Source organism: Triturus cristatus, chromosome 4_1, assembly GCF_964204655.1.
Source record: "Triturus cristatus chromosome 4_1, aTriCri1.1, whole genome shotgun sequence".
Lineage (NCBI taxonomy): Eukaryota > Metazoa > Chordata > Amphibia > Caudata > Salamandridae > Triturus > Triturus cristatus.
This window is the reverse complement of record NC_140585.1, coordinates 252,117,139-252,189,227: the sequence shown is the minus strand read 5'-3', so window position 1 is coordinate 252,189,227 and position 72,089 is coordinate 252,117,139. Positions and strand designations below refer to the sequence as shown.

The following is a 72,089-nucleotide window of genomic DNA, read 5'->3' as shown; positions in this document are numbered from 1 at the left end:
GTGAAGGGGGGTTAAAAATAGCGCTAAGTTTTGAGATCTGGACTTTCACTTTCAGAAAATCATAGAAGTCTAACTCAGCTAAACCCTTTTCTTTTTTAAGTGTGGAGAATGGAATAGGAGAAGTCTTATTATATAGGTCTTTGAGGAAGTTGATCCCTTTGTGCGACCAATCTTTCCAAAATATGGTTTCTTTATTTTTATCGCGGGGTTGTTCCAGATCGCCTGTAGATTTGAGGCACCCATTTTTGTTCTAGAGAGAGTATCCAGCCGTTTTAATAATTTTTTCCTATTTATTATGATATATTTAGAGTGTTCCAGTTTATTGGTCTGCATTGTCATAATTGCTTTGAGTGGAATTCCTTTAGTGAGGTGTAATTCCACATCTACCCATTGTGGTTTGTAATTAGGGTTATCTATGAACCAAGCAGCTCCCTGCTTGCAAAGGTAAGCTATTTGATAATTTCTGAAATTAGGAAGGCCTACTCCGCCCATGTTTTTCCCCAGCCTCAGTTTACTTGTGGAGATCCTCGCTTTTTTTCCTTGCCATAGGAAGTTATTAACAGCCTTATCTACCTTATTTATAAAGTTATCCGAGAGCATTATGGACAACATACTAACAAGATAGTTTATGAGAGGTGTGATCATCATGTTAATCGTTTCTACTCTCCCACACCACAATTAGAATTTTGGAGACCACCCTTCTAGAAGATCTGTGATTTTTTTTAAAGTGATGGTTTCGTTCACTGCTAGAGTGGCGATGAGGTCGTTTGCGAATTCTAGACCTAGATATTTTATTGCACCAGGTTGCCATGACAGCCCAGACTCGCCTAAAATTTCCTTGGAGCCACATAAGTTGAGTAGTTTTACTTCGGTCTTGTCCCTATTGAGTGTATAACCTGAGACTTCTGCATATGATTGGATCGACTTCATGAGGACCGGTATGGCTTTGGTTGCATCCTTGGATTCGACTAGTATGTCATCAGCCTATGCTGCCACCTTGAATGTATTCTTCCCGAAGTCTATGCCTTGGATGTCCTGGTTGGCCCGTAAATGTTGGAGGAGAGGTTCAATGGCCAATAGGAATAGAGAGGGGGATAATGGGCAGCCTTGCCTGGTGCCCTGTTTTAACTGAAAAAATTCTGAAAGTGTTCCTCCGGCTCTCACCCTAGCCCTTGGTTCATGGTATAGTGCCATGATCATCTTGATCAAGTCCTCTCCTAGATTATATTTCCTAAGTGACGCCTCTAGGAATGACCAGTCGACTTTACCAAACGCTTTTTCTGCGTCAAGCGTTATTGCGACTTTCGGAGAGTTTATTAGTTTTGCTTTTTCTATTGTGTGACAAAAGATTCTGGTAATATCACTGGATAACCTGTTTTTTATAAATCCTGTTTGAGATGAGTGGATGAGTTTAGCTATATATGAAATCCTGTTTGAGAGGAGTGGATGAGTTTAGCTATATATTTTTGTATTCTGGAAGATAAAATCATAGCATATAGCTTGCAGTCTAGGTTTATTAGTGAAATTGGTCTATAGTTTTTTGTTAACGAATCGTCCTTTCCCTCTTTTGGGATAACTGATTATGGCTTCCGATGGTGTGCCAGTTATTTGGCCCGTGGTTGCGAACTGGTGATATAAGAGTAGTAAAGGTTCACGTAGGTGCTCTTCGAAGGACTTATAAAAGGATGCATTATATCCGTCAGGCCCCGGGGCCTTACCAGTTTAAATTTTTTTAATGCCCATTTTCAGTTCCTCCATTGTGATTAATCCATTAATGGAGTCCCTCTCCTGGTCACTTAGTGAGTTCAATGCTGCCTTATCTAGATATTCCTGTGTTTTATGAGGTTTCACTTCGGTATTGGGACTATATAACTTTTTGTAAAACTCTTTAAATGTGTCTGAAATTTTTTTAGGGTTTGTATGAACAGTTCCTTTTTCATCTCCGATTGCTTTGATCGCGTATCTCTGGGCTTTGAATTTTAGATAAGATGCCAGCGATTTCCAGGCTTTGTTTGCTTCACACAGGCGAAGACTTTTTTGTTTGTTTATCCAGATACCCACTCTCGTACTAATAATTTTGTTATATTCATATTTTTTATTCTGAATTTCTGTCAGAGTCCCTGGATCGTTAGTAATGATGTGTGTTTTTTCCAGTCTTGAAATATCTTCCTCTAAATTCTACAGTTCCGAGTTTGTCTCTTTATTCATTTTAGATTTAAGTTTAATAATTACTCCTTTCACAGTCGATTTTAGGGCTTCCCATCTGGTAAGATGAGAAGTGTCGTTCACTTTGTTGTCTACTAGGAAGTTTTTGATTGTCTCTTCAATGATTTTTTTGTGCTCAAGTGAGGCTAAGACTTCGTCATTGAATCTCCAGGGATTCTTTGGTTTGTGAGGATGTGTCTGTGAGCGTCAGTGAAATACAGGAATGGTCGGAGACCACTCTTGGTTCAATGGTTGATTGATCAACCCTGCTTATATCATTCCCTGATACCAGAAAGTAGTCTATACGCGAGTAAGGATTATGGGGAAACGAGTAAAACGTGTAGTCCCTCTCAGTGGGGTTCTGCAACCTCCATGCATCTAGCATGTTGAATCTTTGCATAAGTGTGTAAGTTCCTTGTGTGAGTTGTTAACTTTGAATTTACATGATTAGTTCCTGTCAAGGCAAGGGTCCAAGGGTAGGTTAAAATCTCCTGCGATTAAGGGGACAGAGTCCGGGATCGTGAGAATGTTCTTTTCTCGGTCCTCCCAGAACAAGCAGTCATCGTTTGTCGGGGCGTAGATGTTGGTTACAAAGAGGACTGAGTTTTCCCTCTGTATTTTAGCAGTAATCCACCTCCCTTGGTTGTCTGTTGAATGTGAAATTAAGTCTAGCCTAGATCTCTTTGTTATCATATAGCCTTATAGCCCACCGTAGCGGGCTATACCAGCTATTAAAGGCCCGCTGCAGCGTTAAAGGCCCGAGCCGAAGGCGAGGGACTTTAACAAAGCAGAGGGACTTTAAAAGCAGGTATAGCCCTGCTACGAAGGGCTATAAGGCTATTAGAACATTCTGCCACTAGAGGGCAGAATGTTCTAACAAATAAAACAAAGCCTTCAGGGAGCGCGAGGGGATTCAAATCCCCTCAGGCTCCCTGAAGCCTTTGTTCACAGCCAGAGCTGTGAACAAAGAAACATTGGAATGTTGGAGCTCCGGGCTTATACCAGCCATTATAAGCCCGGAGCACTCCATTGTTTTCAATGGAGCTTCCAACATTCCAATGTTCTAATAGTTATTAATCCATTTCTCTTCCCCACTGCGCCTGAACAAAGAACTTCTGCATATTGGTTGACCTTCAGGGAGTCCGCTAATTTATTGTCTAACTTTGTCTCTTGTAGGAGAATGATGTCAGCTCTCTGCTTGTCAATGTAGTCCATGATTTTCCTCCTTTTTACTGGATGATTCAGGCCCTTAACATGTAGAGAAACAATTTCAATCTGCTTAAGTGGAGTGTTCATTTTTGTGTCTGTTGTGCTTGTAGAGAGGTTCGTGGAAGACTATCGCATGGAGCAATGTGACCTGCATGTGAACCCTTTTAAGGCAGCGCGGCCTAATAGCCCTTTGACCACCAAGCGGAGGAAGGAAGAAGGGAAAGAGAGAAAAAGAGAAACCGAAAGGTGAAAAAAGAGGAGAGAAACAACGAAAAATAACATCAGGAGGGACATGTCCTGTAGAGGCACCTATGTCCGTCAAAACACGTATGAACATTCTCAATAATCCTATCAACAGTCCCATCAACAGGAACCCCCCTCCCCACCTCTCCCCCACACCCCAACCCCCCAACTCCAGCCCCACCCTCCCATCCCATCCCACCCCCAAATGAGATGCGCAAGACGTGGCGATTGCAGGAAAATGCCAACACATTCCCGGAACAAGTGGAAACTATGCTTATCAAAACCCTTTTTACATTTTGTAGATCCTCTTTAAACATGCAGTAACATAAGGGAAAACCTAAGAAAACAGCTGCGCAACCAAACAACGCAGTAGGTCGTATCTTTGGTGACGCAGTGCATAAACCTTTAGGATGTACGAGAGTATTGCACAACTGATGGTCGTGTGAACAGGTAATCTGTGTTCGTGTAGTGAAGAGCGCCCTGACGGTTTTAGTATTATGGATTGAGCTGGAAGTGCATGTAAGGTTTTTGTTACTGCACAACTAGTGCATACGGAAAAGCACCAACTAATGCCAAAGGTCGTTAAGCAATACAGTAGGTAAAAAGCGTTGGTAGTTAGTTCGTGGCAGCTAGTGGTTAGTAGCTGGAGCGGTAATGTTGATTGTGGCGTTAGGTTAATCTTGGTTTAGTTAGGATAACCTTGGAAGGATGTCGTATGAGATAGAATAGGCTTTGTGCTAGACTGAGATATTCTAGTATCCTGTCAGTAGGTGTATTTAGGATAACCATGGAGGAATATCGTAAGAGATAAAATAATCTCGTGCTAGTCTGAAATATATTAGTTTCATGTTAGTATCTTTTACCTGTAACCTTGTAATACGTGTAGATCCTGTACCAAGCAGTGTTATAACCACAATGTAATTATTTTAGTGACCCAATTTTTACAGTACGGCAATGCAACATCAGAAACATTAAGATATATAGATCAAAGGGATATACAACCAATTTTTACAATGGAACAATGTAACATCCGAAACATGGAGGTATATAGAACAAGGGAATATAAGACCGTGGTTCATGCCTGAGGCCTCACTATCATTCCTCTGAGCATGATCCAGCATGACCCTGAATCTTTGACATGACCCTGAATCTTAGACAAAACAAAAAACGTCAGAGGTCCAGCATCAGGTCTCAACTGTATGTTCTTCGAAGCAGATTCCTGAAACTTAGATGTGTCCATTGAGAGACCATCGAAACTATCTGCAAACCGCTACGGTACCAGCACGTGGAGCTAATACTAGCTTTTATGAGGAAACGTAGGCACTTTCTAAAGCACCTAACTTACTTAAATACTTTTTAATTTCTAAACAGTTTCACTGTGACACTTAACACAAGGCCCAACACCTAGGTTTTAAACAATTTAGAAAAATTTTAAATTGGAAAAAAAGGCTCGTAACTAATGTCAATTTTTGAATTCTGAGTGAATCACTTATAAACCATGTGATACAGCAAATGCATAGTCTTGTATCCCCTCACTGCACCACGAGTGTAGGAAGCTGGCGCTGTATACATCAAAATGAGATATATTGTGCAGAGAGTCCAGGGGTTCCCTTATAAGTGGACAGGGGCTTGCTTTAGCAATCTCAAGGTGCTCTTCTAAGGGGTAGTGTGGTCGAGCAGCCTTAGGCTCATCAGAGAGGAGTGTTAGAGACTCATAAATACAAACAGTCAATAAATGATACACACGATTCAACAAGGAGATTCACGCCAATTTATAAAAATAACACATATCTTTATATGTATTTGGGCACCAGAATCAAGAGGATCACGTAAGTACGTTCTGCAAGAGAAACTCAGGAAAAGCATATGTGGCATACCAGTTCTTTACAGCGACTTACGGGGCCAATCTCGTAAATTAAAGGGGAGCAAGGGTCAAGGTCAAAGGCAGCACCAGCAGGTCACCTCCAGCGGCAGTAGGGCGGCCGTGTACAGCTATGCAAACAGTATGGGGAGCCCAATGCAATCCAATGGGGATCGGTACAGTCACAGAGATGCTGCAGGGAGGGACTGAGACCAGTCCGGTGAAACAGAGTGGCTTCAGATCTTGCAATGTTGTGGGGAAGTGGGGGCGCCTTTGGACATCTTCTCAGGCTGCGGCATCCGGGTGGGTAGGGACTTTGGGGTGTCCGGTTTCTTCATCCAGCAACGCTCGCGGTTTGAGGAGGCATGCACACAGAGGCTTAAGGTGAGGTTAGAGTTCACAAGGGGTCAATTCACAGTGAACTCTGTCACTTGAGCGCTTGGGGACCACACTGACACCATTGGCCCACAATAACAGGGGCTGGGAGGCTCTGGTGCAGTGGTGCTTGGTGGTTCCAGAGTCCTCACGGTTCTTCTTGGGGTGTCTGCAGGCGTCAGTTTCGCTGTCCTACAGGAGGTCTTGGTTCCTGGGTGAAGTACTGGAATAGCTCCCAGGTTTAGGAGACACAGCAGCTGCAGGACGCAAAAGTCAGCAGGCAGGCCTGCAGGTTTGACACCAGGTCAGTTGCTGGGTCTTCCGTTCTTACTCTTTGCAACTCTTCTCATCTGTCTTCTACTTTCAGGTAGGCAGGATCTGATTTGCTGGTGGCAGGGACTCCCATAAATAATGAATTTAGGGTGTTAAGGGAGTGTAGGGTAGTAGCCAAAGGGTTACCTACCCGGGGGGGTCGGAGGGGGTCACTACGCTCCTTATATGAACACTTCCTGTGAGAAGTGGAGATAACCGTGTCCCAGAGTTCCTACGTTTGTCATCACAAAACTGTCTAACTCTGAAAAGTTGTGTCCCCTTCAGATTAGGCCATTTTAGGGGTGGTACTAGCCGGAGGGTTGGCACACCTACCCGACTAGCTAATTTCGCCAGTAATTTTCAAAGACAGTGGTTTCTTTGAAGTTCCCCTGACCTGGATTGCTAATCAGCAGGTTATCCTGTGGGAGGGGGTGTGATCACCCTCTTCCCGAGCAGGCTTTGTTTCAAAGGCCTTCAACGTGGGAGGTCCGAAACTTGTCTCAGTCAGTCAACGCACCAGAGGCAGGCAGGTTTTCAGGGGGCACCTCTAAGGTGCGCTCTGTGTGCATGTATTCACAAATCCATTACTGGAATCAGGGTGGGTTTGTGAATACAAGATGTTTGATACCAAACATCCCTATTTTCAGTTAAATCATCATGTAGCTGGGGAACTCATTTTTACCAGCGTACAGCACATGTTTTAAATGGCTTCTCTGTTCACTTGTGCTAGTAGTAATGGAACTGACCAGCACTGGGGTATATCTGATCATGCAGACCTGTCGTCACATGTAATATAAGGCACCATGCCTTAGGGCTGACATGCCTGCTGGAAAAGTGACTTACAAATATTACATGCAGTGTTAGGGAACATGGCGCACAGGGATGTGTGTCATGTAATGTTTTCACTTTTTTTTGCACCAAAACAGGCAGTCTGCATGGAAGCCTTGCATGAGTTTGGTGAGGGGTCCCCTAGGAAGGCACAATTCATACTGCAACCCTTGGGGAACCCTCTTTAGTACCTTAGGCAATATGGGTACCTGGGGGACCATTTACTAGGGACTTCGAGAGTGCCAAAGGTATTGCTAAATGGGGGTACAACTGTACAGTTTTTAGGAATGAGATCTGGCACTGGGGACCTGGTTAGCACGAACCAAATGCACTTCCAGTCAAAATCACATCAATGACAAGGAAAACAAGCATTTGCAATGCAATAGGTCTCGCATTTATAAGAGTTTGAGCTATTGGCATTGTAAAATTACAATGCCTTTTATTTATGTTTTGGTTTTAAAACAAATAAAAGGCATTGTCATTTACAATGTCAGTAGCATAAACTCGCATAAAAGCAGTGTGTGGAGTGCAGCAGCGTGCGGCGTGTAGCAGTGTGCGGCGTGCAGCAGTGTGCGGCGTGCAGCAGTGTGCGGCGTGCAGCAGTGTGCGGCGTGCAGCAGTGTGCGGCGTGCAGCAGTGTGCGGCGTGCAGCAGTGTGAGGCATGCAGCAGTGTGAGGCATGCAGCAGTGTGAGGCGTGCAGCAGTGTGCGGCGTGCAGCAGTGTGCGGCGTGCAGCAGTGTGCGGTGTGCAGCAGTGTGCGGTGTGCAGCAGTGTGCGGCGTGCAGCAGTGTGCGGCGTGCAGCAGTGTGCGGCGTGCAGCAGCGTGTGGCGTGCAGCAGTGTTTCGTGTAGCAGTGTGAGGCATGCAGCACTGTGTGGCGTGCAGCGGCGTGCAGCAGTGTGCGGCGTGCAGCAGTGTTGTGCAGCATGCAGCAGTGAGTAATGCAGCAGTATGCAGCAGATCGGTAAATATTAACTTGTGCTCTCATTTCGACCCTGTGACCTACATTTTTACGAGTGGCCAACATTTTCCATCAGACCCACCAAGCAGCCACCCCTAGCAGACAGGGCTCATTGCCTAAAACTATCCTGGGATTTGAACCCGCGCCGCGGTCAGTAGTCACACACAATGGAAAAGTTAATACATCAAGCCGTTTTGTTTGAGCGAGTCGCGCGCGCCCTCCGCGGGTGATCATGGGTAAAGTGCGCGCGATTACACAGACGCACGCACCTGCTGTCCCTTTTCGCAGACGCTTTTATAAACAGATAAGCTGAGGGGTGTCGTGGGGGAGTGACAGCTGACAGTCTCGATGGGATATAATGCCGGAGAGACAGGGTGACGAGGGGCATGCTCTCCTCATACGTAATCTAGTCCATTGCCTTATTCTACCAGACACTTTCAATTTCTTTTCCTTTTGACAGTCAGTGAAAAAGTTCCGGGGAGCGAGACGTTTTAGAAAAGGAGAGCGGCGGTGATGTGTAGAAGTGGTTAGCCTGTGAGGGAAACAGTCTCAGGCACGGATGGGAAAAAAACAGTGTGCATAGGACCAGGTAGGGACAGACGAGAACAGATTGAGCCACAAAAAAAAAATAGGTTGTGATATACATAAGAGGAAAGAAGCGATGATTAAGTGACAGAAATTGGGTTAAATCGCCGGGGACAGACGAAGAGATGGCGTAATGAATGGCCAGAACTGCCTGCTTTGGAACTGCGTGTGGGGGCTCTACCAGCCACTGGCGTAAAACGAAATGTCGGGGACTCCCTGCCTCTCATATGTCATGTATATTCCCAGGCCTTGTATTGAAAGGGCCTTCTGAATGGTGTTGGCACCATAAGGGCCTGCATCACACCCCTGCTACCATCGAACCTTGCCTGCATTACTGCTCAGGTGCCTCTTGTTACGTCACTGCAAAGCAATCCAGTTTAAACACAGCACGTGGGAAACAGAGGAAGTGCTTCTTGGCTAAAGAAGGAATATGTATATTTTTTTTATCTAGCTATTTCTTGTGAAGTACATTTTGAATGCTGCTATGAATGACTGGAATGTACACATCGACATATAATATTCCAACAGCTGAGACCTCAAGATATCAAGGATCATGTTTGGAATTTCATATGTAAAATGGCTTGTGGTAAAAACGGCTTTAAAAAGAATTTATTGCATTGCTGTTACATGCATCCTATCTCACATATACACTTGTATTCAAATGTCGACCGTTGCAATTTCTGATATTTAAGAGGGCATTTCGGATGGTGTTTAAAGCTTTGGTTATATGTGTTTGGGATGCGGGGATCAAATGGGGGAGGGGGTCTGCACGCAGTTCCTCGGAAGCAGGAAAGAGGCTAAATGAGCTCCCAGAAAGCGAACGGTGGGCAGGTGTGGCGATGTGGTGTTTTGTATGAAGCATGACACACAACGTGGTCAGTGGATCCTTGCATATAGAAACTGATCATTCTGGAAAGAAAGACCCCACAAGGTGATAACACTGGAGCATTCAGGTGCTGCTGTATTTATAAGGTCTGCAAGGGACGTTATAAAATGTGAGTGGAAAGAAGTGGTAACACTGCAGCCGTTTTACTGCATGCTTTAGCATACAGTGTCTGCATTATCATACATTATAATCTTGTGAGAATATACACTGCGTCGCTAGAGAGACAATTGTGACTTCTCACTTATCCTGAACTTCCTAATTGGCAAAATGTTGCTGCATGTGACGTGGGCAGTGTCTGTTGGTTTTAATAATGCAAGTGTTCACCACCTGCTTTTCGGTCGTGTTTAAGTGGTACTTTAGTCAGTTTTAGGGTTCGTTGGACAGATTTAAACTAGGCAAACTAACACATGGGGTGTTACTGCACATGGGATAGTAGTGGTAGAATTGTGGCATACGCAATGTGATAATTTCTAGTGGTAACTCACGAATCTTGATTTACCATCGTACTGTTAACAAGGCAAGCATTTCTGTCTGTGATTGGCACGCTTTGATAACTCTCCACACTTCCCATACATGCACCCAGAGAGCCAACTGCGCCTTTAGCTCGGATTTCAAATGGGGACCAGATTAAGAATTACGAGCATGCAACAAAACAACACAATTATTGCATGCCCAAAACTGAAGCCAGCAAGTTGGCAACCAAAACTAACATAGGTGCCGACCATAAGTGTTAATAAGGAACTAAAGCAACGCATTGCCTGACTTTAACTGGTCTGCCATTGTGCTACCGACCTGTGTGCATATACTTAGTGATAGACAGCCTCTTTTAGCTGGTAAAACTAGCAAGCACAGTGAGAGCCTAGGGTGGCGCTATGTGAGGCTGCAAGACGCAGAACCAACATCCTGCATAGGTAAGTCAAGACACAGAAACAGACTTCAAAGAGGAAGGCAAATTAGAATGTGTCCTTGTGAAGCGCAACTGGTGCTGATGTATAGCGCTCTGATACCTGATACCTTCGGGTGAAGTTCGTGCTATTAAAAAAAATAATACTGAAACCAGCCTCTAGGAATTACATTTTCCGTGTTTTCAAACCGACCTCAATCACAATACCTTTAAGCAGGGCTGGGGGTACCTGAGCTGAAGTTCGGGCCAAAGCGCTAGTTAGAGGAGATAGTCCTGCCACTGTGAACAGGCGGCCGAGGCATGAAGTCAGTCAGGCGCAGACAGGAAGAAGACGTACACAATCAGCTTCCTGAGCATCGACGCTGTGCCCACCTCCCCTCACTGAGGAGCCATGGGCACCCAGTGACTGCCGCACTCCCCCATCCCTGCTAAAAAGGAATTAATTGTGACTGAGGTCGGTCTACTTAGCAAACACACAACAAGCGGCACTGAAAGCGATCGTTTCGCAATCGCTATTGTAAAAAAAAAAAAAAGAAATGTTTCTAAAAGAGCCACATGCTTTTTGTCAGTAAAACCATTTCCTTGTTTGAAAGTGTGACACCCACTGTTATAGCAGCCTTTTACTCAATTAACAATTTTCATTCTGGGACGGGGCACAACATGCCGTTAAAAAAAACAGTAAAACTACCTGTCCCATAATGCTACGCTCCACTGTCAACAAGGAGAGAAAGAAAAGACAGAGTATGTGTCAGAGAGAAAAAGACAGAAAATGAGAGTGAGGACGTGTGTGTGCGTTAGAGAGAAAGATAGGTAAGAGAGAACGTAACAAAGATACACCGAGTCCCTGTGTTTGTGTATCAGAGAGAACAAGCCACGAAGGGGCTGCGTGGGAGGACGATCGAGCTGGAGGGGGGGCAGTGTGCGTGGGTGGATCGGACTCTCCTCAGGAAGGCTGTGTAGGGGAATCGCGCAGTGCAGCAAGACAGCGTCGACTTCCAGGGGCAGATGAGGAACGGAGGGACCTGATGGAAGATCAAGTGAACGTTGCCGATAGATAGGAAGCAGTGAGAGACAAGAGAGAAAGGGAGGAGCCAGGGGGGAGGGGGGCTGGAGTAAATGAACCTGGGGCAATACAGAGAGCAAGGAAGAGGGATGCGAAGGGGACGCAGCACACACAAGGGATAGAGGCTGAGTGACTGAGGCGCAAAAGCGAAAGCAGGCTGGCAGGCGAGTGGTGTGCGATGTGCGATCAAGCAAGCAGAAAGACACATGGCGCTGCGCGCGTGCACGTTCACGTGCACTGTAGCTTTAGGCCACGGCAGCACTTTGAGAAGCCCACATATAAAATGTCTCTTCGAGCCTTTGGCTCGCGAGACCTAAAAAGTGGGGGTGACTGTCAAAAAGGGGCACTTTCCTACACCGTCCGCATAGGGAAGGAATCCTAAAATGAACCAATGACCCTAATCTGTGCAAGGGGCTGGTGGTAAAGGGTGCTGATAAGGCACCTTATGTACTATGAGGAGAAAGGAACCAAGAGCTTTTTTACGAGGTCCTGCACAATGATCCAAAAGTATGCTAAAAGCGGAGGGTATGCAGTTCCTCAAGGGGGAGGAGGGAAGGGGGAGGAGAAGCAAGTCTCTTATTGATTGCCCTCACACACCTAGCAAGGTGTCATGCTTAATCATTGGGCTGTGCTCCTCGTCGGGCCAGCGCTGCAATGCCCGACGGGCTCCCGCAGCTCTTTTTCGGAGATCTTTTAAAAGACAGCCGTATAGGTGCGTGGGGGTAGGTGAAACAGTGTAGTGAGTGGGTGTGTTTGTGGTTTAAAATAGGCTTGGTGTTACCAATGGAGATTGAGTTTATTCTGGTGGTGTACCAACCTAATTAAAATATGTGAGCCCTGTCTGGATAATAATGATCCACAGGGACTAATGTGTCAGTTGGTCGACATGTTTCTTGCCTAATGCCCCCAACGGGTCGCTTGGCAATTCTTCAGGACCGTGGTGGAGAGAAAGTGCTCAGAATTATCTCTACTACAGTAGCCAGTGAAAGTAAAAATTGTACGTCACCAGCTAGGGTCTATGCGGTCCCAAGAGGGTAGAGGAACCTGCGATTGCTAGACCTGGAAGGAAAGAGAAAAACGGACAAAAACACACATGGACGCATCATTATCACATGATTCATGGTGGTAATGCAAGATAGCTAATCCAAAGGGTGCCATGCTGAGCATGCATAAGGATAGACATCAGGGGCTCCGCGTAAGGCGTGCAAGTCTGGTAAGATTCCAGGTGAAAAGTAAATTATCTACAAACAACACAAAGTGTCCTGGGGCTGGGAAACTGACTAGATCGCGGAACCCAGGTGGTGAATATGTGACTCGCTGTGAGAGTAAAATTATTACGGTCCCGAGTGCAGTACTGAGACCTTCGAAGAAGCTAGAATGATCGTGTATCAACCGCGTAATGGCTGCCACCCCCAGTCATTGGGTCGCGGTAAGCCATCGTGGTTCAAAGTGATTTCCGCAGTGAGGGTTGCCATGCTAAAACTGCGGACACCAATGTGTAGGGAACGTACGAAGCATGAGCGCACGGTGTAGTTGTGCGCAGAGTCGACTAACCCCCAGTTGTGGAGTCGTGGCTGTACGGGTTCGCCAAAAGAGCAATTTGTTGCTCACCCTAGCAAACGGGAAAAGAATCAAGGAAGGGTATGTTAATTGTCTATTCAAAATCACCGTACTGGATATTATGTAATCTTACCGGTGGATTGATGGTTGCTCGGAAGGTATACTTACAACAGGGCGGCGTGCGACTAGCAGTGCTCCTACCCTTGCTCTGGCTTCTGTGTGGAAGCGGAGCAGACGTGTGGTTAAATTCACGGAAGTGTTGGTCTGGGGCATGCTGGGAGGCTAGACTGCCTTAGGAGTCGGCCATATTGGGAGTGCTAACTAAGTATGATGAAAACCATTAGAAAAACTTGTTATACTGGCATGAAAAACGAGCAACGAAGGTGATTGAAAGAGGCTAAAGCGCTGGGATTCCAGGCACGGTTCTGTGGTGCCGGAATGGTCGATGGTATGCGAGTGGTGCAGAGTATGCTGTGTAATGGCCACATGGGGCGCCGTGGGTCGTGGTGTAGGGATGTCCAATGCAATGTGGACATAAACCGCTACAGTATAAAGTGTCATGAAATTACTGAAAGGTGATTGTTCCATGCAGTATGCATGGGAAAAGCGTGGAATCAACCAGAATTGAGGCTAAGAAAGCTAGGACAGATGGAAAGCTAGGACAGATGGAACTCAGGAGCCACAGAGGCAAAAAAAACTGATAGTCAACCTATCCGAACAGCCCTTGAACCAGACGGAAGAACATGTCCTACAAAAGGGCCTTGGATTCGTACCCTCACCACGGGTAGACAACTTCAGAACTCACTGTGAAGTCCATGACCTATTCCGAAAAGTCCGACTGAGCAGTTTCTTTAAGGATCAATCCTCACCCTTACGCGACGACACTGGCTTGCGGAAACCGTCAACATTTACTCCTACTACAGCAATGGTACCTCCGGAAGTTCTGGCTTTTGAAAAAGCAGTTCTCAAAGACATCAATGCCATGAAAATCAAGGAAACCTTCCACAATACTTCACGCCTGGAAAATAACGCCATTCAAAATCTGAGCAATGACAAGACCATTACGATCAAAGAGGCAGATAAGGGTGGAGCCATAGTTATCATGTCCGCCACGGACTATAGAGCAGAGTGCCTACGACAACTCAATGACACGCGGTACTATGCCCACATAAGAGAAGATCCTACCAAAAAACTATTGATTACAATAAGAGCTCTGGTGATGAATGCACTAACACAAGGTTGGATATCAAAAAACGAATCGGAATTCCTCACGAACAACAACCCCCAAGTACCGTACTTCTACACGTTACCCAAAATCCACAAAGGCACCCTACCACCACCAGGGAGGCCCATCGTGTCAGGGATCGGGTCTGTTCTAGAACCCCTATCACGTTTCTGTGACCATTTTCTACGACCACTGGTGCAAAAGACCCCTACATTTCTACTTGACACTAGGGACGTATTGAACATCATCAAACAGTACAATGAAGCTGGATCCAAATTGGATGCCTTAATCACCCTGGACGTAGAGGCCCTCTACACTAACATTCCTCAGAGGGCCACTCTGGAAGTTGTGGAAGAAGTCCTACGTGCACAAGCATGGAATTCACCAACACCTATTTCATTTGTTATGGAATGTGCAGATATCGCCCTGACAAAAAACTACTTCCAATTCGAAGAAAAAAAATCTACCATTAAGTACAGGGCACTTCGATGGGGAGTACCTTCGCTCCTAGCCTAGCATGCCTCTATATGGCCCACTTTGAAACCAATCACATATTGACCAGCACGAACATATACAAAGACAATGTCACCTTATGGCGTCGCTACATTGACGACATCCTTATATTTTGGAAAGGAGACCTGGACTCCATACCCCAATTTGTGGTCTGGGTCAACAGTCTCAACCCCTTACTACGATTCACGGCCAACACTTCGGTCCATGAACTCCTCTTTCTGGACCTCCTTATCCTCAACTCACCAACTGGTCTAACCACAAAAACTTACAAAAAAACGCCTGACAGCCACAGTCCACTTCTTTTTAGTAGTTTTCACCCCAAAGCATTGCGTGATAACTTACCATATGAACAATACTTAAGACTCAGATGCAATTGCAGCACAGTGGAGGATTTCAAGACACAGGCGCAGGAACTCACTGTCCACCTAACAAGGAGGGAATACCCCATGGGAGCCACAAAGGCCACCTGCAAAAGGGCAAGCAACACCAATAGGGAGGTGCTACTTACACCCAAAGAAAAAACTAACACTGACCAAATAACATGCGTGACAACCTACACGCCGGAGTCCAATTCAATAGATCATAAAAAAAAACATTGGAACTTGTTGTCCGTAGGAGACTGTCAAATACCACAACCCAGATTTGCCTTCAGAAGAACCAATAACCTAAAATACCTCTTAATCAGAACCAGACCAAAGTACGAACCTCCTGCAAAGCAGCGACTTTGGAACCTACCACCAGTCATGGGCCACTATCAGTGTGGGCAATGCATTGTATGTCCACTGACAAAAGTGAGTAAAAACATCAAACTCAGAGCACCTAACCTGGGAACAAAAAACCCATACAAATTGCAAAACACGCAATTGCATTTACCTAATCCTTTGTCCCTGCCACCCCATGTATGTAGTGATGACAACTCGCCCTGCAAATATCAGAATTTCTGAACACCGCAGCAACATTAGGTGCAGAAAGGATAACACCAAAATGGGCACTCATTTCCTCGAAATGAACCACACGGCCAATGACCTATGCTGGACAATACTGGAATCCTTGTCGACGATCAGCAAAGATGCCCTCTTTAGGAAAGAACAAAAATGGATTTTTAAAATCTCAAGCCATACCAATGGCCTGAACAACGATATACCTTGGGCTACATTGAACAATGCTTAACCCACCCTTGGCTTTTTTTCCTCCATCTCTCCCGTTGAGACTAGCGTTCTTAGCCTCAATTCTGGTTGTTTCTACGCTTTCCCCATACAAACTGCATGGAACAATCACAATTTTGTGACACTTTATACTGTAGCGGTTTATGTCCACATTACATTGCATTGCATTGAACATCCCTACACCACGACCCACGGCGCCCCATGTGGCCATTACACAGCATACTCTGCACCACTCGCATAACATCGACCATTCCGGCACCACAGAACCGTGCCTGGAATCCCAGCGCTTTAGCCTCTTTCAATCACCTTCGTTGCTTGTTTTTCATGCCAGTTTATCATCAATAAAGTTTTTTCATGCTGGTATAACAAGTTTTTCTAATGGTTTCCATCATACTTGGGTAGTTAGCACTCCCAATATGGCCGACTCCTAAGGCGGTCTAGCCTCCCAGCATGCCCCAGACCAACACTTCGGTGAATTTAACCACACTTCTGCTCCGCTTCCACACAGAAGCCAGAGCAAGGGTAGGAGCACTGCTAGTCGCACGCCGCCCTGTTGTAAGTATACCTTCCGAGCAACCATCAATCCACCGGTAAGATTACATAGTATCCAGTACGGTGATTTTGAATAGACAATTAACATACACTTCCTTGATTATTTTCCCGTTTGCAAGGGTGAGCAACAAATTGCTCTTTTGGCGAACCGTACAGCCACGACCCCACAACTGGGTGTGAGTCGACTCCGCGCACAACTACACCGTGCGCTCATGCTTCGCACGTTCCCTACACATTGGTGTCCGCAGTTTTAGCATGGCAACCCTCACTGCAGAAATCACTTTGAACCACGATGGCTTACCGCGACCCTATGACTGGGGGTGGCAGCCATTACGCGGTTGATACACGATCATTCTAACTTCTTCGAAGGTCTCGGCACTGCACTCGCGACCGTAATAATTTTACTTGCACAGCGAGTCACATATTCCCCACCTGGGTTCCGCGATCTAGTCTGTTTCCCAGCCCCAGGACACTGTGTTTGTAGATAATTTACTTTTCACCTGGAATCTTACCAGACGTGCACGCCTTAAGCGGCGCCCCTGATGTCTATCCTTATGCATGCTCAGCATGGCACCCTTTGGATTCGCTATCTTGCATTACCAGCAAGAATCATGTTATAATGATGCGTCCATGTGTGTTTTTGTGCTTTTTGTCAGTTTTTCTCTTTCCTTCCAGGTCTCGCAATCGCAGGTCCCTCTACCCTCTTTGGACCGCATAGACCCTAGCTGGTGACGTACAATTTTTACTTTCACTGGCTATTGTAGTAGAGATAATTCTGAGCACTTTCTCTCCACCACAGTCCTGAAGAATTGCCAAGCGACCCGTTAGGGGCATTAGGCAAGAAACATGTCGACCAACTGACACATTAGTCCCTGTGGATCATTATTATCCAGACAGGGCTCACATATTTTAATTAGGTTGGTACACCACCAGAATAAACTCAATCTCCATTGGTGACACCAAACCTATTTTAAACCACAAACACACCCACTCACTACACTGTTTCACTTACCCCCACGCACCTATACGGCTGTCTCTTGAAAGGTCTCCGAAAAAGAGCCCCTACGCGAGAGCCCGTCGGGCATTGCAGCGCCGGCCCGACGAGGAGCACAGCGCAATGATGAAGCATGACACCTTGCTAGGTGTGTGAGAGCAATCAATAAGACTTGCTTCTCCGCCCCTTTCCCTCCTCCCCCATGAGGAACCTTATGTACTTTCCCAGACCAGCGCGTTTGGGGACAGGCTTGAAAAAGGGCCAGTCCACCATGTTGAACGCCTTTTTGAAGTATAGAATAAGTAGCGCTGATGGGGGGATGAGATGCACCAAATCTAGAGTGCCACCTGAACCCTTATGATACAGTGTCTTGTGCTGCACCTGGGCATAAAGGCACATTGATTGAGGTGAATTAGGTATGGTAAAGCGGGTTTCAGCCGATTAACCAGCATTTTAATGTAGAGCTTAATTTTGGTATTAACCCGTTGTGTGCTTATGACGAGACCAGCTCGTCATGAGGCACAGTGGAGCTGTGCTCATGACGAGCTTGGCTCGTCATAACGGTCGCGCTCCGCCCACGCGCGATTGATTCCCCGCCTGTGCGGGAGAATCAATTAGTGGGCGGAGTCGTGACGAGCTCAGCTCGTCATGAGCACATCTCCACTGTGCCTCATGACGAGCTCGGCTATTACTGGCTGGGGTATTACTAGGGGTGGGATCCCCATCTATGTACCAAATCTAAAATGGTTGCTCTGCTACTATGAAGCAATATAATATAGTTAAGAGTTACAGTTTTATTTGCTGGAGCAAGGAAGGTTTAAATGGTGTGGGGGCGGCGTATGTTTCACACAGTATATTCAAATTCACGTACACTTATTTTGTTGAGGGGGTTAGGCAACTCAAGATAGAGGACAGTTGAAACTGTATTCCTAAATGCAAAGGGACTGAACTCCCAATAAGAGATTTAAAATCTGCCACTTTATTTGGGATGGGAAGTTTGACACTGTGGCACTTCAGGACGCTCACCTGTAGAAATTAGAGGAAACAAGGCTCCAGCACAAGCAATATCCATTAGCTTACTGTGTCTCGAACTGCACAAAATATAATGGGAATGGAGTTATTCATACATAGTCCTGGGGCCTATAAAAGACACAAACTGCAGATACTAAATTATAAATGGCACACCGGAAGGCAACCCATCATTAATAGCGGACTATGCTCCCCACGTAAGGCAGGTTAGCTTTTTGATTTCCTTCTTCAATATCTTAGCATCATTAGCTGAAGGAAATATAGAATTACTTGGAGACTTCAATTTAGTCTAGAATCTTGCAAAAGACAGAATGGGGGCAGGTGGTTCTTCAACAGGTGTGCTCTCTAAGCACCTGATCTGGGTCAGAGAAACACATGGAGGGAGTTACCCAAAGATGCATTAGAAAGTTTGCTTTTTTACTTGTGTGCATACAACCTGTTGTGGAATAGATTATGCACTGGCGAATGGAACCCGGCTCCCAATTACTACAAATGCTGAAATACTCCGGATGACAAGTTCAGATCATGCCGCAACAACATTAACATTAGACTGGTCAGACAGGAGACGGAATAAAGGCAGCTGAATACTCCACCTTACTTTGTTACGGAACTAGTATTGAGAAAGGGCATACATATCCTGATTGTAGAATACTTCTAAAGGGAAACACCATTTATAATGCTACACACCACGCACTGCTGTTCCAATGCGCATATGACTGCTGTTCCAATGCAGGTGTTCCAACGAATCTGCCTTTACCATGCATATTTTTACAACTACATGCCTTAGGGAAAGCGGCGTTGGACTTTAAAGTTCAACGCTTTCCCTACTGTTGCACAGACTGGAGTTGCACTAGTAAATTATACCGCTGCAAAGTCCAGAGCTTTCCCCTAAGGCATGTCGTTGTAATGATATGCGTGGTACAGTAATACATGGTAAAGTAATGCGTGGTAAAGATGCATTCATTGAAAAGACTGAGGAGTAACAGCATGCGCGGTAAAGGCATGCGCTGGTACGAAATACAACCCTTCCAAAACCGTGATGCAGGAGATACCTAAGCGTCAGGAGTACTGAAAAAGTTTAAAGCAGTCTTGCAAGGTATACACATTGGGTTGATAGACATCTGAAGAATAAGATACATAAAGAAAGATCAGTTACAGCTAGAACTACATAGAACTGAGGCAGAATACAAAGTTAGCCCCACTGGGTCGATTCAATTCCACTGCCTCCAACAAGGTGGAAATGATCTTAGCACCATTACAATGTATATACAAGTTCATAAAACCAGCCCACCCATAGCCCGGGTACTAGGACTAAAAGGAAATTAAGATATATAGGAAGAGATTCAAGTTCTGGATTGTAGGAAAGGAGTGGAGGAAGAGGATAAGAGGGCAGCCTTCTGAGGATTTTCTAAGTATCTCTATTCCCCAGACTCATTATCAGCAACAGAGCAGAGAAACTTCTTAGAGACATACCCTCTACCCCACATAACATTAGAACAATAAATATCTCTGAAAGTCCAGATAACCACTGAGGAAGTGAGAGCGGTCGTGAAAACCAGGCAGCTCAATAAGGCTACAGGTCCAGGTGGTTTTACTGGAGGGCTTCATGAAACCTATTCGGCATCTCACTTGGTAAAGGTATTCAATACTTTCACCAAAGCTGAAGATGTGACACTGTTCACAGCGAAGGCTTGCATCTCATTAGCAGGGTAAAGACCACAGCTCTATTCCTCATATCTACTGATCGCACTCCAGAATATCACTGTAAAAATCTCTGCAAAGATTTTGGTCACAAAGCTAGAGCCTGTCGTATCAGACATTATTCACCTTGACCAGCTGGAATGGTTTTAATCTAGCTAGATGCTCAACTACATTAGATGTGCAATCCACCTGATCAAAAAGGCTAAACAGAAAAACATCCCAGGAGTCTTAGTTACTCTGGTTACCGAAAAGGACTTTGATCTTGTGGATTGACCCTTCGTGGTTAAGGTGTCAGAAATAAATAGGATTTGGCTCGAGACTCAGAGCGATGGTCATGGTAGGATATAGAGCACCCACATCGAAAGTAGCTGTAAATGAGAGAACATCAAACTTCATCACTGGGGAGGAGAACTCCTCAAAGATGTCCCCTTTCTCCCCTCCTATTTGCACGTAACACTAAGTCCATTGCTGGCAAACAAGGTAAGAGGATGCAAAGATACCGGAACTCAAATTTGGTTTAAATTTCCATAAGAATATGATGCTGTTCATTATGTACTCCTAAAGCTTACCTCTCCAGCTGAGTCACTCCCCACACTCAACGAGTTGTTGAAGGAATATGAAAAAGTTGCAGGCCTTAAAATCAATGAGTTCAAATCAGAGATAATGATTCTGAATCTACTCCAGGACCAGGTACAACAGATCAAGAAGCAAGTCCCCATTCGATGCCATTGAAACATATTAAATATCTGGAGGTAAACATCGTACCAGACTTAATTGACTTATACCGTTACAATTGAGCACCCTTTCTAGCAACGTTGAGCGATGATCTCTGTAGAAGTGCTTTGCTACCCATTTCCTGCCTTGGGAAAATTACCGCTATTTGTGCCAGCCCTTATCAATCACGCTCCCAGGCGGATTTTTAAGGACTTCTACGTTTTTGGTTCGGAAATGCATATGAAAAGGACAACGCCCAAGACTACCATAGAAGACCGTGTGCGAGTCCAGACGAAAGTCCCTATGATTTCGGGCATACAAACAAATCATTGAATTAGTGAAAAACAGGCTATCACATAGAGGAATCCAAAAGGTTCCACTATACCCAGATCAGAATGCCATGATGCTCTCTAAGCTCGATCACCACACCAGCAGACTTCACTTTTGAACTCGCTTGATCCTCAGTTATATTACTTCTCTAAATCCACTCAAATTAAATCAACCTACAAATCTGTGCCTGTTTAATGGGACAGCCAAGTCTACATATTTCCTGGCTTGGGGAACTTATCTCTCTGCCAAGGGTTGTTCCAGCCCTTGGCAATCACTCTGCCAAGCAGATTTTTAAGGACTTGAAGAGGCTGGTTCTGAAATGTATATGAAAAAGATGATGCCCAAAAATAGCATAACCAGAGAGCTGTTCCCCATGAGCCAAAATGTAAAACAAATAAAAATTATGCATAAGTACCGCAGAAGTCCTGAGCAGTCACCCCCCTCTCCTTCAAGGTACCACAGCACACCTGTGGGTACCACCCCTTAAGCCTCATCTCACCCCATGGTACCGTGCAAGCTTATATGGTACCACAATACTAAGGGGGAAAGCTTGAGTAACCGGTACCACAAATGTTCCTCAGTACTGGAATAAAATAAAAAAAATAAAAAAATTGGGGTTAGGCATCCGCGGGGCATAGTGTGCTGGAGGCCAGGCTCTTTGGCCAACTACTCTGCAGGGAGTTTGTCTGCAGGGGTTGGCCACGCCGTGGCACATATACAAAGACCATGTGGGATTGGGTGCGGGCTTGGACAAATATCAGGCACTAAGGCCATTCCCCCACTACGCACTGCCCTTGCCCGTGTCTAACAAGAGTTTGGTCAGCTGCAGTAGGGCTTGGAGCAGGGCCAAGCTATACTTTCCGCTTCGTATGACCAGAGGATTGGGCGCTCACAGGGGCTGGACAAGAGGCAATGTGCTGTGGGGTAGTTGGCTGAATATGATCTATAATATGATTTAATATAAATAAAAAAACACCCCTTATGGTTTACTGAGCTAACTATAACTTGCACCTACACCATGCACTGCTTATGACCTCACATATTATTACATCACTAATGACATGCTAAATGACGTCAATGATGATATCACTTTAGAGGTATCTTCACCCTTAATCCGTGGAGTCACCATTCCAAAGGCACACTATTGGACTTTTGCTTCTGCCATTCGCCAACAGTGCATAAAGGAGACAATCATTGGCATAGCCAATAGGTCTCGCCTTTGGGACCTTATAAGTGTTTAGTCATGCAACAGTTAATGTTGTTACACCAAGGATATTGTGCTGGATAACTAAACACTTATTAGGTCCCAAAGGCGAGACCTATTGGCTAAGCCAATGCTTGTTTGGTTTAAACTTTCAGTCATATTGCACAGCAACAGTGCTGCTGTGCAACATGGATAAAGAAACATTGAAAAGCATTTCAGCCATGTTGTCCACATTAAAAGAACATGAAGGGAAATTGTAAAGCTTGGAAGTGTAAACGGGAGAGAAAGATGTTTTTTGGTTGTTAATAAGTATTAATGGGGGTAAATAGCACCTCATATGCGGGTGGGGGTCTAATGGGGGTAAATAGCACCTCATATGCGGGTGGGGGTCAAATGCTCAGAGCGAAGAGTGTTGCGGAGCCATCACACCTCTGGTACCAGTGGCTCCTGCGCCCTTGTAAATGTGGGGCAAAGACTTGGGGTGGGAAAGGCCTAAGTGTATGGGTTAAATACAGCAGTGATCTTGGTTGAGTGGGTTTGTGTGGGGCCCAGTGCCACTGCACCGGGTGCATAGAAGGAAGGCGTGGTTTAGTAAGTGTAGTTTTATAGGCTACAGGGGGGGAGGGGGGGGGGGGGAAGAGGTGGGTTCAGGGATGTTGCCTTGCGAAGGAGGTGATAGATGGAGGGGTTACAACAGCACAGGCACGAAGCATATTTTGTAGTTAGTCATGGAGCCTGGTGCAAAGTGCATAATAGTGCGTAGCGGGGTAGGCAGCGTGTGATGGCCTGTAGTGATACAGGGAGATCGACTACTTGGCTAATGTAAGAAATCTGAAATGAAGCAGTAATAGGCGCTCGATAGCTCCCAGAAGCCTCAAGGCCCTGGTGCAACTGCCCCTGCTGCGTGAGTGAGTGAGTGAGTGAGTGAGTGAGTGAGTGTTGGCGCGCGCAAAGGGCATGGATGGGAGAGGGAGTGGTGTGTTAAAGGGCCCTAAAAGAGTGATGTGTGTTGTTTCAGAAGGACATGTTCCCATCATTTCTAGGTCACAACTTAGCACCCATCTAATTTTTTACAAAGGGCCTGCTTCATTCAAAGCTGTGGACTGCAGGTTGTCCGAAATTCAACCTAGCTTCCTGTTTGTCTGGGTCTCCAGCTTGATATGTTTTTCCGGAAACACAATGTGTTAGGATGACTTTCAAATATATTTCCTGGATAGGCTAATTTGGCTCTGTCCTGGGAAGAGGAGAGTAGACGGGACTTACAGAAACTTCTCTTGAGTGATATAGGATGGAGTATGTTCCTATGGAGCTGGTCTTAATGTAACTGCTGCACACTCACTGGGAAACATGGTCAGAAATCGTGGGGAGCTTTGGCACAGGGTCAGCTTGCATAAGTAACTTGATATATACAAGGGCAGACATATGAGAAGATAGACAGATATAGGGGGCTTGGATCAGATGGTGAGACAGTGAGAAGCTTTTTTGAGGACAGTGTAACGTTTCTGGGCTGCATGGATGATGAGCTTACTTCACATGAAATGATTAAGTGAGATGGTTGATGCGCACGAGGCGTGAAATGTGGTGCTTACGAACAGAGCGTGAGAAGCTTTGGGCACATGAACACTCACAGTGAGGAGTATGGAGCACTTGGTAGACAGTGTGAGGAGTGTAGGGTACACGATAGACTGACTGTGGGGGGAGCTTCTGCACACGAACAAATTGAAGTTTTTGGGCAGCATGAACAACAACTGGAGGCGCTTAGAACACTTGACCTGATGAAGCAGAAAGATTGATGCGCATGGACAAACAACACGAGGTCCATGTTACTTCGTCTCAGTCTCAGACATATACATTTAGGGGTTTGGGCACATGGGCAGGCAGTGTGCTAGCTTGGGGCATCTTGAAGGACACTGCAGGGAGCTAAATTGCATAAGACAAGAAGTTTTGAATTGCTGTGGGTACATGATCAGCCATGATGAGGTGATTGAGCACAATGATAGGGAATGTGAGGAGTTTGCAGTGCCACAATTAAGGAATTGGCCTCTAACTCAATGCAGCGGGCACTTTTCATAAGTAGTCCCAGGTGACTTTTCTACATGAGTGTAATCTCATGTAAATCATTATTGTGTTTAGTGTGTCTCTTATATTTCGTTTTTGCGCTTTTTGTGCGATTTTTGCATTAAGGAGGCTGATTAGAGTAGACAATGTCATGCAGACGAGATACTGACCGATACGTCGAGCAGTTGTCTTGAATGAGGTTTATACCAGAGGGCATACCTTGAGTGCTGTTTTTAAGTAGACGTCCACCCAAATGACTGAGCAGGTATTTCGTGGTTATTTTGTGTGGGTAGGGCCAACATCCTGTACAGTTTGCACGCAGTCTACAGCCTTGTGTAAATCGTGCATCCCACAAAAATTCCACGAGGAATAAACAAGCGAGTTCGTCCACTACCTTTACAATCACAGCATCTGTAGTTAGCTCAGTGCACAGACTCCATAAGAATGCATGATCATCCATGCTCCTTGGTACACTCATGAATGCGTGCTGCAAAGACCGGAATACCAGACGCGGTGAGAGTCGGGCTTATGGAAGTTATCAGATTAACTAAGTAGCACTGGTTCAGGATAATTGTTCAATTAAGATGGCAGAACATGGATCTACAAACAGAACAAGCCCGGGAGTGGTGTGCGCGCGCTCTAAAAGGAATTTTTTTAAAAAGCATGGCGAAGGTGAGCGCGCGCAGCCTGCTCTTTTTCAAAGGACATACTCGTGCTTGTGGCGCACCTTTGCGCATTCCCGCAAGGCGTATGCCGCCACAAGAACGAGTATGTGCTTTGAAAAAAGAGCTGCTCAACGGCTAAAGGTCTCCTATGCAGCGCGTGCGCGCTGCATAGGCAAGACCTAAAAAAAAAAAAAAAGTAAAAAAGGGCATGTTGAACCAACCCTGTCCCCAGTGTTGGTGAGACGGTACCATGGGACCTCGTCTTCGAATTAAAATTAATTGTAAAAGTATTTAAATGTAAAAAATATGTTATTGATAGATTTGTGACTTCTAAACCGTTCTTATGACCACTGTTCTCAGCGTAGGTCTCACACCCAAGGAGGGTGTCTAGCAGGGTCTGTCCATGCAGCCCAAGCGCATTCTGCACAGCCAACTGTTATGCGCAGCAAGATTTAGCAGTCCACAGTGGGGACTGAAGCCCACGGAAGATGGGGCACAGACCCTGCAGTGCATGGCATAGGCTGGAGACCGCACCCATTTCTTAAACCATGCTGCCTATCGGATCTTCCATCACTTGATCAAGGGAGCTACAGGAAAATAATGGGGCAAATTGGATTTGGACTGGAAACTCAGATGAGTAAACGAGAGGGAAGGCGGCGACAAGAGAGATGCATGAGGGAAGGAAAGAACAGGAGTCGGGGTGAGAAGAGGGAAAGAACAGGAAATAAATGACATGAAAGGGAAGGAGACGATAAGAGGAAAAGGGTCCAAAAACAGGGAAGAAAAGGTCAAGAAGTCCTAGAAGAACACAAAAGAGGAGGTGGTGGTGGGAGGAAACGAAAGAGGGTGCAGAAGGACGCAAAGGGGCAGGAAAGAAAAAGTGAACAGGAGGAAAGGATTAAAGATTAATGTGACTACTTAATTCACAACGCAAAAAGTAAATATATATTGCCTCTTATACAACACAGTGTACCACACCCATAAAGAGCAAGGAGGAGTCAAATATTGTGAAAGCATGGTTTTACTGTATCAGGATGAAGCAGGATTGGAGTTCAATAGCATGATAGCATTTATCGTGGTGCCGAGCACGAACATGAACACAGTAATGAGATTCAAACTCAAATGCTGCACAGTACAAGTGGTTCATCTAGTTCAATGCAATCACATGACTGTTGAGATGCCAAGTAGTGTGGATCAATGGTACGTGTTAAACACATTATGGAGACACTTAAAATTATGATCACTCAAATGTGAGAAAACAAAAACACCGATTTTCATAACAACATTTGATGCATAACTGAATGATAACCAGCTGCAAATGCAATAAAGGAGAGCAGTATTGTTAAGTAAGGCATTAAAATCACACAAGACGGTTCATTTAACACAGTTACTTATGCTGCTGTTTCATCTGCATTTGTGATGATTTCAAAGTTATAAGGGTTAACTAACGTGTACCTGATGTAAATACGTCATCATAGCTCTACTAAATTGTTCTATAAAGTTTATCCAGCACCATTTTAAGTTCACGTCCCTTCCATTAACGTCATTTGGTCATCGGTGATGGAATCATACAGGTGAAACCAGCTGTTACTGTCCCAAGTTAAATATATAATGAGCAGTGTGGAATGCTGTGCATATGTTCAAAATCATGATATAAATACCTACCCACCTCTGCTCGCACGTCGCCACCCCAAACACAGCATTCCGCCACAGATTCATGTACACATTGGGCTGTGTGCTATCTATAAAGAACTCTATCCTAGTTCCCTCTGAAAATTCCAAATCAGTCTCAGAAGCCACAAAGCACCTTCAATTCTCCGTCACCTCGGACGGCGAAGAAGGCGAAAGCAATGGCGCACACACAGCATAGTAACAGAGGGGGAAATGCTAGAACCCGAGACATTGTATGGAGCCAGGCAGATCTTGTGAGCAGCACCATAGCAATCACAGGCCCTCCTAATCCAGCATGGCAGCAAATGTCCATCGAGAATCAGCTGCACGTTCAATCACTGGGGGGTTTCTTCTTGGCCTCCACGTCTTTTTTGATGTTCTCCAACTTCTTTCCAAGGTCAGGGATCTAATTCACAAATGGAATAAAAAAAGGAAGTAAAAAATCTGGACTTAAGAATTAGTTTGCTGAAGGTGAGTCAGTCCCTTGACATACAGCTTTTTATGGTTTGTTTTCCTCCACTATACAGCCTGGTCATTAAAAGCAGGGACCTGCGTTTCATTAACTTCAAGAAAGTGCCGTTACCTTTATGTGATAACTTAGGCAGGGTACCAGACTCATGAGTATGGGCCTTACACTCCAATAACCACACACCTCTTACTCCCAGTGCCAATCTTACTCCTTTCAATGTCCTCCCAAAGTTTGTGATGTACATCAACGTAGTGACTGCACGTTAGTTGAACAATCAGTTATGTTGCCTTTTTTAGACAACATATCGATGCCAGGAACTCAGGAGAGGAGAGTAAAAACAATACTTTATAACTTTTTGTACCCACACATAGTATTGGTGGGTAACAGACTACTAACTATTCCTCATCTCCCTAATGGTTGCCTCAGAAAGTGTGGGCGTTTCGGTTTTGCAAGAATATGTTGAAAGTCATTCTTCACACAATAGCAAGTCGGCGTGAAAGGTGCATCTTGAGGTATATTAGGTCTGTTGATAGCCAAGACCTTTTGATTTTACTAACATTATATAGAAAATATACATCGTTATAGTAAGTCAGCCAGCCCTCTTAAGCCATTGGTTTGTAATTGCCATTCACCTTTTTCTTCCGCTCACTGTAGCACGGAGTATGGGCAATGGGCCAGCCAAACTCAGCCATTTGCTAACTTCACTATGAGTGCCGGCAAGAGCACTTCTGCACAACGAACTTTCCTTCAGTACTAAGGTCAAAATTCGTTTTGGAGGGCCAAAAATATCTTTTAGGTTTTATCCAACGTTTTATTAGGTTTCGCCTGCACAGCACTTGCGCTGTGCTTTTGAAATCTCTTGTATTTAATAGATCTTAAAACGGGGCTCTTATCACTTCCCATAGCCGAATTATTTTGTCCATTCGCTTTTGTGTGGAATTATTTTTGTTGTTAACTTCCCCTGGCTGCACGCATTTCCAATACTTTTACTAAAGTTGTTCACACTGTTTAAGTCCCATTCACTGTCAAGATAAGATCTCTTCCGACGGAGAAGGCAGAGAGCTTCTAACAGTATGCTGGAATGCTTGCTTTTTATTACTTAGTTGTGTAAAGCAGATGCTTTAGCCTTCGAAAGTGTGTGGTATTTCCTATTCATGACTCAGTACCTCACTTTGTAGGCATGATCGGACTGATCTTTAAAACTTAATCTATTCGATAATTATGATCAAATTCTAAATGTTGTAATAAATATTGCACATTAAAAATAAAGTTAATATACAAGAGCTATGCTCTATGTTACAACTAAACAGGCAGCCAGAAGTGTAGTTACCTTGCAGACAACAGGGTCATGATATGAATGGTGCGGAAGCACCGGGCCCAAAAGTTGTCAGAACTCCTCTAAACCCATAATATTGCTATATTTGACTACTAAACAGGCATTCACAATTGCAGTTAAAAGGGACTGGATTGGTACAGCAGGTGCAGTGGCACCAGGGCCAAAAGATCTAGGGGCCTCACTAAACACAAATTATTGCTAAAACCAAACAGGCAGTCACAAGTGCAGTTATCTTGCAGACAACAGGGTCATGGTTTGAATGGTGCAGCAGTTGCAGTGGCACAGAGCCCAAAAATTGTCAAAACTCCTCTAAACACATAATATTGCTATATTTTACGACTTAACAGGAAGTCAGAAGTGCAGTTATCTAGCAAGCGCTAGGATCAGGATGTCATTAGTGCAAGAGGTGCAGTGTCACTGGGGCCAAAAGCTCCAGGCACCCCACTAAACACTGATTATTGTTATATGTTACGAGTGAACAGGCAGCCACAAGTGGATTTCTTTTTCAGGCACTAAGGTCATGATTTGAATTCTGCAGCAGGTGCAGTGGCTTCAGGCCAAAATGTTGTCAGAACTCGTCTAAACACCTAATATTGCTATATTGTACTACTAAACAGGCAGTCAATTGTAGTTACCTTGCAATTGAAAGGGGCTTGATTTAAATACTGCAGAAGGTGCTGTGGCACAAGGCCAATTGTTGTAACTCCACTAAACACCAAATATAGCTATATATTAATACTAAACAGGCAGTTACACGTACAGTTATCTAGCAGGCAACAGGGTCATTATTTGAATGGTGCAGCAGGTGCAGTGGAACCGGACACAAAAGTTGTCAGAACTCCTCTAAACACATAATATTGCTATTACATCAATTAATTCTATTATTTCCCTCTTTAATTTCATTTTTTTAAAATGTTGCTGTTACTTACCTGCACTATACCACTAGTAACAGCACAAAATGTTGCCTTTTTGTACATAAACAAGTCATAACACGAACAGACTTTCTGTAACTTATATCGTACAACTATCTAGCAAGCATCGACTTACAACAAAAAACTGCTTATTATTAATAACATAGGCGAAACCTAATGCATTCACCAATGATTGTTTTTATAACAGATAGTAACCAGCAGTTCATCCAAAATAACGTTCTAGAAAAACAATGACAAAGCAAAATAAGCATTGGCAAAGGCAAAATGCTGTCAGCAAAACCATGCAGGAAAATCGAAGACCCACTTATTTTCATATTCTGCATATCTTACAGAGTTGTGATGCGTCCCTCTTTCAGACTGGCTTGCAGAGAGAATGAGTAGAAAATGGATAGAGTTCTTCCAGACAACACTACAAAATTGGGCATTACCCTTTGGTCTCGCACTGAAAAAGGTCAGGGGTTATGGGACCAAGGTTTCTGCATATGTAAGATTAGCAAGTCTGGGTTCGCAACAATCAATAAAACAGAAGCAGGATGTGGATAATTCAGCTCAGGTAGACAGCACTTTGGAAATGTCTTGTGGCATTCCAAGTACAACATACGGAAATAAGCACCTGGCACATTTCCAGGCGTACTCCTGGGAAGGTCTGTGAGTTGCAAGAAAACATAAAAGTGCCTTCAGGTGCAGATCTAAATCTCCACCCTTTTATGTTTTTGTTTCTGAATAGGACCATTGATTTTCCTAATGCCCTTCTACTGTAACATTATAAACCACCTTGTATTTAATCAATGCAGTTTATGTTTTATAGTAACTGTTACCCTATAAGTGCTGCCATTGGAAATTCTGCATAGTTATGGATGTACTGCGTTTGTCACATAATCCACCATCGGCTGCATATTTTGCAGATTAACAAAATTAATTATTCTTGCAAAAACGGATCAAAGTTACTGAAACAAAAAAGTGCAGCACGTGGTGCCATGCTGTGGCTAGCCCCCTGTGCACAGATGAACTGGTCACCGTTCTGTTACTGACTGCTGCTTTCCAGAGTTAAATTATTGCTAATGAGGTGGAATCTTTGCCGAAGCACTATTAGGAAGTAGAGAAAATAGAGAAAACACAACATACGGTCACAAAACATGGACGTAAATGAAGCCACATAATTTTCCTTTTTGACACACAATTTAGTTTTAAAAAAATGCTGCATAATTTCTTCAACAATAAACCACATAATTCCAAAATGGCCTAGTCTATAAGAAGCACTTTGTCAGTTTCATTATGCAGCTTAAAACACAATGAATGGTTTCCTTGTCCATCCGTTGATAGCCAGACTGCTAAGACATACAGTTTGTTTAGGGCAACTTACCTCGTAGTTTTGAGCCAGGTACATCCCCACCACATTGCCAAACGCAAAGCCGAGCTGAAAAATAAATAAATAACTAAATCAAATACCACAAACTATTTGTTGATCACTCTCCCGTCAAGACTTTTCATCAGAATCAGTAGAATAAAGTAAAAGCAACTCTAAGCATTTGCATCACCGAACACCACTTCTTAACAAAATCAGGAAAAACATTTAATCCTTCATGTGACTGTTAAAGGAAAAATACATGACTGTACCGCTTGATTATTTTTGTAACAGAACCAGATAGTGATTAAAAAGTGAACTTAATCAGCCCTATATTAAGCTAGAGTTTCGAAATCAATAAAGCTAAAGTACACAAGTTGTTACAATATAAGGAAACAAGCATTGGCACAGCCAATAGGTCTCGCTTTTGGGACCTAATAAGTGTTTAGCTATGCAACGGGTAGCATTCGATCCTCGATCCACTTCTGGAAAGATCTCCACCTGGCTGTCACTGGGACGATAGCGGTCGCAAAAATGATCCTAGTCCCACGCCTGTTATATCTCTGCTCCAATCTCCCGGTGGTTCCCCCGCGATCCCTATTCCGTGAGCTAGACACCCTGCTTGGGACCCTCATCTGGGGCAATGGTCGCCGGCGTATCGCCTTGGCAAAACTGCAATTGCCCCTTGACCAAGGTGGGTTAGCGACCCCCTCATTCGAAGCGTATTTCCTTGCCGCCCAATTACAGTGGGTGTCACGCTGGACGGCGGGCCGGGCACAGGGGGAGCTGATCACTGAGACAGGGCGCATTCAAACCCCCATTATCCACCACACATGTTGCTGCCAGGTGCAGCACCGCTGCCATCTAGGCCCCTCCAGGTAATGACAGCGCGCGCCTGTCTGGCGCGTGTCCATCGTCTTAGTCGGGATGCTCCCCTGTACTCTCCGCTTCTGCCGTTGGTAGGGTTCCCCAGGGGTCAGGCGCATTACACGGAGCAAATACTGCAAACATGGACGGATCATGCTGTGACGGAGGTGGGGATGCTGTTTTTTTAGGGAAGCCTGCAGGCCTTCGATGCATTGGTCGGCGACTTCAAACTTCCCAGGGGACAGTTCCTACGGCACAGACAACTTCTCACGGACTGCCGCAGGCAGTGGCGTGCGATTGACACAGACCCCCCACGCACCCGGTCAACCATGCGATCCTATAGATGGGGCCAGGACGCCATCTAGTCACTTGGATCTATAAAGCTATGCGGACCTTGCGGCAGCCCACACTTGCACCCCTCAGAGAACACTGGGAAACTGACTTCCACAGACCTCTACACGATAGAGAATGGACCAGGGCCCTTAAGCATACCAAAAAAGAGTCCCACAATTACCGTTTTAAGAACATACAACTGCACATCCTGCACAGGGCGTACCTCACTCCCGAAAAACTACAGAAATACTTCCCTGATGGTTCGTTTGCTTGCCCCAGGTGCCTGGAACCCGCCGCCTCGTTTAAACACATGTTTTGGGACTGTCCGATACTTCAGTTACTGGCACACAATCCATACTGCCCTTAGCACGGTCACGGGGTTACAGGACCTGTACACATGGGAGGCGAGTGCCCTGGGTATACATAGGCGGCACAAGCATAAGAAGGTGGAAAGAAGTTATGCCTCCCTGGTGCTTCTCCTAGCCAAACGGTGCATCACCATGCATTGGAAGACATCGGAGGGGCCCCCCCTAGCGGCATGGGTAGGCGCAGTCAAAAAGTGGGGTAAGGCGGAGGAAACACTACTCAGAACGGAGGAGGCCCAAGGGATTCGCAAACACCCGATCTCCCTGCCATGGGCCATGCTAATGCATTCCTTCGTGCAGGAAACAACAGTAGTGGCAGGCCCACGAATGATCGATCCCCCAGGGACCTCCACGAGCCAGGAGCCCACCCCGGGAGACGCACGAGAAGCCCAAGCACCCGGCGGGTCGCAGATGTAGACAACGCCAGTTCCACCATCATGCCTCCATATAGGCAGTGACCAGCGCCCCCGCCTCCCCTCCCCCCGCACCTGCGAACACCCCGACATCATCCCATACGATGGTCCAGCTCTCAGGCGCAAGACTACTATTGCTCATTATCCGCGACATAGTGCATTCCCTCCCCCAGTTTATCTATCCCCAGTTCGTTGATGGTTAGTTCATGGCTGCAACCCCATAGCCTCTATGATACACCTCACAGGGGATTAGACACACTGCACGGTCCCCATACGGCGCGGCGACCACCATTCGTACTAGTAGGGCATACCCAGACGCAGGCCCCGGACACCTGTCTGCAGCTTAAAACAGAGTAGGGACGCACACCCCACGGGCCCACGAGACCAGGAATCCACATGGGGCGCGAATGGGCGTTCCTGCTTTGTACACCTATATACCAACTGCATTACCAAACGTGCCTATGTATGTAATGTTTACAAATGCCAATAAAAAGATCTTTAAAAAAAAAAAAAAGTGTTTAGCCATGCAACAGTTGCATAACTAAATACTTATAAGGTTCCAAAAGCGAGACCTATTGGCTATGCCAATGCTTGTTTCCGTTTATTACTGCTCTGTAGTAATGGCGGCGCACGGGTGCCACCATTACTACATAGAAGTAATAAACAAGAGAGAAAAAACGGGCTCACGGACAACATCAAAGCGGCCGCGGCAGTGCGGCCGCGAAAGTGAGGGGCACGTGCCCGCGCACATGTACTGTAGCTCTAGGCTAAGGTGGTAGCACTTTTGGCCCTCACCAAAAGTCTCGCAAGACCAGCGCATGCGCTGGGTCAGGCGAGACCTAAAAAGTAGGGGCAGCCTCATGCTCTCAACAGGTGGTGAGCCATCACTCCTGGCGGTCACAGGCTCTAATGAACAAGAGAGCTGAGAGGGGGCCGGTGTTTCCAAGCATCATCAGCCTGCAGAAGCGCGAAAGGCATCCCTTCAGCACATACATTCAACAGTGTGAGGAACCATGGTACAGATATTCCGGATGCGTGACCCTCTGAGGATGGAGCTCACAGAAGGAGGCCAGGCTCTCCAGTGCGGATGGAGAGGGTGAAACAGCAGCAGTTCATTTTGAAGCGGTTTCCATGGCTTGCATAGAGATAGGAGCACGGTTGTATTTCAGCTGACGTCACTTACTTTGCGATCTGTGTTCATGTATTCATTCGTAGCCGCCCCTATGAGGACCCTGAATTTTTCCAATGGATTAATTCTCGTGCAACACACACTCGTTTCAAAAGACCAACACAATCTATTCTTCCAGATGCATTAACCCCTTGCACTCGCAGCGTTATCCTTTTGCAGCAGTGCGACGCCACTCGCTAGAGCACGAAGCCTACATGCGCCCGGTTTGCCCTCTAGGTTCCCTGACCTGCAGCAGAATCACCGAGACCTCGCCGGATAATGACTGGTTAACTTTTCTTGCTGAGCAGTGCACTTCTTAAACGAAATATCTGGATTAACTGCTAAAAAAAAAAAAGCCTTAGTAATATCTCCAAACCACTCGGACTAACTAAACATACCAACACACAGGTTAAGGCCTAGACTCAGAGTAGGCAATTTCACGGCATTAGTCATTGGTCCTTAAGTAAACCCCTTATAAACCCATTCATAAGTTAGCAGGGCTGGTTCACTGGCACACCTGTATTTCTAAGTCCACTCACGAAGATACGACAGTTTTAGAGGGCTTAAAATAGCCACACCCAATGGCATCCCACTGAGCTCTAAACCAAAATAAGCATTCCTCTGTTGACTTTAATCCAAACCCTTGCTCATGGTGCAATCGCTTTCCTCTAGTCTGGCGTGTGTCGTGCGCAAGGGTCACTTCGGTCTTACCGTGTTTGGATGGGAGGAGTTGTAACCTTCCGCTTCGGAAGACAGGACCTTGCACTGATGCTGCTTTTTACTATTCGGCGTTGCATTCTTCCTTCCAGGAAGTGTTTACATAGAAACGCACGAGGGACTATTTTACATGTGAAAACTACTCAATCACGAGGTTTGTGACATTTATCTCCTTCATGCATGGTGTACAGAAAGTAATACTTTTTTGGGCATAGTCGATATAGCAGGCTTTGATGTAATAAATAGCATTTGTGCACGCAAAACATTTAAACAGCATTTGCAATTGCCTGGATTTAGGTGCATTGGAACATTAAACACAGACGTATTGGTTTGCCAATGCCTGTTAAATATTTTGGGCTTACATGAAGTAACACGGTAAGTGCCAACGAGGAAGTACCGAATGAACAGAGGTGATCATATCACTCAGTAGTAATGGTTGCGAAGGCGAAATAGCATATCTCTTGCCTGAAATAGCCCAGCTGATATACAACTACTTAGAGGTTATAAAGTGTTTCTATCACTGTGTACAAGATAGCAAGCAGCTGGTTGCCTTCAGATGGTGGGGCGCAAGCACTACACAGACTACGGCAGGCAGAAGCATTTGTAAGATAGTTCTGAAACACAATGCACAGAGGATTAATAGGGGAAAGGTGTAAACATGGTTCAGAGATGATTACAAGACTATTACGGAAATATAAACCAGTGTTACAGGTACGAAGGCTGCCAGGGAGTGTGTTTTATGAGGACTGTCCCATCTGTAGTCACGAAGAGCCCACAGTGCTAAATGTGGAAAAGAGGCATACAACAGGACAAATCATTTAACATAACATGAAGGCTTCTTTACATTATCATTCGTCATGCCTGCATGCCCACAGCCATTCCAATGCCTTAAAGTGTTCGCAACTTGAAGCAGCAACCACATAACCACCAGCAACCTAACCAGGAAAGAAGGCAAAGGGTGACCAGCAAATACAAGACTCATGCGCATACTGAGCTGTAAATGTAGCCAAGATCCGCACTGAGTGAAAGCAAAACAGGTCTTCATGCAAGATAACCCCTCTGTCTATCAGGCCTAGAACAGAGATGATGAGGCTCCTGCTCCCGAGGAGCCGGCCCTTCTCCCGTGCACACTGGAGAAATCCTCCCCGCAGCCATGGGCCTCTCTCTTGATATTAATCCGCTCTAAATCTTGGAAACCACCGAAGTAGCATTAGTCGGACTTGTTGCCAAACTCCCTGCCTGAATGTGAGCGCCGTGTGCGGTTCCCAACTAGTCCCAAATCTTGTTTGGCGTTTGTTATAATCTGCCTGTATAATCCGTGGATTAGTTTTATTAAAAGGAGATTCTGGAAAGGGGGAGGGTGGGGGCGGGTTAAACCAACAGAATATTAACAAACGTGCTCACAACGTGCTCACAAGAAAAGAAAAAAACACAAGCACGCCTCGATATTTACTGAATATCTGACTGTACAATGTAAAGTGTGTTGGACTTCATTTGAATTCTGCATTGGTCAGTGCAGAATGCAGCGCTTCCATTAATCCATGCAGCTAACGGTGGAGACAAACCGTTCACAATGGGCGGTGAAGATTGTTTTTTTATCCCCAATACAAAACCGGGCCACCAGGAGAAGGCATAGATAGACCTGCCAAGAGTGAAGGGGGAAACATGCAGCAAAGAAAACAACTGTGTAAAGTTCCCTTTTCTATGGTCTCAGTATAGTTCTTCCAGCACAAATATCCTCTTAAGCGCATTTGCGCTCTACAAACAATAACGGCACAGAACCGTGTAAAGCTATCAATGACTCAAATACTAGAGTACTAGTGAAAGGGGTGTGAAGATTTTATAGCAGTACGAGTGGACAGCATCCATCAGGCAATCGTTTACGAAATGGTTACCTACCAGTAGTAATAGTTTTGCAGCGTGAAGAGTTTTGTGGATTCACATGCTGTGCATTATTCCGCCATCTAGTGGTCGGGTCTGGAATAGTCTGTTTTGTTTTTTTCTTTTCTGGATTCACATGCTGTGCATTAGATTATGTAGCAGTTTCTCCAGTGTCTGGGATGCTGTGGTTCTAGGAACACCTTGCAAATAGGTGTTGAAACACCCTTTGCCCAATTTGAGCTTCCTTATGCATTTGTATGTCCACACAATAATGCTTAGTAAATGTGTGTGGTGAAGTCCATGTTGCTGCAGCGCACATGGAGTTAATTGGTACATTTGCAATAAAGGCAAGAGTCGCTCCATTCTTTCTGGTGGAGTGAGCTGTTGGTTGTGTTGTTAGTTCTTTTTTGGCATTGGCATAACATAATTGGATATCTTGCAATAGTTGTTTTAGTGACTGCTGATCCTGTGTTTGTATGCGAGTAAGCCACAAACAATTGTTTAGCTTTCCTGACTTCTGTTTTCCGACGATACTATAGCAACGCCCTCCTTACATCCAGGGTATGAAGGCTTCTTTCGGCTTTAGTTTTTGGATTTTTGAAGAAAACTGGTAGGATAATGTTTTGATTTAAGTGATATTTAGAAACCACCTTGTCAGAAACTGTGGGTTCGTTTTTAGGATCACTTTATCCTTGTGGATTTGTAAGTAAGGTTCCATTGTAGTTGATGCTTGTAGTTCACTTACTCTGCGTAGTGATTTTATTTTAAGTTTTCTTTATTGCAGTTTTAAGGTACACTCCACATGTTTAAACAGTTATATCTCATAGACAACTCTTAACCATGAGCGTTACAGTCCCCATTCAGCAGCAATTTATCCAATTTAGGTTGCCTCTTAAGTGTTTACCGAACCGACAATTACTATGAGCATTTTCATTATCAATCATATAAACTTGTAACTGAACACCCCCACCTCCCAAGCCCACCCACCCCCCAAACCAACCCACTGACCCCCTTACTGAGCCCACCCACGAGAGGTCCGTCTAACAGCAGCTCAATCAGGGGTATCTGTAACGCCCTGAACGTCTCAGGATCGTTTAACAGACACGACAATGAGGACGCAACCACTTGTGAAGGGTTAGTTCTTTTAATGAAGGCAAATAAAATACAAAGAACAAACAAAAGTTATAGTCACTGGAATCCTCCAGGCTAAGTACGTTACCAGCCCACAGCACGGATGGTCCTAACCGTCCTCTGCATATACGCCGATCCCGGCGTATGCCAACAGAGGGCAGAAATGAAATGGCCGACAATGCCAATCGGTAGGCTGTGAGGGGCACGAAGAGTGTTGGGGAGAATCGAGGAGTCAGGGAAACACCCAGCCGGGGTCTCTACCTGAAGGGAGCAGCCGCTCAACCTCTTCCTCAGACTGCACCGGGACGCGGAGTCACCTCCTGGTGATGCGTCACCGATACCCCAATCACAAGCAAGAAGACTGAACCGAGAGCAGCCGCTCGATCGATCCTGTGGACTTCCGAGTCTGTAACGCGGCAAACACCTCCTGGTGTGCGTTACAGCTGGCAGTCCCTGTGTCTCTGGTCGGGCTGGGAGTTACGACTCCAACCAGCAAAAGCGCCACTGCGCTTGGACTCAGCCGAGTCAAAAAGCGAAGCTCAATGGTTGACCGGTAGAGCTTCCGGGTCCTTCACAGGTGACGATGGGGCAAGACACGGCCCAGGGAGTAACGACTCGACCTACCTCCGTTCTTGCCTTACTGGAGCACCACTCCGGAACACTGCTCTTCACGAAGCAGGTACGTCGGTGTAAACACAATATCCGACAGCCTTGTACCTCCCGGTTCCTCCCTTTATAGGGCGTGTTTTCCTTGAGTTATGTAACAGCTCTCCTGTTTACATAAGGGCGTGTTTCCCTTGAGTTATGTAACAGCTCTCCTGTTTACATAAGGGCGTGTTTCCCTTGAGTTATGTAACAGCTCTCCTGTTTACATAAGGGCGTGTTTCCCTTGAGTTATGTAAGAGCTCTCCTGTTTACATAAGGGCGTGTTTCCCTTGAGTTATGTAACAGCTCTCCTGTTTACATAACCTCTCAACCGCTAAGCATCCTGGGAGATGTAGTCCGTTTTCGCTGGTTACCGTTTTCCTCCCCTCGTATGACAGGAATTCTTGACAGTACATCCTCCCTCTCAGCGGCTCCCCACGGGTCCAGCGCTGGCAGGAAAACACCGATGGAACAAGGAGACCAAGCGCGGAGCATGAACCCCTTCAGCCGGTTCCCATGAATGCTCCTCCGGGCCATAGCCTTTCCACGCAACCAGGTACCACAGCTTCCCCCTGCGCCATTTGGGCGCCCGTATGCCCGACACTTCATACTCCACCTCCGACTCCACGCATACCGGCCTAGGTGTCCCAGACGGCTTGGAGGGTGCTGGTTTGAGCAATGATACATGAAAGACAGGGTGTATCCGCAATGACTGGGGCAAGCACACTTTCACGTTCACGGGACCCATACACTTGGTAATTCGATAGGGGCCCATGTACTTGGGATGGAACACACTGTTCTTTCGAAACCTCATGTTTCTTGTGGATATCCAGACGTAGTCTCCAGTGCGGTACAGTGGCCCGGGCCTTCTCTTCCTATCTGCCGCAGCCTTGTATCTTCTCTTGGCCTCTATTAGGACAGCCCTTGAGCGCATCAACGTGTCTTTTATGTGTGCCACCCTGTCCGCTGTGGCGGGAATCCTGTCCTCTCTGAACGGATGTAGAAATGGCAAGAACCTGGGATGTTGGCCATAGTTGCTATAGAACGGAGATGACTGTGTGGAGCTGTGAGTGGCGTTGTTATAGGCTATCTCTGCAACCCATAGCAAGTCGACCCATTCTTCCCTGCCCTGGTCCACAAAACATCGCAGATACTGTTTGAGCGTTTGGTTCAGGCGCTCGGTTTGGCCGTCCGTTTGAGGGTGGTAGCTGGTGGACAGGGCGGTCTTAACATGCAGCGCAGTGCACCAAGTCTTCCAGAATTGCGCAGTAAACTGCGACCCCCGGTCCGACACGATCACCCCAGGTAATCCATGCAGTCGTACCACATTCTTTAGGAGTAGTGACGCCAATTCCCCGGCCGTAGGGACTCTCTTGCAGGGGATGAAGTGCCCCATTTTCGTCAAGTAATCCACCACCACCAGTATTGCCGTCATCCCCTGGTCTACCGGTAGGCCCACCACGAAGTCCAGTGATATGCTATCCCATGGTCTATCCGGGGTCGGAAGTGGATGTAAGAGCCCTTGGGTTCGGCCATGGTCGGCCTTCATGGTAGCACACGTAGGACACTCCTGTCCCCACCTCCTGACATCCACTCTCATGGTTGGCCACCAGAAATGCCGTCCCATGCTAGCCACCGTTTTTTCAAAGCCCAAATGACCTGCGCATGGAGAGTCATGGCACCAGATGAATGCTTGTTTCCTTAGCCTAGGCGTGGGTATCAATAGGCACCTGCCCTTCAGGGGTATCCCGTCCTTCAGCTGCCATTCTCTGTGACTGAGGAGCCACCTCCGCCATGCGAATGACCTGATCCCTCTCTTTATTCCCCTCAGGAAAGTATCCGGTTGGATAACCCCCAATACCATCCTTGGGGAAATGATGGAACGCTCGGTTGCAGGCAATGGTTCCTTAACTGCAGATTGACGGGACAGGGCGTCCGCCTTCCGGTTTTCCGTCCCCGGACGATATGTGATGCGGAAGTTGAACCCCGCAAAGAAGATCATCCACCGCAGCTGCCTGGGAGAAAGGTGTCTAGTGGCCGTCATGAACTGTAGGTTCCGATGGTCCGTGTACACCGATACCACATGTCTTGCCCCCATCAACCAATGCCTCCATTCGGTGAAGGCGTCCTTGATTGCGAGAAGCTCCTTCTCCGCAATATGGTAGTTGCGTTCGGCATCGTTGAGTTTGCGGGACATGTACGCAACGGGATGAAGCACCCCTGTGTCGTGGTTGCGTTGGGACAAGATAGCCCCCAGCGCCACATCCGACGCGTCAGCTTCCACCACGTAGGGGAGATCCGGATCGGGGTGAGCCAACACCGGCGCCTTACCAAAGGCGCTTTTCAGGGCCTCAAAGGCTTTGTTCGCTTCAGGGGACCAGACAAACTCCTTGGACTTCCTCAGTAGCTGTGTGATTGGGGCCACCACTCCTGAAAATCCATCTATAAACCGCCTGTAAAAGTTGGCGAAGCCAATGAAACTTTGGACGTCCTTCACTCTTTGGGGCACCGGCCATTCTTTCACCGCCTTGATCTTTCGTTCTGCCATCTCCTGTCCCTCTGGACTCAGCATCACTCCGAGGAATTCCACGGATGTGACGTGGAAGTCACACTTGCTGAGTTTACAAAACAGCACGTTTTCCCTCAGCTTTTGGAGCACAGCTTTGACGTGGTGTACGTGCTCCTCCACACTGGACGAATAGATGAGGATGTCGTCGATATATACGACCACGTAGATATCCAACTCCTCTCTGAATACCTCATTCAAAAAGTACTGAAAGGCTGCCGGGGCGTTGCACAGACCGAACGGCATGACGAGGTACTCAAAAAGGCCGAACCTGGTCTTAAAGGCGGTCTTCCACTCGTCTCCGTCCCTCATGCGCACCAGATGGTATGCCCCTTTCAAATCCAACTTGGTGTAGATACGAGCTTTCTTGACCTGTTCCAGAAGTACACTGATGAGAGGCAAGGGGTACCGATTTTTTATGGTTATCGCATTCAATGCCCTAAAGTCCACACAGGCTCTCAGCTCCCCATTAGCCTTCGGGATGAAGAAGAGTGGCGAGGCGGCCGGAGACTTGGACGGGCGGATGAATCCTCGCTTGAGGAGTTTATCCAGGTACCCCCGGAGATGCACGTTTTCAGGCTCCGTCAGGGCATACAGCCTGCCGCTGGGAACGCTGGCCCCTGGCACCAGGTCGATCTGGCAGTCAAACTGTCTATGTGGTGGTAGCACTTCCGCCTTCACCTCATCAAATACATCCTCAAAACTGTGATAAGCCTGGGGGAGAGCCACATCTTTTTCTGCCGCTGTAGCCACCGTCTGACTCCCGCTCTCATCTGCGTCAAGGGATTCCGTTCTTATTCCACAATGCAGGATGCAATACGGTGACGTCATTTCGATGCGATGTGTTGGCCAATCCACAAAGGGGTTGTGTTTCTGTAGCCACGGCAATCCCAATATGACGCCATATTGGGGCGCTCGGATGATGTTAAAATCGATTTGTTCCAAATGGTTCCTCCCATATCTCATCGGAAGGACCCCCGTGTGCTGTCCGATGGGCCCCGTCACCAATCGCCTTCCGTCTACCGCATAGACGTCTTCGGGTACTGCTTTGGGAAGAAGCACTAGCCCTAGCCTGCATGCCTCGTTGTGGTCCATAAACATGCCAGTGGCCCCTGAATCCACCATGGCCACAACGGGTATCCACTGGTCATGCACTCCCACGTGCACCGTGATAAACAGGTGTCGTTGTCCCTTAGTGACCGAGTTGGAAAGTGAAGGGATGGATGAGTGACTCCGAGATGCCCCTTCTCTGGTCTTGGAGTCCTCTAGTTTTCCGCCGGTATGTCCACCACGGCTGTTACCGACCGGTTGGCCCGATAACGTGACGTCTTCGGTTTGGCAGGGCATTCACGTACGTAGTGGCCTTTTTTGCCACAATATAGGCACAATCCTTGTTTACGGCGTGACTCTTTCTCCGTGGCTGTGAGGCTCGCTCGTATTGCGCTGATGTCCATGGGTTCTCCCTTGGATGCGGTGGAAGTTTCAGGACTTCCCACCGTCACATAGGATGGAAGGGATTTTCCTTTTCTCCCATGATCCCACTTTCTTTCACTTAGCCTATGTTCCAGCCGTAATACCAGGTCGATAAGGCCCTCACATGTCTTGGGTTGAGGGTCAATATGAGCCACGGCGTCCTTGAGCTCATCGCACAGCCCTTGATGGAAGAGCGCCGTCTGTTTAGCAACAGGCCACTTGGTTTCCGCAACCAGCCTTCGGAACGCGTTGAGATACTGCACCAGGTCGTTGGATCCCTGTCTCAACTCAAGCATTTCATGGTCCGCCGTGTACGAGTCAGCCCTTCTGTCGAATACCTTCAGGAATTCCTCGCGAAAAGCACCCCAATCACATAAGAGGGGGTCGTCCCTGCTCACCAGAGGTACGGCCCATTGTGCCGCGTTTCCAGCCAAATAGGATATAAGGAAAGCCACACGAGCCTGACTCGTGGGGAACGCCTTTGGTTTGCACGATAAATGTAGCGCCACTTGTGTGAGGAATACCTGCACTGTGTTAGGATCCCCACTGTACCTCTCTGGTGTTGCCAAGGGGATGGCTAACGGCATTTCCACTACTACCGCAGGGGTCTGGTTCGTGAGGGAGGTGCTGGGCGTGAGCGGGTCCAATTGGATAGCATCCAGTCTGGTTTTTACATCGGCTGTTTCTTGCCTAGAGGCAGCCACTTCAACTTGCATGGCCGCTAAAGCAGCCAGCACATCATCAAGTGTTGCCATGTCTGTTATCGACCGGGAGACAGTTAGTGTTATTAAAGGTCGGATATTTTGTAACGCCCTGAACGTCTCAGGATCGTTTAACAGACACGACAATGAGGACGCAACCACTTGTGAAGGGTTAGTTCTTTTAATGAAGGCAAATAAAATACAAAGAACAAACAAAAGTTATAGTCACTGGAATCCTCCAGGCTAAGTACGTTACCAGCCCACAGCACGGATGGTCCTAACCGTCCTCTGCATATACGCCGATCCCGGCGTATGCCAACAGAGGGCAGAAATGAAATGGGCGACAATGCCAATCGGTAGGCTGTGAGGGGCACGAAGAGTGTTGGGGAGAATCGAGGAGTCAGGGAAACACCCAGCCGGGGTCTCTACCTGAAGGGAGCAGCCGCTCAACCTCTTCCTCAGACTGCACCGGGACGCGGAGTCACCTCCTGGTGATGCGTCACCGATACCCCAATCACAAGCAAGAAGACTGAACCGAGAGCAGCCGCTCGATCGATCCTGTGGACTTCCGAGTCTGTAACGCGGCAAACACCTCCTGGTGTGCGTTACAGCTGGCAGTCCCTGTGTCTCTGGTCGGGCTGGGAGTTACGACTCCAACCAGCAAAAGCGCCACTGCGCTTGGACTCAGCCGAGTCAAAAAGCGAAGCTCAATGGTTGACCGGTAGAGCTTCCGGGTCCTTCACAGGTGACGATGGGGCAAGACACGGCCTAGGGAGTAACGACTCGACCTACCTCTGTTCTTGCCTTACTGGAGCACCACTCCGGAACACTGCTCTTCACGAAGCAGGTACGTCGGTGTAAACACAATATCCGACAGCCTTGTACCTCCCGGTTCCTCCCTTTATAGGGCGTGTTTCCCTTGAGTTATGTAACAGCTCTCCTGTTTACATAAGGGCGTGTTTCCCTTGAGTTATGTAACAGCTCTCCTGTTTACATAAGGGCGTGTTTCCCTTGAGTTATGTAACAGCTCTCCTGTTTACATAAGGGCGTGTTTCCCTTGAGTTATGTAACAGCTCTCCTGTTTACATAAGGGCGTGTTTCCCTTGAGTTATGTAACAGCTCTCCTGTTTACATAACCTCTCAACCGCTAAGCATCCTGGGAGATGTAGTCCGTTTTCGCTGGTTACCGTTTTCCTCCCCTCGTATGACAGGAATTCTTGACAGTATCCTCTCGTCTCTCCCCTTGTCTGGGGGATTCATTTCCCACGTGACTACCACCATTCGACAAAGTGTGTAGAATTGGGGGAGCTCCTCCCTATCTCCTGGACCATTAGCCCCCACGCCTGCAATACTTCCGGGAGTTTAGCATCTCTTCTAGTACTACGTATGTGCCCCTCCCCCGCCAGTGCCCATTCCTTCAGGTCCGCTTTCCAGTTCACTATCAGCGGCCTTTGTTGTGTCAGCCAGTGGATCGCTATTCTCCACCCAGCTGTCACAAGCCCCAATACCAGGAACTTCCTGCCGGTTTTGCGCTTAGGGTCTTGGGGAATCAAACCAAGGAGACAAGTACGCACCTCTAGGGCAATCCTCCATCCCGATATTCTGTTAAGGTCCTCTAGGATAGCCGTCCAGTATACCTAAATCGTCAGACACGACCAAACCATGTGTGGAAAATCTGCCTGTGCATAGTGACATCTGGGGCACTTTGGATCTCTCGAACAGTCAATAGTGTGTAGGCGCTTGGGTGAGAGGTATGTCATGTAGACCAGATTGTATTGTATCCGTTTAAACCTATTGGAAACCTCCACTTTGCGTACGCCCCCATTAATTTTTTCCCTCTCTCGTGGTGTAATCGCCTGTGGGCTCACCTCCTGCCATCTATCTTCTATTTTGAGAGGTGCGCATTTCTCGTCTTCCCTTAACGCCCTGTACAGGTGAGTGACAAGTTTCCACCCTCCCGCCATGGCAATCATCGTGACCAGGGTATTCGTGTGTTCCGGGGCTTCCGGGAATGTAGGCCATAGTTGTCGTGCCTACTCTGCGTAGTGATGCTATAGCAATGAGAAAGGCATTTCTAAACTGTTTCGTCATTATTTGAGAGAGTACTGTATTTAGGCCTCATCTCGGTACAGGAGCAGCTCTTGGAGGGGCTATTCTTTTTGCTCCTTCTAAAAACCTTTTGATGATTTTCCTCTTGTGTAAGCCACTATGGCTGCAAGGTGCACTTTGAGGCTAGAAAAATTGATGTTGCTGTCTAGGAGATAAGTAAGATATGTAATGACAGTTTGTGTGTTGATAGAATTTGAGTTATTAGCGGCGCACCATGTGGTGTATTGCTTCCATTTTGCTGTATAGCATTTCCTTGTTAACTGTTTGCTTGCTTCCTTTAGGATCGCCATGGTTCTGAGCGGTAGATTGAGATGTCCAAATTCTACGTATTCAGGCGCCAAGCCCCTAGTTGCAGCATTGCTGGTTCCGCGTGAAAAACTTGGGCCTGTTGCATTGTGAGCACGTCTTTTTCTGCCTTGATCCTGACCACTTGTCCTTTGGTCAGTTCTAAGCGAGTAGAGTACCATGTCTGCCGTGGCCAATGGGGAGCAACGAAAATCATATTTGTTCCCGGTTGCTCTGCCTTTTGCAGTACTCTTTGCATCAGGGGTATTGGTGGAAAGGCGTAAACAAATGTCTGTGACCAGTTGAGTGAAAGTGCATTTCCCTTTGACAGGTGGTGTGAGAACCTTGAGGCAAAGTTCTGGAATTTCTGCTTCTGTATTGTTGCAAATAGATCCAACACTGGTGTTTCCCACATGTTGAATAGGTACTGTACCGTTGTTTGTTTTAACTCCCATTCGTGGGAGCAATTGTTCTGTCAGCTCAGTTGATCTGCTGTAATGTTGTCTACCCCTGGTAGGTGTACTGTCTGTAGACTGATTTTGTGGGGTATCGCCGAAAGCCAGATCTCCTGTGCAAGTTTGCTTAGGGGAAAGGACTTCGTTCCACCCTGTTTGTTCGGGTAGAACATTCTTGTCGTGTTGTCTGTTATAATCAAGCCTGTTTTCCCCAGAATGTGTTTCTGGAATGCTTTTAGTGCCAGGAAGACTGTCATCATCTCCAAAACGTGAATATGTTTTGTGGAGTCCATGAACTTTCAGCTGGTCGAGATGTGCGCCACACCCGCTGAGGGATGCATCCGTGGTGATGGTCATAGATGGAGTTGGGTATCTGAAAGGTCTCCCTGTGCTATGTTGTTGGATGCCCACCATTGTGTCTGTGCTTGCACCTTTTGTGCAACAACCACTAGATCCTCCCAACTTCCTGTGGCTTGTGACCAGCTGTTGGTGATCCATTCTTGAAATGGGCACATGTGTAGTCATGCGTGTGGGATACATGATGCCATCATGCTCATTATTTTAATTACTTACCTCACTGTCAGAGACTGACCCCTCAGGTAGAGGGCTGTTTCGTGATGGATAGCTTGTATCCTGGCTTGTGTGGGGTAAGCCTTGGCGTTTACGGTGTTGATTCTTGCTCCCAGGAAGGTTTTTTTTCTCTTTCTGGTGTTGTTGAAGATTTCTTGTTTATTGAGAAACCCAGGCTTTGTAGTATTTGAATTGTTCTTTGAACAGGATTGTGACATGTTTGTTTTGTTCGTCCCCTTATTAGCCAGTCATCTAAGTAAGGGTAAACGTGTTTTTTCCTTTCGGAGGTGTGCAGCTCCTGCGGCTAGACACTTTGTGAATACCCGTGGTGCAGATTTTATTCCGAACGGGAGTACCTTGAATTGGTAGTGTATATTGTTGTGTAGAAATCTTAGGCACTTGGTCTCTTTTGTTCATAGGAATGTGTAGATCGGCGTCTTTGAGGTCTATTCTTGCCAAGTAATCCTCCTTTTGGATCGGAGGGATTATTTCTTGAAGGGTGCACATTTTGAAATGTTGTGTTCGTATAAACTTGTTTATGAATCGAAGTCCATGATTGGTCTAAACGTTTGATCCAGGTTGGGTGCTAGGAAGTATGGGGAGTAATTTCCTTTGAAATGTTCTTGTGTTGGCACCTTTTCTATTGCCGGTTTTAGGTAAGGTTCTTTGATCTCTGCGTTTAGCAGTGTTTGTTCTGACCTGGTTAACCTTTTTGATTTTGGTGGATTTGCAGGTGGTGTCTTTGTGAGCTCTATGCAATATCCGTATTTTATCAAATTTAAAATCCAATTGTCTGATGTGATCCTTTTCCATTGATTGGGGAAAAAGGATATTCTTCATCCCACTGGTGGTTTGTGTGGGTCTCTTTTCGTGTCCAAGTCAGTTAGACCCATTTCCCCTTCCTCTGGTGGATTGGCTTCTTCCTCTGCCATTGCCTCTCCCTCGAAAGGGCTGCTTCTGCTGTTGCTGCCACCCTTGGTAGCTGACTGTTGACCCATTTGCTGGTTTGGGTTCTGTCCCAGGGGTTGTTGAGACGTGTGCTGTCCTTGACCAAAGCTCCCTCCATTTGTGGTCTTCCTGTTTGTGAAACCTCCTCTTTTAAAGGCACCTCTCTGTTGGAGGGCCCCACTGCCCTTGCTGTCTCGTTGTCTTTTTTAATTTGTTGAAGGGATTCGTCCACTTCCTTGCCGAAGAGCACTTCCCAGTCGAAAGGTCTACTGATTATTGACATCGGGACTTCCCGTTTTAAACCATAGATCCTGAGCCAGGCATGTCTTCTGAGGATGGTTCCTGTGCACATTTGCCTGCTTGCTGTGTCTGCAGCGTCTAGGGCTGACTTTAGGCAGATTAGCCACATTTCTTCCCTCCTGGACTATAGATTTTGTCCTCTTTTTATCCTCCTCTGGGAGTTTATTCATTAGTTCTTCAATTTCATCCCACTGTTGGTGTCCATATCTATTCAGCAGGGCATTAGAGTTGGCAATACGCCACTGCATTGCTGCCTCCTTTTCCATTTTCCTTCCCACCATTTCCATTCTTTTACTTTCCTGCACTGGCTCTCCTCCTGGCTGTGGTGACAATAATAGAATCAGGTGCTGTGCTTCCCTGAATGTATTTTGTGTCCTTTGATCAGGGTTTGTACTTTTCCTCCACTCTCGGAGTCACTACCTTGCTTGAAGCGGGTTCTTTGAATGCTTCTTTACCGTGGTCCAGGATACTTGGCAGCATAGGCAGGTACTGTGTACCTTTTGAAGCTGGTGCCAGCGTTTCTAGTATGAAACGTGTCTTTTTTCCTCCTCTAAAGGCACTCCAAACTGATTTGCTGCCCTCTTGACAATTTCATTGTAAGAGGCAATATCATCTGGAGGTGAAGCTTTGGAAGGGTAGCTGCAAATTTCCTCTTCCGGTCTTTCGGTGTTGAGGTCGTTCCACTTATCGAAATTTTCAGAGATTTCCTCCTCTTCTGGTACGTCTCCATAACCCTCGGGCTCCTCGCCTCGAGGTTCTGGTGTCGGTGGAGAAACGAAGATCCCTTCTCCTTCGGCGTCTTCTGCCTCTACGGCGTCGACGTTCTCTGGTTTGGCTGCCAGTGTTTATGGGATTCGAAAATCCTTTAATGAGGCATCGAAGTCCTCCTTTTTCTGTAGGAGCGCCGCCATTTCGTCCTCTAATCTTCTTCTCTTTTTTTCGACCTCGAGTGCCCTCTCGGCGTCGTTGGCTGGAGGCTTTTTTTTTTCTTTCCGGTGTCGACGTTAGTCTTCTGCGCTTTTTGAGAGGGTTCGGTGTCAACCCTGTGTTTCTGCGTTTGACTATTTTCCCTCCTCAGTAACCTTTGGTTCCATGGGGTTCTTTGAATCGCAGCTCACCCTCTATCACCTTTATGCTCAGCATCGGGGCTGCCTTGTGCACCTTATGTTCGTGGCCCTTCGATTCTGACGGATTTTTAGGTCTTACCTTCTCCGTCTTCTTCTTTGGGTCCTTAGCCTTTTACTCGGCGTGGCTCATTTCGGAGTCCCCTTCGAGCACCTAGACGTCCCATCCTTCGTGCGTCGATTCTGCTAGGTCTCCCATTGAGGTTTTCTTAGAGGTCTGCGACATTGCGGCACAGTGGGCTAGTCGTTGGCGTGGCCTTTGTGTTTTTGGTAGGAACGCTGCGCAGGCCTCACAGTCCTAGTCCTTGTGGTCTTCGGGCAGGCAAAGATTGCTGACGTCGTGTGGGTCGCACTGGACGAACTTGTGGTCGCACTTGGGGCAGAATTTGAAGGGGGTATTCTCCATTGCCCCTACCTCGCCATTTGTGTACCCGGAATGGTCCTCTAGTTCTGCCTTACTTTTGATGTTGATGGGGATTTTCTTCGTTGACGTCGAAGATCGATGAATCTATTCATTGATTTTTCTGCTTTTTGAAGTTTTCTTGGGACAATCGAAAACTTTTTCGGAGCTTCCTGTCTTGCTTCCAGACCAAACCGCGGAAAAATGAATCTGAAGATGACCACTACGCACATCGACCTCCAGGATACCGTCTGACGTCACACAGGGGACGTACCTGGCACCAAATGGTGGTCGACAGCGAACAAAACACAGAAAAAAAAACAAAGACAATTCCGGACCCAACCACTAGATGGCGGAATGATGCACAGCATGTGAATCCAGAAAAGGATTCACGCTACAATAGTACATCTTACCTTGCAGGGATCATTAGGTGTTGAAGCCTCGTTGCATTATCTTCATGCTCCGCGTAGCATCTTTGGAAGGAAGTTTGGTAAGTGCGGTTAATGGTGCTTACATGTTGATAATCTGGTTAACCAGAAATGCCTATAGTCTGCCGCACTTTATAATCAGCGACTTCTAGAGATGTTACCCAACACTGAAGAGCAAGTGGCAGCGATTCTTCACCTGTACAGTGTTTTGTTTACCCTTCTCTGACTCTCACACGGGTGTATGCATTCAGGACTGAAGGAGATTTGAGACTCACTTCAGGAGACACTATTCCAGACCCTTGACAGTTTGCCAGGCTCATTTTTACCTTTAATTCAGATGTGAACCCAATTCAGGCAATGGCCTGGGTAATCACTAAGATTAAGGAGGAACTAGAGATGGCTCAAAAGGAACAAGTCTTCCTCGTAGATAAAATTGTCCAGTTTATTATTCCCTACTCTGAGTGATGCTCAAAGTGAGCCCCCATTCCTTACACTCAGTTTTAAGCGACTAGTTGTCTTCAGGACAAAAGAAAGGATATTCCATTTAACACCTCAAATGCGGCAGATACTTTTGTCTATGGAAGTTGTAACACTTTAGCTCCTCTGGCAAAATACAGTGGAGACCCTCAGAAGTTCTAGTCCTCTCGGGAATTGGTGCAATACATTGGGCATTTTCAACAGCTTTTCTCAGGGCAGCCTGGACTGACAAACTCAGTGCAGCCACATTTTACCATGAACTAAAAACATCGGTTAGATGCATTATCATTAGTTGTGAATCGTCAAAACAACTTTGATTAAAATTTGTCATTGCAAATTGATGCACAGCAAGGTCATCTCCATTTGGACAAGAGATGGTATCACAGAAGGGATTTACCAGTAGCATCAAGAGAAATCAGTTTACTTTAAGTATCAACAGAAGAACCCAAGCAACAAGGCCAGCCTCACATACTTAACAGCAGAGGAAAAGAACAGGCTAAAAAAGCCAGGAGACTGTCTCTACTGTGGAAAGGTGGATCATTATGTGCAAAACTGCCCTTCCCTGACAGGAAACAAGTCCGCTTTCAACGATAGACCCAGACTAAATGTGACTATGCCCACCCCATAAAGGAATATCACAGACTTTTGTAAACACGGTTTCGTTTACTTCACAGACAGTACATTTCAGAAAATGCATGCTTTGCCAATAGTTCAAAAGAAAGTGAGAGAATATGTTCAATGGACTGATGGCACAGTGTTCCCTTCCGAGACATTAGGAACAAAACATCTTATGGTCTCTTCTCGTGGGCATTTGGAAAGTGTCAAGTTTTATATAATTGATGCCCCCCCAATTTTCCACTGCCCTCGATACTTCTTGGATCCATTACCAAAACCCCTTTATCAGGGGAATTTATTTTGGGCTTTTGTGTACAGACTGATTCCCTTCCCCTTCTCAAACAAATTCTCAACCTTTAAGCTGCACTGGTGTGCAGAAAATGGATAGTTCTGTCCTTCACCCCAGTGTAAATTTGAAGACACATGAGGCATTAGAGGAACTAATACCTTACCTTCTCATCAAGAGTAGATTTGCTACATAGACTCAATATGACGCAATTTAACCGCTTAATGTATAGAAGGATCTCGTTCCGACAACCTATTTATAAGAATACCTAGTCAAATGTTTTATTAGGCACTATCTCCCTTGCTGGGGTTCCAATTATTTCATCCTGAAAAAGGGATTACAAACATTATGTGGACTACGAGGAACTTAATACGATAATCATACACAACAGGTAATGCCTTTGTTGATTTCTGTATTGCATGATTAGGAGGAAGACATCAAAATGTTTTCTAAGCTGGACTGAGAGGTGTTTACAGTCTTGTATGAATTAAAGAAAGTGATGAGTGAGGGATGACTAGGGTTGTATAAGGTCCCAACAGCATTTCAGCACCTGGTTAATGACATCAACTGAGACATCCACAGACTCCATCATCTACCTGGATGCTATTTTTTCTTTTTTCAGATAGCCTGGAGCAGCATCGAGTCTACCTCTGTGAAGTGCTTTTAGGGTTAGGACAGTCATCTCTATGCAAAACTGGAAAAAACATTTAAGTTTTATAGTGTTATTTTCCTGGGATTTGTTACATTGAAACAATGGATCAGTATTAGGGAAAGATATCTAAATATATGCAGGGTTTGTAAAAGTTCAGATATTTAATCCATAAAGCATTAAACCAACCATTAAGCGGATTCAATAAGGAGCTCTGTTCCAGTGGGGTCAGGAACAGGAGTCTTTATTCATGCTGAAAAGGAAGTTGACACCAGATAGATACAGTTGCCCTTTATTGCTGAAAAGGATGAATGTCTTCGCTATGGGGTCTATTCCAGGGGTCTCCAACCAGTAGCTAACCTATGTGCAGCCCAGCTTCTTAAATTAGCAAGCTTTTGCTTCGTTGAATTAGTATACATATAAAAATAAAATTAAATTATACAACACGAATAATATTAGTAGCCTTCAATGAGTAATCGAGCAGAATAGCTCTCAGTACAGAAAAGGTCTATTCTATTGCAACGTTTTCTCAAACTGAAGCTGTGCATCTAGTTTGTTTCTTTTCCAGAACTCTTACCTCAGCCGACAAGAACTACATCGTCTTTGATACCAAGTTTTTGACCATCAAAGAAGAATTTTCACAGGCATCTCGAATACAGGATCATTTCATCCTGTTGTGGCATGGACTGGTCATCAGAACTTAAAATGCTTGAAATCCATGAAATGTGCCTATCCTAGGAATGCCAGACAGTAACAGTTCTTTTCTCAGTCCTATTGTAACATCTCTTTTTAGAAATGCTGTAGGCATAGGAAGGCTGTTGCATAATTTTGTCAAATGAAAGATCAACCAGACCCATCTCCTCCCAATATCTTGGTTGTAGTGACAGATCATCAAGAAAGTACACAACATCACACAGAAAATATCAACATAAATTTACTCAACAATAGATCAACGAGGACCCGGACGAAGCAGGGTCTCTTCCTTTACCGAGAATAGAACATTCCGGATCAGAACTTGAGATACATCTTTGCCATGGCACTCATGCTGCAAGTCATTAGGGTGTGGGGAAAACCCAGAACTTAGTGGCTTGACATTTCTTGCGGCTGCAGCTCACCACCTCAGTGCAGACATATGGCAAGAGTGGGCCGTACGTGCACAAGCAAAATGATTACATCAAAACCCTCTGTCTACTACAGCTTTTACACACTCCCAGACACCTATGGTATCTAATCCCAATGGATTTCATTGTGGACCTATCCAGGTCTCGTGGGTATACAAATATTGTGGAAATCATGGAACAGTATACTAACAAGCATTTGCAATGCAATAGGTCTCGCAGTTACACGAGTTAAAGCTATTGGCATTGTAAATGACAAAGCTAATAGGCATTGTTATTTGCAATGTCAATAGCTCAAACTCGCGTAAATGCGAGACCTAATGGATTGCAAATGCTTGTTCAGTGTAAGAGTTTGCGTCCAACGGAGATTGCTTTCACTTTGTTTCCCATCACCCCGTGGCATATTGGAACAAGCGCGCACTGAAGCTGACGAGGAGGGAGTGGGAGGGGGGAGTGGGGGCGGGCACAGTGGTGCGGCCGCAGTTGTAAAAGGCAGGGAGAGGGTGAGATTGAGAAAGGGAAAGATAGGGATCAAAGGAAACAAGGACGAACAGGAAGGAGAAACAAAATAGATAGAAACCACACGAGGCAGCGCGTTAACACCTAGCTAGACAATAACAAGCAGGAAGGGGGTGGCAAATGGTGTGCACTTTGATGTCCTCAGTGGCCGCGCGGCTCACTGAGGACATCAAAGCGGCCCGGAAAGTGATCAGGCAGTGCTTTTCAGGCTGCCAAATGGTGCGCGCGCCCAGCGCACATGCACTGTATTTGGAGGCCTGAAAAGCACTGTTTGCACTTCCAGATCCCCCTTTTACAAAAGCTCTCGCGAGAGCAGCGCTAAAGCGCTGGCTCAGGCGAGACCTAAAAATGGACACTTAATTTGACTAGAACAGTCACCCAATGCTACTCAAGTAGCTAAGACCTTCTTGCCAGAGGTCTTTATGTTACATGGCCTCACTGACGGGAATATAACTGATTAGGGATCTCAGTCTAGCTCTAGGATTTCGCGATTTGCGACCACAACAAAAAAGCACAAAATTGACAGTTTTGTAAAAATGCCAAAGCTTTTTATGAAAGTCCCCACAAAATTTGATTATGTGGCCCTCCTTGTGTTGGTCCAGTGGCTTACCACTGGGCCAATAGAAGAAGGGTTTCTTGCAATCCTGTGAGGGACTCCCACCTGTAAATTCTGCCTGGCCTGTGGGCCCTAAACATTTTTTTTTTTAAATGCCCCCTGGATCTGCCGCCAGCCCCGCGGTAGCAGGCTCTAAAATTTTTGACGAAACTGGTTCTGGGCCCACTGCATGCTCCATGGGTGGCGGGCACTAATCATGAAGAAAAAAAAATGCGTGCCCCGTGGGCCATAAACATTTTCTTTTTTAAATGCCCACTGGGCCTGCCACGGGTCTCATGGGCAGCAGGCCCTAATCGTTAGAAAAACAAATACCCCGTGGGACTGCATCAGGCCCAAAACTTAGATACTAATTAATGCCCCTCTGGGCCTGCCACCCACAGGGCACCTGGGAAGGCATTACGTTTTATCAATTTATGGGTCTGCCGCCCACAGGGCACGCGGCGGGCCCTGGTGGGTGCATTTAAAAAAATTAAAAAAGTCGACAGTGTTACTACATAGAGTTCAAAGATGCACTCATCCAAGCACATACAAACTCATACAACATTTACACAGAACACATCTGAAAAAAGGGGAGACTATAGATAGAGTCTCCACGACCAAGTATGATGCATATGTTCAACAGGGTCTGAACATTAGGGGGGACAAGTTTCATCAGGCAAGTGCTTCCCAGTAAATAAATCTTCCTTTGCAGGAACCACAGAATAAGGATGTAGGAAAGTAGCTTAGTTAACGGTAAGAGATGTGCTGGCAGTTCTGGAGAATCGGAGCTTGGACAACTCGGACAGAAAAATCAAAGCACTGGCCTCTCAGGCACATTGACAGACTATGTCCAGGTTAGGTGGTATTATCTCAGAGATAAACCTACCAGAGTCACTAAAAGTTAAGGAATCTTACAATGGTACTTTGTCTGGCAACTTTGCATCTTGCTAAGACTTCCCACTAACACTTTGGTTAGCTCCTGGACTTCCCTACACTATTTTTCCCCTTTTTCGGTTCCCTAAGCTTAGACATTTGCCTTCTATGCTTTTGGAAGGATTCCATCCTTGGTATGCTCTGAACACTCCTGCTGGCCTGAAATATGCTGCTTCACCCAATATCTCCTGGTATTCATTTCACGCTCCTCACAATCGTTTTGAGGAAGTTTGCAGAGTGATGTTACTGGCACTTACATGCTGTGATACTGTTTGCTACTAATTCAAATGTCTTGCCTCTGTATTTAAAAAGCTAGTCCCAGCCTGCAGAGATGTTCCCTACCACTGAAAAGCGAGCTGCAGTGATCACTCAGCAGTGCAGTTTTATCTCCTGCCTTCATCCCTCTCTGCACCTCCACTACCCCAGACCTTGCCTAGTGTTAATATTATTGAGACTTTTAGAGCGCACTGTTACCCCAGGGTGTCCGGTGTCCTGGCACTAGCTCCCTGATCATGACTTACTTGAAAGACTAGTTGCAAAAGAACGAAGCATAGGAAAGTTGGTTTCTGTTGCAGTACCTCCCCCCCACCCCCCAACCTTTTTTGCCCGATTTCTGTTGCATTTTTACTTGATGTGCCCTGGGTCCGTGACAATCGGGTTCCCAGGGCCTGTGTTCTTTCCCACAAATGCACAATTGTACCTACAATTGGCACCCCTCTAGCCACATGCAAGTCTCTTGTAAAAGGTACTATGGGTACCAAGTGCACTGTGGCCACAGAAGGCCTCTAAGGGCTGCAGTACATATTGTGCCACCCTAAGAGGTCCTGTACCTTAATATACACACACACTGGGTGTAGAGAACAGTGAAGTCGACATGGCACACAAACCTGTGTGCCATGCCTACAACCCACTGCCTGTGGTATAGATGAGTCACCCCTCTAGCTGGTGCACTATACCACCAGTGAGGGTACAGTTGCATAAGCACTGTACCCCTACAGTGCAAGTCCATTCTTAGATATTGTAAGTGCAGTAAAGCCATAAAGGGTATATTGTCTGGGAGTTGGTCATAACGAACTCCACAGCCCCATAATGGCTTTACTGAATTCTGGGAAGTTTGGTAGCAAACCTCTCACCATAATAAACCCACACTGATGTAAGTGTGGGATTTATTATACAATGCCCTCAGAGGGCATCTTAGCGATGCCCCCTGAAAATCAACTAGCCTCTGGTGGGTTCCCTGACTGGTAAACACAAGCCTGCCACCATGAGATATGTTTCTGAAACCCTGGGGTGGGAGCCTTAGCTCCCTGGGCCCAGAAACAAAGCCTTTCCTGGGCAGAGGTGTTACACTTCCCCCAGGTCAGGATGATCAATCTGTGGCAGGGGAGCTTCAACGGCCTCTCCTGCTCTCAGGAGCAGGTCCCCTTCCTGTCTCACCCCCTTTTCAGCTGGAAATATTAGAGCAGCCCAGAAGGTGTGCCCACCCCTCAGGTGGGGAAGATGAATTGAAGCCCACTCTTCAGTGCCCACCATGTTGTAGATGGCAGGCACTCTCCATTCAGGATAACGGTTTGTCTCCACTTCCCCAGGTGGGGTGAGCACATCAAGGGTGTAGTCACCCTAGGATCAGTAGCCTATTGGCTACTACCTCGGGACCCCCTAAATAAAGTATTTAGGGGCAGCCCTGAGAAAAAGGAGAGGAGAGAAGAGAAGAGAAAAAAGAGGGAAGGGAAGAAGAGGAAAGGGAAGAAGAGGAAAGGGAAGAAGAGGAAAGGGAAGAAGAGGAAAGGGAAGAAGAGGAAAGGGAAGAAGAGGAAAGGGAAGAAGAGGAAAGGGAAGAAGAGGAAAGGGAAGAAGAGGAAAGGGAAGAAGAGGAAAGGGAAGAAGAGGAAAGGGAAGAAGAGGGAAGTGGAGCGAAGAGGAGCAAAGAAGAAAAGAAGGGAAGAAGAGAAAAGAAGGGAAGAAGAGAAAAGAAGGGAAGAAGAGGGAGGAGGAGCTTGGCACCAGCCCTACCGGCCTGTCTCAACCTGCTGCAATGGAATCCTGGTGTGGCCAGCAGCCTCCCAGAACCCTGAGGACCTCCCTGCCAAGACTGTCTCCTGTGAGCGCCTGACTTGCTCAAGCAACAGACTCTAGGTCCGACCAAATCAGCGAGTATGCACCACTCTGTGCCCTACGCCCATGACCAGTGCTCCAGTGGCCAAACACCACGAGGAGGTCCTCCCAGCGAACCTGACTTGTGATCTGGTGATCCGCGACCTACCCCAAGCCTTCTGACGACACCTACAGCCTCTATCTGGGGGGTCACTGACCGCGGCCGGAGCTGGTAAGGAAACCCAACGCCTAAAGACACCCCTGCACCCGATGCCCCACGGCCTTGGGTGGCCCAACCAACAGTATCCAGGCACCCCCTTGCATACCAACTTACCTCTCCAGCCTCGGTCGCCTCCAGCAATTCTCCCTGCAGTCTTTGTTCCGACCAGAGATCTCCTATTGGAAACAATAGGTCGCCCAAGATAATTCAGCACCCTGCACCTGACCGCCCCTGTGTCGCTGTGAGTGCACCTTCTTTGCTAACTCGGATCCCCCTGAGCTTAACCCTATGACCTTTGCTCCCACAACCCAGTGGCTTGCATGAGAGCAGCCACCATCCAATGGCCCTCTAACGGGAAACATCCATTAGTACGCTGATTTTTCTACGCGTACAGTTACTACGCAAGCGTTAGTACGCATGCGATGTAACAGCGCGTCTCCTTTAGTACGCATGCTGTTACATCGCATGCGTTCTACAACGCATGCGTAGTTGGCGGGTGCCGTTTTTGTATGTCGTCACGGCTCCGAGGGTCTGCTGCGACGGAGGAAGACGGAAGGTAAGTGGGGCTGTGTTGGGGTTAGTGGTTTAGGGTTTAGGGTAGTGTTGTGGGTTAGTGAAGTCTAGGGTAGTGTTTAAGGGTTTAGTGTAGTGTGGGGGGTTAGTGTTTTAGGGTAGTGTTGTGGGTTAGTGAAGTCTAGGGTAGTGTTTAAGGGTTTAGTGTAGTGTGGGGGGTTAGTGTTTTAGGGTTTAGGGTAGTGTTGTGGGTTAGTGAAGTGTAGGGTAGTTTTTAAGGGTTTAGTGTAGTGTGGGGGGGTTAGTGTTTTAGGGTAGTGTTGTGGGTTAGTGTAGGGTAGTGTTTAAGGGTTTGGTGTAGTGTCGGGGGTTAGTGTTATAGGATTTAGGGTAGTGTTGTGGGTCAGTGAAGTGTAGTGTTGTTACTACGCCTGCGTTGTAATGGTAACGATCCATGTCGTTGTAAGGAAACTGAGGCGGTTTCCTCACAACAACGTGCACTGCCCCTCGGAGACGGCGTGAGGAAGGTCCCAGGAGGAGAGAGGAACCACGAGGCGTGTCAGGTAAGGGGTATGTGTAGTGTTTAAGGTTTGAGTGTAGGGTTTAGGGTAGTGTTGTGGTGTATGTGTAGTTTAGGTTAGTGTTTTAGGGTTAAGGGTAGTGTAGGTGGGTCGTATGGTATGGTTAAGGGTAGTGTTTTGGTGTATATGTAGTGTAGGGGGTCGTGCTGGGAGTGGCGTATTAGGTTTCAGGATAGTGTTGTGTTTTTGTAGTGTAGGAAGTTGTGTTGGGGTAGTGATTTAGGGAAGAGCAGTGGTGTGAAATGTAATAGGTTTTCATGTTTTTACGAAGTAGAGGTAAGCGAAGTAAAATTATGCGTACTAATGCCGTTTGCGAAATAAAAAAAATAATTAAAAAAACGCACTAAAAGCATGCTAAGTATCGTCATATATTCCCTCTAACTCCATATGTTAACATTAGCCCGCAGCACCAGGCACCCGGCCGCCCTAGTGCCGCTGAGGGTGCTCCTTGAGTGCATCATTGACCCAGGGAGAACTCTTGTTCTAAACCCAGAAACTCAACTCTCATAACGGATTGCTTCCTTGCAAACCTATAACCAGATTTTTTTTCATAGGATTGCATTGACTGTTTTCCATATGAAGAAGTTCTAAGTGTTGAATTGTGTTTGTACGAAAACCCAAGAAACTGTGATTTAATGAAAAAGTGGTTTCCTTACCTTTGTCTAGGAAATGTCCCAGTGAGATATCTAAGCATACCACAATGAGTATAAAAAGTAATCTTAAAGTAATTACAGCCTAAAGTCAACTGTCTTTTTAAATGTTTTACAAACGCATAACAAAGTCAATTTCATCCAGCTTACATATTCGTATCAACCTGTTTTGCTAGGTCCTAAAAATAAAATACAACTGAAGAATTATTTTTTATACAAACAATTGGTCTGAGTGCAGTCTTTGAGGTTGTGACGTCATATCTTGCCTGAATGCGTACAATAAATGCTGGACACTAACCTCTGATAAAGCCTTACTGCTCGCCCACACTTCCACAAAAAGACAGTAAGGTGTTATCGACTTTTACCTCTGTAAGCCTATGGGGATCCACTGGACTGTGCACACTATCCTTTACTTTGGTATAGTTATACAGAGCCAGCTTCCTACACCACGTTTTTGAGGCCTTTCGAAAGGCCAGCAAGCTCAGGCCTGTAAAGAAGCTTTTACCTCATCTGTTAGCTTTTTAGATCTGGGTACCACCAAGGTTTTGGCACTAGCAGCCTGGAGTGCCCTGTTGGGTACATACCAAATAAACTGCTGTGTGAGATATGATAGGACTATCATGTAGTGCCTTGTAGGCAATGCAAAGAGATTTAAACTTTATCCTATTTTTCCACTGGTAACCAATGAAGTTTTGGGATAACAGTTTTAACTGAGCAAAATTTGGGAGTGCGAGCCAAAAGTCTTGTAGCTGCATTTTGCAACACGTGTAAATTCTTCATGGGTTGTTGCCGTTTGTTCATATAGAGAGTGTTGCAATGGTTCAGCCTTTTACAAAATCAAGGCGGACCGTACAGTTTTTGGGGAATCTGGGGGGGAACGAAAAATAAGATCTTTTTAATCATTCTTAGAATAAAGAAAGTCTATGTTGTCAAGGCATTAACCTGATTGCCGAAGGAAAGCTTACTGTCTATGATCACTCCCAGATTTTTGGCTTTCACGACTGGAGTAGGTAGTGATCCCAAGTCACCTGCCCACCACCCCGGGGACCAAAAAGAGGGGTAGTTTCCAAAGAGTACAACCTCCATTTTATTGGAGTTAAGTTTTAGGTAGTTACTGCTCATCCAAGAACTAACCGCTAACATGCAGTCATGGAAGTTTTTGTCAATGATATTACGTTGGTTGGAGACAGCGACGACTATCTGAGTGTCGTCCGCGTACAAAGTCAGAGCAAACCCGAAGGATTTAATTACCAGGGCTGCAACATCAACATTAAACAGAGCCGGAGGACTGATGGAGGAACCCTGGGGAACCCCACACAGAAGTGTAAAGGGTTCTCAAGTATAAGGATCTAGGGCAACAAATTGCCTCTATATGCATAAAAGGACTGCATAAGGTTAAGAGGTGTCCTCGGAACTCCCAAAGCTGCTAGACGATCCACCAAGGCGTCATGATGGACGGTGTAGAAGGCAACCGAGAGATCAAAAAGGATCAAGGCTGTCTTACCTCTCCCTCCCCCCCCCCCCCTCCTCCCCGTCCAATGTCTCTCTCCGATTCCCTCCACTGACTTAATCAAAGCCAATTCTGTGCTATATAGTGTGTGTATTCAATCTTAGGACAGGGAGGGGAGATTATGGAGTTCACTTCAATACACTGCATTTCAGACCCCAAACAAGGGGCAAAACTGAGATTTAGAGATACCTACACTCTCTTTTCCTTCATAGCACTTCCAAATAGTAGAAAAATAAATGCCAACCCTAACAATCTATGGAGCAGCAGAGGTGGCTGTATAAGCCAGTATTTGGCAATAAAAGCTTTAAAATAGACTAACATACTGGCATCAGTTGAGGCAACCTCAGCCTCCTGCACATGGCAATGAGTGAGCCATATTAAATCAACTCAACATCACTGTCACAAACCACAGTAACATACATGGTTGAAACATTTCCATACACCAAGTATAAACACACCACCTGCTAAAGCACATGACATCACTTCAAAGTTACTAACTCAGGGCGTGATACAATGACTTAGTGTTTCACTCCCATTAAGCAAAGGACAATCAACTTCCCAATGTAGACAAAAGTGAGTGGGTAGGCACACCCACCCATACACAAGTCTCTACACAGATCTCCCAAGATGAATGAATAAAATATTTCTAAATTACACAGCTACTTAAACCCGAGCATCCCAGTGCTAAAACCAGTTGCAGAAAGAAAGAAATTAAAGGAGACAGACAGTTAATGAAGAGAGAAGAGCCAGGTTTTGATGAGTTTATGAGAAAAAGCTTTGTAGGTCGTAAGCCGAAGATGAAGTTGGATGGAGCCCCAAAGTTTTGCAGCCTCAAAGGCTAAGGAACGATCGCAAATGAAGGTCTTTCAATATACAGCTGTGATAAGGAGTCAATATCCAGATGACCTGAGGGCCCAAATAGCTGTGTACCAGGTGACAGTTTCTGGAGGCAATAAGGGCCTCTTACAGGGACTACCAAATGAGTAAAGGTAAATTGGATGAAGCCACTGGAGGGATTTTAGGCCTGAAGAGACCGACTGACTTCAAGATACATTTAGGGTAAAGTCTTGCAGCAGTATTTTGGACTACTTTTAACTGATGAAGTATTAGCGGCACCACCTAACAGTAAATATCAGTAATCTAGTCTAGAGGTTATCAGAGCGTGGACAATAGTTTTCTGTGTAGCCGCAGGAATGAACACAAAGATTTTCTTAAGGGCCCTTACCAGGGAGAAAAAAGTGGCAGACATGGCGCATATCTAGGGGGCAAAAGTGAGGTTAGAGTCTATGTTAATGCTTAGATGTCTAGTCACCTGCGTAGGAACTGGTGGGGAACCAAGTTTTGCAGGCCAACAGGAGAGTGATCAGGCTATGGTAGACTGACCAAAGATGATGAGCTCAGCTTTATCAGTTATATCCTGAGCAATGGAGGTTCATCCAGCTGGCTACCTCAAAAAGATCATTTTTGAAATCATTTTACAGTGTTCCCTCTCTTTTGGAAAAAGTAACAACCAGTTGTGTGCTGTCAGCCGAAGATAAAATTGGGATTCCAAAAGAACTCATGAGATTGGCAAATGGTGCCGTACAGACATTAAAGCCAGACTAAGGGCTGTATGGAAGGGGGTAGCTAGTTAACAGAAAAGGGGGTACAATGGATTGCAAGAAAAGAGGATCCATTCATGTGCACCTCCACCGATGTCAAGAGTAAACAGGCTCAATTAGAACTGCAAGGCAGACTGTGTCAAAAGAGAGCAATAAAATACAAAAAAAATCAAAAAGAAAAAAGAGAAATCACTCGGAGTTGTTAAAAAGAACCCTCACTCACCAACCTAGCTGGTGACTGGTTTCATCACTGGGTTCCCACCAGATAGGCCAAATGCCTCCCTGGTGTGCTACTACGCCTGTTTACAGCGGAGCTGGTTTTTGGGGACCCCCCCTCGTCGTGGTCCCTAGAGAGGGAGCGTGATTTCCCTTTTCTTCTTTTTGTTTTTTTGTATTTTATTACTCTTTTTTGCGTTTATATAATATTTCGTTGGGGAACTAAGATTAGCGTCAAACTTACCCTCTCTCTCTCCTGTTGTTTATAGACTGTGTCGAAAGCCACAGAGATCCAAGAGGATGAGTGTGGCAGAGAAGACTTTATGCAGAAGAGCTTTATGAATTCTGTAGCAGCTAAAATGAAATTTTCATTGCTAAAGTGGAGACGGAAGTCAGACTGTGCACCAATTTTTTTACCTCGGAAGAGACAAGATCTGCCACCAGCTCACCACCATCCTCTCCGCAACAATCACCAGTCATGTTTCCAGACGTCTCGAAACACGCAGAGGTGAAACCTGTCCTCAAGAAACCATTTGCAGACCCCAGCGAGCTCCAGGACTAACATCCCATCTCGCTGCTCCTGTTTCCCGCCAAAGACCTGGGGAAGGCCATCAACCTTCAACTCATCAAAACACCTGGAAAGAAACATCCTGCTGGACCCTTCCCAATCAGGTTTCAGAACAAATCACAGCACCAAGACAGCCCTGATCCTGGGCAACAGACGACATCCACATCCTACTCGACAGAGAATTAGCTGCTCTGATCCTGCTTGACCGCTCCGCAGTCTTCAAAACCGTCTCCCCCACACACTCATCAATCGACTGCACCAGATCGGAAACACAGACGACGCAGATTGATTGACTTGTATATCCCAGCACTGTATGACCGCCATGGCCTTCAAGGCCGACTTATGCTTGTTGTACTGTTTTCTGGAGATGTACTGGCTTACATACTTACAAATGTTGCAAAGAAAAAAAATAAAAGAAGTTGAACAGGATTTTTTTTTTATAAAAAGAAGCAATTTTGTAATGCAGCCAGGTTGTTGCACAGATCTTGTGATGGGGAGATATTCCTGCTACCTGTAGAGGGCTGAAGAAAAGTGTTGACTTCAGCAACAATTTCTCCGGATGAATTATGGGAGGAGGAGGTAGACTTAATGAAAAGTTCAGCCAGTGTTACCCTAGGCAGTTTATGGTTAGACTTCAACAATATTTTGTAGGTGTGTGGTGTTGTATTTGCAATGCCACAGGCATTTGCTCTTACTCTGTTCATTTTTAAGGGATGCATTGAACCAGGGAGAATTGGTCAAGGGGTGGTTAGGTTTGAGATTAAGGAGAGATGTGTTACCAAGAGCTCGAGAAATACAGATATTGAAGATAGTTAGTGGATAGATTTCTCGTTGACAGTAGTTGTGTCAATCAGGGCATTAAGATTACCAACTGTAATTCTACTCAAGACAGCGGGGTGAAATGAAGGGTGCTGGGGATGGGATACCAAAGAAAAACAGGGTGGCTGAGTAGTCCATCCAGGTAAAAGGAAGTGGCACCAGTCATTGGCTGGTGAATTAGAGAACAGTGAGTCTAATGTGTGACCAGCGACAGACGTGTAGGAAGATTAATCAATTGGGTGATATTCATAGCAGATATAGGGTCAGTAAAATGGGAAGTGAGCTGGCCCTAGGAGTTAGCCATATAAATATTACATTTCCACGTCATAAAAAGATGTGCATGTTTAGCAGACTGAGAAGGGCTTCTGAAAGGTTTTTAACAAAATTTTCCTTAGATCTTATGGTCAGCATATGAGAGTCTGTGATAAATTGCAAGACGGAGAGGTTTGGATGAAGAAAAATATCCCTTCAGTCTCCAGAAATTGTTAAAGGAGTGGACGCGTCCTCGCAACTCAACAGGGATCACCTTGTTATTTCGAGCCCTGATCGTCATTGGGGAAAAAGCAACAAATGATGGACGGTATGCGGAATGATTCAAACATCCTCCCCCAGTCAAGAAATGTGGTCCAGAAACAAGCATCCTGGGACCGGTGTCAGGGTATGTCACCCCTCATCAGCTAGGCTAGCTTGAATCCAGTGGCAGAGTGAGGAAAGGACCCACATCTGGGCATACCCATCCCACTTAGGGCGAAAAGTGTAACCGCAACAAATGATGGACGGAATGCTGAATGATTCAAACAGTCTGCCCCGGTCAAGAGATATGGGTTAAATCCATTATTCTTTTGCCCACTAAGCAACTCCAGTTTGGAGCCAGCCATATGCAAATCAGTCTTGACCCTGTGCCTCAATAGCATATGGCTGGGTCCAAACTGGGGTGGTGTGGTGAGCTAAAGAATGATGGATTAAACCCAGATTCTTGTGACTAGAAGTGAATGTTTGCATTGTCCAGCATTCCGTCCATCAATTGTTTTTTTGCACTGATCATCACTGGCAGCAAAGTTTTCCTGCCAACACTAATCTACTGTAAACACAGCAACTTGATTTGCAGCAAGATTGGGAGGGAATACCGTCTCTTGATACAAACCACTTACATTTGTGGCCATTCTACACTAAATATACCCAAGAGAACCTGACTTAATGACCTCCTATGCTGCTTTACTCTAGGCAGGGGGTTTGCCCATTGAAACGTTGCAACAGACCAGCCCTGACGAAGTTGTGGGATATCTCCCAGAAACAAGGAAACATGTGTTGGCTAAAAGACGGTCACCTGAAGAAAATAACTACAACAACTATTGAAGACAAGAAGAGAAATCTCTTTCGCTTATTACCATTTTTAACCGTTTTTCAACAAAATTGTAATTGGTTTGAATGGCATGTGCTTCATACAATGAATCATTGTTTATCAATCTCAGGATTGTACCAGGGGAGTACGGTATATCTTCCCATCATTGAATGCATCGCAGGCGAAAACCCTGTTCTATTGCACATACATGTAATTACTATATGAGCGCATGATACCTCACAACACCAAGTTCTGACAAAAGGAGTAGATGAGTTGGGAATGAAACAAGTGCTATGCCACCTCCGTGACATGCACGGCGATTGCAGCAGAAAATGCAGAAGTTGTTAGGAAAGGCCCGAGAAATTAAAAGAAGAGACCTATCGCTATTCCGTGTTTCTTTAATAAAAACGAAGTCAGCAGTTCTGTGTGATGTTTAAGAGGTGATCAAACATTTATGAGATAGCAGGATAGTGCGCCAGTGGGGACAGTAGCAGGCACAGCGGTACAGTTTTGTTTACAGCAAATACAGGCAAATGGACTTTCTGGTAGTGAAGAATGTCGTTTTAAATAACACCTAACATTTGGTTTTAACAGACGAAGGGGCATATTATCAAGGGGTCGCGATAAAATTATCGCCACTTTAGCATCCGTTTCCGGGCGAAAAGCGGCAATAATTCTATCGCAATATCATCAAGGTCACGCTAGCGCGTGTTTCCTTTACTCAGCGCCCGTTTCCAGCACGCCTAACTTCGCATCGCTAATGAGATGAAAAGTGGGCGTGACTGACAAGACTTCATGACATAATATCGCACAGGAAGCTTCGCGATATTTACAACAATGGCCCGGCCAGCGTATCGATAACAGAAATCGCGCTAAATGGCCATTATCGCTGGATTTTAATGTCTGCTAAAATCCAGACCAGTGTATACACGACATTGGGGGTGGATTATGCCGATACGACCACAGGGTCGTATCAGCAAGGTTATTCGCGTTTTGCTTGCAACATCGCTGGTTTTCCAGCGATGTTGGCCCATTTCCGCCGATATCGCTGGAATATTAATCGACATTGTGCTAAGCGTTGTTAATTATTCCAGCGATACCCGGCGATAGGAAAATTCACGGTAAGCGCGGCCAGCGATAATTATCGCTGCCGCTTGATGATATGCCCTGAAGTGACTCCGAAGAGCAATAGAGGTACTTTATGAAGTTTATGAAGTTTATTCCGGGGTCCTTGCGGTTGGTACGGTCGGGGCAGAGAGAGGAATTCTTTCTGTGCACCCACTGTGCAGACATACTGGAGTATCTTTTACAGAGGTTGCCACGACCCAGAATACCCCTAAAGCACCATGGACTCACTGCGCCACACGGGTGTCCTAAATCCATCTCAATTTACCTTCATGCTAACCTACACAAAAGTTGTAAACTAAACATTGGACATACACACTATTAATAACTCACTACAAACATTAGGCAAAACTGGCTGATGACCTTCACACAGAAGTTCGCCAAGTGAGAAAGTCCTATGGAGTGCTTAATAAATGCAAACTTAACAATGCATTACAGGCTTTAAAATTTAAAAATATGTCATTTGAAAACAATATTTTAGAACTATTAGACATTGTGTCCCATAGGTCTTTTACCCCAGTCCCCTCCTCGTACCAAAACCTGCTTTTGCCACTTCCCAAAAGGTCCCTTGCTCCCACTTCCCATCGTCAGCAACACCTTCAGCAAAGTTTTACATCCACCCGCACATCCGTTACACTGTTATAAAGCCAAACTGTGTGGGAGCAGATATGGGCGGGGCGCTCGGTTAACAAACTAAACAAGCATTGGCAGACACGAGTGACGATCTGTTAGCTTTGACAATATTTATCTGTAAATCATTGTTTAAACAAGTAAAAGATGTAGCGTTTCAAGTTACCTATCCTGGCTGTTTTTTCAATGGTAAATTCAAACCGGAGAACAGAGGCTTTAAAACAACACAATCCCCTGCTTTCAAAACTAGAGCTCCTGTTTTCTACACCCCTGACCAAGTACGACCAGAGGGTCTGCTTCTGTTCCAGGTTTTCCTAACTAGCCCCGCAATCTATTCCATAAAGACCTTTTGTTGTATATGTTGCATTTTTTAAGTTTTGTATAGCGCATATTCGACCCGAAGGTACTGAACCGCTTTACATGAACACCAGTTACATTACACAGGGGTACATTGAATTTTTGTAGGCACGGGGAGATTAATTGATTTGCCTCAAAACCAACAGGATGTTGAGCCGACGACAAACCTCGAAGCTGGTTCCCCAGTTCCAAAGTCGGCAGCTCTGGCCGTTACGCGACACTCTCCCCATTTTGTCCCCAAGACCATGTGCCGTGCACCAATCCAATAACTGTCACTTACCAAAAACTGAAGCATTTTTCCTTCGCAAGCGAACTAAGATAAGAAAACTTTTCATCCAAAAAGTCTCACTTCCGGGGACACAGGATGTACCTTCACTCGCCAGGACCTACCGGGCTCCTTTACTTGGTAATAGAAGGTCGGATACGCCCCTGTCCAAGGAGGGGTAAGGGAGCGGCCATATTGGAAAGGTGAAGTGTTGTCAAGTATGATGAGGGAAATGTAGCTCAAATGTTTTTAGTGAACACAAATGTAAAAAAAAAAGGAAGATCACCAGACCCATTTCTAAATTAAATGTTATACTCTTGTCATTCTGAAAAACTCATCGTTTTCTTTCGTTCCATTATGGCCACGGAACTGAAATACATGGCTATGAAAAGAGGACTAAGCGAGGCTACATTAGCCATCTTGCAGGCTGTTACACTGGTAAATACAAAAGTGATACTTTCCTTCCAAGACGTTATCGGTCCGCACACAGTATAAATCGTTTACAAACTTCATATGGTAACATATTTAAATAACATAATTAAATAAAAGAAGACGGCACGGTTCCCACTGAACTTCATGCGTGACTAGTTAGACCTGGCTCGTTTCTTTTGTCCCTAAGATTCTGGAATTTGTAGTCCTGGCTTTATACTGGGTTAAATAAGTCAATACGTGCCACAATTCCTGAGGAAACAAAGACTGATCTAACTAGTCACCATGAACCTGGGAAACTTGTCAGCTATGTGCACACCACTTGAAGACAACAGTGGTCATTAGGGAGGCACCTGCGGGCACGAGTTGCCGTTGTTGAATCTGAGCAGAGACGTTGCAAACTAGGCACATAAAACAATTTGAGGCTGTTTCGCTGTAGTGTTGAGCATCCTTGTGGTGCTGTATTGTATGCCCTCATATCACCTCTGTGCACAAGGTTTCCTTGTTTGTGTTGTATGTGCATTCTGTGCTGTGGAGTCAAATCGTATCTGCAAGGTCCATTGCAAAGTTAGTTCGTTTTTTTGTTGTTGCAGATTTATATAGCACAAACTCGATCTGAAGGTATTGGAGCGAAGGTATTGGAGCGCTTTAAACAAGCACCAGTTACCTTACACAAGGACACATTCATTTTTAGGTCGAGCCTAGCGCAGCGCGCATGTGCTGCCCTAGGAAAACGACCTCTTGGAATCACTCTGGACTTTTCACACGCTTGTGTGTGTGTTTTTTTGGGGGGGGATAATTTTTTCTATTGGGCTTTGTGTGCGTCTTTGTAAAAAGACAGCACGCAATTCGGCAAAGGCGGGTGCATGTCCCACCTTTCCCAGCAAATGTATCCGCGCGGTTACGAGCAGGGGCGCCATCTGTTCTGGGTCATGTCACCATCTGTTTTTAATTAGTGCGTTTGCTGCGCTGCCGTGCTCACTCGCCCCCGCTTCTCTCTCGCGCAATTCTTTTTAACTAACCCTCCCTTCACATGCCACATGCACACTCACAGCCCTGCCAATGCCCTGTCAATGCCTCCGTTCAATTCGGCTACTGATTTTCTCTACTGTGCTCACTTTCTGATTTGGTACTGGCATTATATAATGCAATCTTAACTTTAAGGCAAGCACTCTCTTAATCTTATGTTTCACCTCACAACCGCAGGTTTGAACCCCAGCGCGTCTGCTCAGCCTTTCATCCTACTAGACTCCGACAAACTAATTAACATTCATTTAGTTGGCAATAAACATCTGTTACTCGGCACCAAGATGCAGCATACTCCAGCCCCGCCTTCACTTGCACACTGGGATAACTCACTTTCACCTCCTTTCAATTTGGCTCCTGATTTTCTATACTGTGCTCGCTTTCTGATTTGGCACTGGCATTATATAATGCAATCTTAACTTTAAGGCAAACACCCTATTAATCCTATGTTTCAACTCACAACCGCAAGTTCAAACCCCAGCCCGTCTGCTCAGCCTTTCATCCTACTAGAGGCCGACAAACTAATTAACATTCATTTGGTTGGCAATAAACATCTGTTACTCGGCACCAAGATGCAGCATACTCCAGCCCCGCCTTCACTTGCACACTGGGATAACTCACTTTCGCCTCCTTTAAATTCAGGTCCTGATTTTCTATACTGTGCTCGCTTTCTGATTTGGTACTGGCATTATATAATAGGAGCCAGCAGCAGCGGCGCGCAGGCTGCCATCTGTTTTGGGTCAGGTTTCATTTCCAGGCCTTGCCACTTTCATTAGAAGGCACGTTCCCTCCACCCCACCTCCACAAGAGTGCGCTTTCATTTTCTCTAAAATACAAGGGAACAGAAACAAAATCAATTATGGTGACATCTTACTTTTCAGCGGGATCGTCAGCACTGTCTAATGAGCGGGCCTTGGCCGACAAGCCTACCCTGGAAAGCAACAAGCAGCTGCTGCAGTAGTTAAAGCTCCTTAAAGACCACTCGTCTTGGGGAGGAAGGGAACAATCCTTGTGGGGTAAATAGCTACATTGTGATGCTTAACCATTTGTTGACCGGATGATCATGCTTCTGGTTAAACAAAACAGAAGAATGTTAGCAATCAGCATTTTACCCTAATTGTTGTGGAGAAAAACCAAACATCTACAGCAGGTAGGCACAGCGTAACTCTACAGAGTGCACCTTTTCACTCCCCCACCTCAGAAATTTGCAAGCACTTCTCCTTTCATTCCTTTTAATTTTTTGCATTATGTAGCGCAAATGAACGTATCAAAGCACTTTACATTACAGAAATCTACCCAGTGGGTGATAATGGGCTGCATGGCTAAACACTTATAAGGTTCCAAAGGCGAGACCTATTGGCTATGGCAATGCTTGGTTTTTTTTGGTAGGCACAGGGAGATTAAGTGATTTGCCTAGAATTACAGGATGTGGAGTCAACACCGAGGCTCAAACCTTGGTTTCCCAGCTCCAAAGTCAGCAGTCTAGCCGTGAGACCACATCCTCTCTCCAAAGGCAGTTGTTGATAGGGCACAAGTCGGCGGGTCCACGCGGGTAGACGGCGTCCACCCACTATTTTCACAGGGTTAACGCTGTCCACCCAGCCAAGAAATTGGGCCCCACTGAATAATGTGCTGAATTTGTCCTGTTGTAATCTCCAAACTTCGAGACACTTTCCATCTGCAACAAGCAACAACGTGCAGTCGGGGACGGGGCTTTCTTAATTTAGACTCCTGCTGGGCCCATAACAAAAGGCCAAATTTGAGGGGCCATCAGGCCTCTTTTTGTACAAGTCTCTTTGGAGGGAGCAGCCAGGAGCCTCACACCTGATGCAAATGAAGCGGAGGGGAAACAAAGGCTGACACCTTGTTAGCACTTCACACATTTTTAAGAGAAGCAGCTTTTGACTTTGTTCAGTCCCTGTTTAGGAGATATTCATGCACTGTAAGAATGTCAGATGTGTTGATCTTTCCCAGTATTTACACAAAACAAATTGCATTTATATAGAGCATACTACCTCTGGCGGGGTATATGTCATGTTGACGTTTAGGGGATAGATAGGTCATGTGTATGTAATTATATTGGATCAATTCAAAGCCGGCACTCACCGACCCTCTTTTAACCCCCATTTGTATTTTGAGCCAGTCCCGTTGCGAAATTGGATCATCAACATGGCATTGCCAGACATCCTCTATTGGGAGGTGTAGCAGCTGGTTATCAGCTCTTAATACCCCAAAAAAGATGAGTTATTAATTTAAAACCCCCTGGCATCTCTAGCAATGTAGCAAGAGTGTGTGCGTTCTGGTGCCTCCACGAAGGCGGGCCAAATTTGTCTCGCCATTGCGCAATCTTTGCACACTGTAAGAAATGGCCTGTACCCAGGTTAAATGATTCTATAGCCTGTTGCATGGAAATAAATTGATTCTTGGGGTATAAGTCAGACAGCATTAAGCAACCACCCTCCTGCCACTTGTCTATAGGCACAGTCTGTGCGATTTGTGCAAAGGGTACCAGCAACCAAATATCCATGTCTGGGGCATATGGGGCTCTTCTAAGTATGTGCCTGACCACCCTTTCTCATATTCTCCCCATGTGCCGGATTACATGGGGGAGAGTCTGTGGAGTCCTAGCCCCCTTCATCAGGAGCTCCCCCAGTTGGTATCAGGGGATGAGTACCTAACAGCAGGTTTCGCTCCCAGCTTGGCTCGCGGTCCAGCCAACGAACCGCATATTGCAGTTGGGCTGCATATTTATACAGCTCAAAGTCCGGAACTTACATGCCCCCTTTTTCCCACTCTCGCCTCAAGCCAGTTAGACTCACTCTACATCTCCTACCCTGCCAAGTGACGTGGTCAGTTTGTCGAGCTCTTCAAACACTGTTCGCGGCAGCTCATAGAAGGTGTCCTGCATTATGTAGAGACAGCTTGGGATTACCACCATCTGAATAAGTGCTATTTTCGCCATAAAAGATAGTTGGAGGGGGTTCCAAAATTGTATAGACTATTTCAACCCAGCAATAACCCCGTCCATATTAAGATCGGAGAATTGCTTTTCATGACGGGCAATATAAATACCTAAATATTTAACGCTTTGTGTCTCCCATCGGAGACCAAGATCTGGCAGTGCTTCCACCTGATGGTTGGGTAGAAGGCCCAGCGAAATAATATCCATTTTTG

At 45.9% G+C, this 72,089-nt stretch overlaps 1 protein-coding gene across 1 annotated transcript; it reads right to left on the bottom strand.

Annotated features, from left to right (window-relative positions):
- Nucleotides 1–26,150: 26,150 nt before the first annotated feature.
- On the bottom strand, nucleotides 26,151–67,796 carry STMP1 (short transmembrane mitochondrial protein 1). The gene is made up of 3 exons (XM_085651994.1): nucleotides 67,476–67,796; nucleotides 30,917–30,970; nucleotides 26,151–27,222 (listed from the first exon to the last, which is right to left on the bottom strand). The coding sequence occupies exons 1-3, from the start codon at nucleotides 67,488–67,490 to the stop codon at nucleotides 27,148–27,150; spliced, it is 144 nt and encodes a 47-aa protein (XP_085508120.1). The 5' UTR covers nucleotides 67,491–67,796; the 3' UTR covers nucleotides 26,151–27,147.
- Between the last annotated feature and the right edge of the window lie 4,293 nt (nucleotides 67,797–72,089).

Excerpts from the sequence above, each read along its gene's own strand:
- STMP1 (XM_085651994.1), bottom strand. Across the intron at positions 27,223-30,916 it reads ACCTGGCTCAAAACTACGAG|ATCCCTGACCTTGGAAAGAA; the intron begins GTAAGTTGCCCT and ends TTTGTGAATTAG.